Genomic DNA, 71,938 nt, shown 5'->3' with positions numbered 1-71,938 from the left:
TTTTTTTTCAAAATTTCTGACAAGCACCCCTGTCCTTTTTAGAAGTGAGTCTCCCCACGGGGGGCCTTGGCCCTAACCAACTTATCGCTACCACTCTCTCAAAGACTCAGATGTTTACCATGGGTAAATGGTAAGCATCCACAGTGATCATCGATGATTCTTTTTTTAGCAATATTTGTCAGGAAGGAATATCATTCATCGGGATCTGGCCGCACGCAATGTCTTGGTCTGCGAAAAGAAACTTGTCAAAGTGGCTGATTTTGGTTTGGCTCGAAGCATCATGACAGAGAATGTGTATCGCGGAACGGGTCAACATAAGAGACTTCCAGTGAGGTGGATGTCACCTGAAGCTATCAGTGATGGTGTTTTCACCGTGAAAAGTGACGTGTAAGTGAATTGAATTTCACCTTTAAAGGAGCTCAGTCACGGAATTTTGAGTTATTTTGGCCACGTACAAATATACCTTTAAACGTTGAAGGAAACCTGAAAATAGTTTTTTGGTAAGAGAAAAATACCAAACAGATAATAATAAACACAAAAGGAACAAGGATGGTCAAGGATGGAGAAGATTAACACGGATTGCAAAAGACAAACTTCAAAAATTTAGGCTAAACTTTTCAAGATGTGCAAACAGTGACGTCGCTCCCTTAACTCGCATGTAAATGTTAAGACTCGATCCAATGCTCTGCTTTTTACTATCTTAGTGTGTCTCAAATTTTAGTTTTTTTAATATTATCGTTGCATATTTGAGAATCTTTCTATATTTTTAAGTTTTAATAGTTCACCTGTTTCATTCTGTAAATATTTATATGAGGGCCACTGTTTTTTTTGCCTAGGTGCCCACGTGACCAACGTCACGTTGACACGAGGATATGTTGTGAGTTCGGTACATTCCTGAGTAACCATTGTTTGCGTTCCTAATGTAAGGTTCCTGTGATCGAAGGGTGGTAGATAAAAATGGTTCAGACAACTTGCGGGTTAATCAATACGAAAGACAGGTATAAAGGGCCTTTGATTCAGTATATCTACTGTTCTGTGTCACACTCGATAAATAAAGTTGATTATTATTAATACATAAATTTAGCCAAGCCTAAAAGCGGAGCTCCTGGACCGGGTTGTTCAAAGCCCAATTAAGCTAACCCAGTATAAGTGAGAATTTTGAGTTTTGTGACTTTTCGGTGAGGCTTTCTGTATATTGTTTGACCTTCTGTTTCGAATTAAAATAATCTCAAAATACACAAAACAAAAGCAGCAAAAGACATTACATGAACAATTCATACCTCGGTTAACTTTTAATCCTGGGTCAGCGTTAACCGGCTTCCGAACAACCCGGCCCTGATTACAACAAGTCAACCTGACATGAGGTCTCTATCCAATTGAAAACCAGCACTTGGTCAGCGCTTAACTTAAAAAAAACACGTGACATCGATGAGCTCTACACTTGAGCCAGCGATATGGCTATACTGGTTAGCGGATACCTTGTTTTGACAGGTGTCAGTTGACCATAACATGGATGTCCAATATCAAAGAAGGACGCTATAAACCCACGCTCCCTGTGACACATGTCCAGTCTTTCAACCTACAATCATGGACAAAAGTCTTGAGACAAATTTGCACTTTTGGCGCTTTTGCGCACACGCCAGACCTCGTCCCCCACCCCCCATACAATGTTGAAAACTACTACCTCCAATTTCTTCTGATTTTCAACATTGTATTGGGTGGGGAGGGGGAACAGTAACGCGTTTTTAAAAGGAAAGCAGCGCTAAACATCTTTTAGGTTCATATGTGACAGTAATTATTCAAACGTCATGGTATGGTTATAAATACAAAGATGATAAACTTTTAGCTCCATCATAGACGCATTGAGAAGCATATTCAGTTTTTCACGACAAAGAACTGTCTACCCGATGCCTATGATAAATTGAGCAGGGTTCTTTACGATATATCCCAGATCACAATTTAGCATCTTTCTACTAGTTTGTAACTTTAACTATCTCATTCAATATTTCCTATTTAGGTGGTCATATGGAGTCTTACTCTGGGAGATTGCGACTCTTGGTATGTTTTTCCTTTCAAATTAGTTGAAAAAAGCGCTCTGTTTCATAAGTAAACAAAGCTATACCTGAAAATCTGTGAATCAGCTGCCTGTAGTCATCGAAATTAACTGCCCTGTAATATTTTGGGCAATTTTGAAATAATGGCGGCGGCATGCACAATTAAAAAATATTATATCTCTCAGTTAATACGCACGCTGTGATTGGTCAATTTAGCCCGCTAAAATTTAAAGCTGTTTTTGTTGCCAAAATGTCTCGTGATTTATCGCCTTGTGTTTGTAACTTTTACAGCAAGTAAAAGTATAAAACTTTCTTTTACTTTAAGTTGTGTATTAAAACGTGCTAATGACTTAACAACGATTTCAATGTGACTCGTTTTGCTTTCGACGTGAGTTAGAAATTTGAAGCCGTGAATTTTCTATTTTCCAATTGCCCATATTTTAGTTTGTTTGCCACCACCCCTCCTCCAAAAAGAAAAACATTCATTTGCATAAACTACTGTTGTGAGATGCTTTTGGGACGTCTGCATATTCACAAGAGAATAAAGATCGTTCCCGAACCCGTCAGACACGCGGTAGGGATACAATAAATATCTTACTAACCTCGTCTTCTCAGTCAGTACGTATACTGTAAGTCATGGATCCTCGTTTTTTTCCCAATCTATTTATGGACCAAGCACTAAGCGGTCCATAACTCACAGTACGGACCTCAAACTTGGTTAGTAAGAAGTATTTACCGCGTCCAAATTGGCAATTTGCCAATGAGCAGAGATCTTGTCTTCTATCCTGGTGTTCTGATATATCGAGTCACAGACCCTATAACGCCGCGACCAAGAAGTTGGTCGAATTTGGATACGATATGTAATAATCGTAGGTACCTTTCTGGTTCGCTTTAACAGCACATCAGGCTTGTTGATCTAGCTCACCGTGGTATAAAATAATATTTTGTCTCGGACTGCATCTTTGTCAAAAAGTCTCAAAGTATGAACCGTGACTCAATCAAACTCGATTAGCTGTTGATACCACTCGAGAACATGATCATAATCTCCCGTACCATTACAATAGCCCTTTTCGTGGACAACGTTTCTCGCTTGCAGTACAGTATTCTCTAGCATGTACGTGAGGAGATTTCGGGTTATTTGGTAGCTATTTTCAACCCGAAATTTTCGCCGCGAGAAAAACTAACCGTGAAAAGGGCTGATTCTATTGGAAAAGCAGAAAAAAAAGCTTTAGATAAAGTGTAGCTTTTAAGATAAGTTGGAGTCATTTTAGAAATAGTCACGCTTTATTTTCTTCTCAAATGTAATTTGTTAAAAGCATATCTTATTGGATACTGAATTTTATTCAGAGGTCTGAATAATCTGGACTGGAAATCAAGCGATATGAAACATAGAATAAAATTTCAGTTTTTCTCAGAGTCAAAGGTGAGCTTGATTCATTTTTCAGGAGGGTTCCCTTATCCTGGAATCAGAAACAGAGAACTTATGAGACTACTAAAAAGAGGATACAGGATGGAAAAACCAGATACATGCTCAGAGGAGTTGTGAGTCATTTCTGTTGTTGAAGTTGGAGAGAAGAGTAACTTATATAATTACCTGATGAGTTTTGAGTCATTATTTTGCAGAAAGAAAGTCGAAGTGTAAACTAGGTGGAATCTTAAATCGAAAAATAATATTTCGGACCAGCAAAAGAATAAAGGTTATGAATTCGCATGGACTACGCTAAGGGTAGTTTCTACCAAGTCTGAATAATCCAATAGCTGCGGGACCTAAGATTTTGAGGGGTGTTCGTATGAGAGCGATTCCGAGACTTGAACAGAATGTTTCTAAAACGGTCTCTCTCGGTCTTCTCTCAACACAGCTATCATTTGATAACAAGTTGCTGGGCAAACAATCCGGACACGCGACCAACCTTTACCGAGCTGTGCCAAGATCTAGAGGACTGGATGCAAAGAGACACTCCTTATTTGGACATGGACCAGGTGGATGAAGATCAACCTTACTACGATGCGTCTGCAATGTCAGCGTCCAGCGGATCATCCTGCGAAGAACATGCACCAGTGTGTCCTGACTTAAACAACACCGCAGAAAATCTGTCTTGTGGTATTCAGGATGTTTAACTCGAAATTACAAACTTTTAAAGAAAATTAAAACGTCAGAGCAGTAGTAATATACACGTAGGCTAAAAGTCTGATACGATCACAGGAATTCGCCGTTCGCCTAGTAAAGCCGGCCGCGTCCTCCCGCCTGGGGCTACCAGAGTTATTGCTTTCAGCCCCGGGGCCCCAGCTTCTCCGATCGGCCGGTCGTTGCTGGTTCTCATTTCCAACTAAAACCAAGTAATAATTATAATAATATTAATAATAATAATGATAATAATAATTTCTTAAAACATAATCAAGCGAATATTAAAGTTAATATATATCCGGCGTTTTAGCGTCATCGTGACACCATTCTCAAGGCAAAGTGAATAAATAAATGCGAAGATTTGATTTCTATACTTAAGAGTCTCTACAAATTAGCATAATAACAAAGGATTGCAAGCTCTTCAAGTGAGAATAGTGTCACGATGACGCCGAAACGTCAGCTCTTAACTTAACTTTAATATTCGCTTGCTTAATTTGTGTTTTAAGAAATCATTATTGGTCAAGACTAATAATAATAATAATAATAATAATAATAAAAATAATAATAATAGTTGTTATAATTTTATTTACAAATCTTCGAATAGTTACAAAGCAAACAAATATTGAAAAACTTATTAAGTTACGAGCTATAATAAGAAGACTGTATTAATCCTTTGTTATAAATGACGTGAGATGAAAAGACAATATAATGGCTCAGCTTCCAGAATAATAATAATAATAATAATAATAATAATAATAATCCTATAATAACTTACGCCATGATTATCTGGTCATGTTGTGATAAAGAATCTTAAAATATGGTCTTGAACTCGAAGCTGCAAAAAGGGCGGCTAGGTTTATTTGTTCAGCCAATAACGATTCGCCATCTGCACAGTTATTTAGTGAGTTGAAATGGATTCAGTGTACTTTACCCAGATATTTAAACAAAAATTTTACAGTTAATAATCGCGTTTATACCAGAAATACTAGATATGCTAATTTTAACTTAGTTTGTCCTAAGTATATACGTGAGACAAGGTGGAAAGTCCTTCTTGGTTAGATCTTGCAGAGTTTGGAATAGTTTGCCTTTAGACTTAGACGTAAGGATTTTCCTCCTACTTTTTAAAAGTGTTTATGGACTGTAATTTTCAAAGAACATCTTAAGTTGAATCATTTCTATATTTAACTTGATTTATTATATGGCTAGCTCCGTGAGCGGGCAAGATGAATCAAATCCTGCGCTGTGATTGGCTACCCGAGCGGGCAAGATGAAGCTATCTTGCCCGCTCGGGAATACCCGCCGTGTCCCGCAAGAAAAATTTCCCCGAAAGCCATATAATAAATCCTTTATTGACCAAGCTTGTTCGGCCAAGATGGCTGGATATTGGCCTCGTTCTTTTTTTTGCGAGTTTTTGGACCTCAACTCCGTCTCGGTCCATAAACACGCAAAAAAAAAGAATTTGGCCAATATCCAGCCATCTTGACCTCACACTTGGTCAATAACCCATACTTAAGAGGTGCCCATTGTAATTTTCAACTATGGCCATTTGGACCAGAAAAAATCAAATTCCTCAAACTTTCTCAGATGAATGGTCTAGATAAGTGATTCACAAAAATATAACTTTCAGTTCAATCCGATTCGTATTTTAGCGCTGGGGCCACCATCTTGGTTTTGCCCCTCTGAGAGGGCTTTCAGCGGCCATTTTAGGGCACATTTTTAACAATTTGCCATACAAAGAAAACGATCTAAATCCGGGTAAAAACCCTTTATTCGATACAAGCAAATGTTTCTTGTTACATTGAGAGGCTGTTTTGGCAATTTGATCATCACCTGATTTTTCTACAGAATTTTAAATTTCTTCCCTTTCGGACTACTGATGAAGCGCCACAAAAAAGGCGAAGTTTAAAGGAAAATATCGCCAAAAGTACATGACTTGAGATCCCAAAACTACCCTCCACTTAAAGAGCAATGTCTCACCTGTAAAAACATGCAATAAAATTTTGGGGCAGTTAAAACTGTAAAATGTTAGAAGAAGAAGTTTAAGCTGTGCTTTTGTCAACAAAGACCGCCGTCTTAATTAGCATAATAACGTAAAAATAACGATGCACAAAGAAAATAATGACATATTCCACTTACCTCGCGACATGTCGACAACTGGATGTTCCACGATGCCTCATGTTATATTTCCAGTCTGTTTCAGCCACATTTTCGGTGATTAGTGTACGAAATCACTCTCAGACATCGCCACGGTTAAGCAGATTTCAACTCTCCGAAGCCCGCTTCATAACATCTATCAATATTATTTGTCTTTCGCCTCATAAGCCGCCGTTTACAAGAAGTTTAACAATTTTCTGAGATCCTAATTGACCCAGAAGTCTGTTAGCAGCCTTTAAAATCCTCCTCTTAATCGAGGATTCTCATCAAGAACTCGTTTAAGCTCAGTTCTGTTTTGATCTGTTATGCATCCGCCATTATTCCACAGATTGCGTTACATTTGACAAATGCGCATTCCAACGGGTAGGGGTAGGGTGGGTAGGAAGTGAAAATGTAACCGACATTAAAGCCATTTTGCGCATTTCTGTGGCTAAACTAGTTACTGGCTTTCCCAGAATGATTTGAACATGAGCTTCTGCTTGCAGGTATTTTCTAGGTTATTTTTGCAGGGTAGGTGAGGGGGGGGGGGGGGGGGTCGATAGACAGTACCAAGTCAAAAGATTATGATCTGTGTATCTTGATCAGCTTTATCAGTTCATCAGTGAGGCCCTATTAGGGGTTTTCAGGATACTGGATATTTGGGTAAAAAATTAACAGGATGTGAGAAATTTAGGGGAAAAATTAATGCGGTAGAGCATCTTTAGGTCAGATAAAGCGGGACAGTTGTGTCTTTCGCTGCCGGAAGTGCCATCAAATTTTGCAAAAGACAACAGACTGACGAATAGTGCGCAGGAAGTAATGATAAGCGACGTTTTATTGAAACTTCTTACATTTTCTTAGCCGTGTCACTTTTCCATCAGAAAAAAAAAAAAAACTCAGAAAATTACTGAAGGGCAGTTAAGGACGGTACCTTCTTTTTTAGGCATGGTTTAAACGCCAGGCGCGCGCTTGGGTTGGAACTAGTGACGTAATTAACTACCCTACCAAGCGTGCGACTTAAAAGAATTCTATTGTGGCCGAAACAAATTTCGCACTAAAAAAACGAGCCTGTACTAAAACCGGGATTACCAGAAAAGCAGGATATCGCTAAGCACTAACTGTGAACGGCTTCCAGCTGAAAAACTATCTTTTATCGTATCCGTAGTAAAAATCATACTGAAATTCAACTGTAGATGGCATAATGCGCGCGCAAAACAACTGCGAGAGACGTCAATGTTTAACTTACTTGGAAAGTAACAGGAAAAAAGTAACGGACAGCGACAAAGTTTTCGAAAGGATGAAACAACTCATTTAACTTTTAACAAAGGGGTGATTACAGCTACATTTTATGGTATGAATTGGAAGTGGCAAGCCTATTCGACAATGCATTAGTTTTTGGCTGTGAGGAAAAGTTATGTAGACTGTATTTTAGCTAAGCCAGAGGAGTGCTGTTGCGACGATTCTGTCTTTAAATACATATCAAAAGTGGGTTTTATGTTACTACTTTCCACGTAGTTTAAAGATGTTTTTTAACATGTTTAGTTTTCTGCATGTAAAGGCGAACCTTAGGAGAATCTGTGAAGAAATATCTTTACCTTTTTTTCAGAAAAATGCTACCGTCAGCAGTAGCTAATTATCTCGGAAAAATTAATGACTACCCACAGTTTTCTTTGTGAATTCTAATAACCCTGGCTAAGATCTTCTTTCTCCACGTTTTCTTAATCTGGCGGAAACACGTTTGTATTTTGTAGGCACCATTCGTTATGAGCCTGAGGCACCCCACAGCCGCTAATGTCGTTCAGTTCTGTGATGGAGCACAGCTGCATGTCTGCACAAGACTTGTTTTCAACCCTATGCAGGGCGCTTTAAAATACCCGCATCTATCAAGCGAAGCACTAATGGTGACGCTTAGCTTTTTAAATACATTATAGATGCGTTTAAGGCACACAAGTTGAATGAGTCATAAGCAATTGGATGAATTAACTGACACTTGTCAAAAAAATCTGCAGCTTGATTCTCAGCGGTTGTTGTGTCTTCTTGGAGGACCTTCTCCTGTCTGTTTCTAAGCTTTGAAGCCATCCTCGAGAGGAAGGATTAAACGTGGCAAGGAGTCAGGAACTCATCACAGGTGAACCGCCTAATTCCTGGCCTCACCTTTTGAGCGCCTCATCTTTTGTGCTACAGTAATTGCTTCGACTTTTATGACCGTTTCCTGACCCGAGAAAAACTTTTCTTGCGCACTGCTTCGCAGTCTGTTGCCTTTCGCAGCATTTGATGGCATTTCGGGCAGCGAAAGACACAAGTATAATGCTGAACAAAAAAAACACAAGGAAGAGACTTTTTATTGGAGTTCTATCCGTATTCTATTTGTAATAAATGAAATTTCTCGTCAAAAACTAATGGCTGTAAATGAGATTAGGATAGTTGTTTACAAATATAGTGTGGAATGTTGTGCCTCATCTCTCTGCAGACACAAAGGTTGCCATGTAAGAAATTCGTGTTAAACGGTGCAGAATTTGGGACACATTTCATTCTCTGTTTATTTCTCCAGCCCCGTCTTTATCTATCTATTCAGTGTAACAAGTGTGGGCTTCGAAATTACTAACAAGGAGCTACCTTACCTAACCTTAAAACCCCTAAAATCTGATACAAAACTTTCATATTCCACCGTGATATAAGTACTAAGAGTCCAGAATAAATGCTTATAGCAGTTGACATACATTTATTTTATCCTAAATAGCTGACCATTGTTGAGGCCCCATAGTGCGAGGGGGGAGGGGGGTGGGTGTCGGTGTATCCCTTATCCTGTTAATTTTTGTCCTAAATATTTTGTAACCTGTTAAATCCAACTCAACGATTTCCTACTCAATTAATGTCCTGTTTTATCTGATCTAAAGAGGCTCTACCCCATTAATATTTCTCCTAAATTTCTTGCATCCTATTAACTTTTTACCCAAATATCCAGTATCCTGAAAACCCCTAATAGGGCCTCACTGATGAACTGATAAAGCTGATCAAGATACACAGATCATAATCTTTTGACCTGATACTGTCTATCGTTTCCTTTTTTCTTTTTTTTCTTTTTTTTTTTAAATACACGACCCCCCCCCCCCCCCTCACCTACCCTGCAAAAATAACCTAGAAAATACCTGCAAGCAGAAGCTCATGTTCAAATCATTCTGGGAAAGCCAGTAACTAGTTTAGCCACAGAAATGCGCAAAATGGCTTTAATGTCGGTTACATTTTCACTTCCTACCCACCCTACCCCTACCCGTTGGAATGCGCATTTGTCAAATGTAACGCAATCTGTGGAATAATGGCGGATGCATAACAGATCAAAACAGAACTGAGCTTAAACGAGTTCTTGATGAGAATCCTCGATTAAGAGGAGGATTTTAAAGGCTACTAACAGACTTCTGGGTCAATTAGGATCTCAGAAAATTGTTAAACTTCTTGTAAACGGCGGCTTATGAGGCGAAAGACAAATAATATTGATAGATGTTATGAAGCGGGCTTCGGAGAGTTGAAATCTGCTTAACCGTGGCGATGTCTGAGAGTGATTTCGTACACTAATCACCGAAAATGTGGCTGAAACAGACTGGAAATATAACATGAGGCATCGTGGAACATCCAGTTGTCGACATGTCGCGAGGTAAGTGGAATATGTCATTATTTTCTTTGTGCATCGTTATTTTTACGTTATTATGCTAATTAAGACGGCGGTCTTTGTTGACAAAAGCACAGCTTAAACTTCTTCTTCTAACATTTTACAGTTTTAACTGCCCCAAAATTTTATTGCATGTTTTTACAGGTGAGACATTGCTCTTTAAGTGGAGGGTAGTTTTGGGATCTCAAGTCATGTACTTTTGGCGATATTTTCCTTTAAACTTCGCCTTTTTTGTGGCGCTTCATCAGTAGTCCGAAAGGGAAGAAATTTAAAATTCTGTAGAAAAATCAGGTGATGATCAAATTGCCAAAACAGCCTCTCAATGTAACAAGAAACATTTGCTTGTATCGAATAAAGGGTTTTTACCCGGATTTAGATCGTTTTCTTTGTATGGCAAATTGTTAAAAATGTGCCCTAAAATGGCCGCTGAAAGCCCTCTCAGAGGGGCAAAACCAAGATGGTGGCCCCAGCGCTAAAATACGAATCGGATTGAACTGAAAGTTATATTTTTGTGAATCACTTATCTAGACCATTCATCTGAGAAAGTTTGAGGAATTTGATTTTTACTGGTCCAAATGGCCATAGTTGAAAATTACAGAGGGCACCTCTTAATTGTTTTAATATGTATTTTTCTAGATTTTTACATATATATAACTATAGCTTTTTGATATTTGTATTTTAATTTTTTGATTTGAGAGCCACAAGTTAATTAGCTTTTAGCTACTTAGTGTTACCAAAGTGTTGACAACAACAACAACAACAATAATAATAATAATAATTTTTGCCAGGTACATGAAAGATTCAAGTTTGTATGAAAAAGTGCTCAATAAAGTTTGTTTTTATTATTATATAATAATGATAATGATAATAATGATAATGATAATGATGATAATAATGATAATAGTAATAATAATAATAATACATTTATTAAAGTGTCTTTCGTTCTAGCTTCATTACAGAAACTAATTGGGAATACCTATGGTGGCCCAGAATTCTTATGGGAAAATCATATTAATATACATAAGATTTGTCAGTAAACTAGATGACATAAAATAAAAATAACAAAAGAGTAAAAAAAATGAGCAATAAAAAATAAAATTATAATCAAATAAAAATATAAGAAAAATAAAACAAAATAAAAATAACATGAAAGTAAAATAGTGAAATTGATAAAAAAATAACAAAAGGAAAATAAAGTAATATAAAAGTAAAATAAAATATAATAAAATAAAAAAGGTAAAAAGCGAAACCATACACGAATCTTGACGACGTGCCCAGTATTCTCATTGTACTGCTTTCTGGTGGATTGTGACGCTGTAAAAAGCTCACTACGTTAGACAAACTTTTCCTGTATTTCTGGGAAAAACTGCTATTATACAACTAATATCCTGCCTAATTGGACCCACACTACGTCCCATTGTTCTCATAGGCTCAATCTTAAAGCAAAGATGCTTTACGAGTTTTTGAAACAAGAATAGTGTTACACTTTTTAATTCATTGTATTTTTATTGCATTTGTATTGTTCACTGAAAACCCATTTTTGAGAGTGTGCAATAAAGTTTCATTCATTCATTCATAGCCCGAGCTACATACCGGACAGCTGATTCGTGCTGCCGAACATTTAACTGATAACCGACATTTTCAGCCCCCATCCAGACCCTGTGGGAACAGCGGTGGCCTCATGGTTAGGGCACTCGACTCCTGATCGAGCAATCCGGGTTCGAGCCTTGGCCGGGGGTATTGTGTTATGTTCTTGGGCAAGACACTTTACTCTCACAGTGCCTCTCTCCAACCAGGTGTATAAATGAGTACCGGCGAACGTAACGCTGGGGATAATCGGCAATGGTCTAGCATCCCATCCAGGGCGGAGTAGGAATACTCCGGTCTGCTGGACCACCTTGCTCGTATGCACACTTTTTCTATTTGTACGTTCACCTGTAATTTATACGATAGAATGGTTGAGGTCCAGGAAACCATTTTTAAACTACTGAAATGAAAGTTACACTCATATAATCAACGTACGAAACCACTACAAAATATGTATATAAATACGTAACCTCTTACTATAACCGAGTTCGAGGTCGCACTGTAAGTTACAGACCGAGAAAACGAGGTTAGAAAGATATTTATTATATCTCCGCTGTGTGTCTGACGGGTTCGGGAACGCCGGATTTCTATTCACGCGGAACCGCTTCAAATTTCTGACGCACCTCGAAAGCAAAACGAGTCAATTTGAAGTCGTTGTTAAGTGACCGGCTCTTGAGTCTTTAGCAGGTTTTATTACACAATTTCAGAAGTAAAAGAAAGTTTTAAACTTTTACTTGCTAAAAAAGGTAAGAACACTTTTCGATAAATCACGAAACATTTTGGCAACAAAAACAGCTTTAAATTTTAGCGGGCCGTACAGAAGAATACGGCCCGCTAAATTGACCAATCACAGCGCGCGTAGTAACTGAGAGATATAATAAGTAGGAATATAAATGTAAATTATTCCCAAAAATTCTCTGGTCGGCGGCTGTCAGTGAAGTGACCTCCTGAACTAGACAATATAAGCAGTTCCTTGACTTATCTCTTACTCTTACCCATAAATTATCGTTTCTTGAGAACACAAAGACTGAGACGAGCAGCTAGCCCAATAACCACAACCGTCAAACCAACACAAACAGCTATCAACACGATCTCCAACGTAGACAGCCTGTTCGTTTCCATGCCGCTAGCATCCTGACTTCTACTACCTGGAACACTTGAAGGATTTGAACCACTTAGTGTTTTGGTTGCAGACGCAGTAGTAGTTGCTGGTGACGGCTTGATTATCGTTGTTGTCGATGCGATCGAGTTGGTAGAATATTCTACCCTTGGTGATGATTCCAGCTTTGTTGAACCAGTTGGTACCAGATAATAAACGATTGTTTGAAGGTTTGCACATGATGAAGCGCGTGGAGTGCGGAGGACAGGTTCTATAAAGAAGCATAAATTGCCTTTGGCAAGAAAAAAGAATTCTGCCTATCCAAATAGTTTTAGATGCAACTAAAAAAAATAATGTCTGCTACAACCATTATGTTTTAGTTGAACTATCGTAATAACGCCCTACAAGTTATTTAAGATCTTCTGCGAACCCTAATTAAAAATATACCACTTAAAAATGCACAACAAGAACAGAGTATTTTATTATTTTGACGAGAGCAACTCTAGAAGATACCTTGACGGCTAAAAATAGTGTTGTTAATTTCGTCCTTAACACCCTAAGTTAGACCAGAATCTGCGCGAGACGACAAGCATTCCCATCCTTTTCTTATGGTAGTATAGCTCGGATAATCACAAGAACAGTTCTAGCTATACACATTTAAATCCATGTTCAAAGAACTAACCTTAGGGTTGATTCCTAATTTTTTGTTTGGTTATCTACGTTGCGGTAAAATATTGAGTCGACTCAACGAAAATGACGATAACGTTCTTTGATTTTGGCAAATGCGGAAAAGTAATGTACTTAAATTACTGATAAGCGGTCTCAGAGCCCTTGCGGACTCAGTTAAGCTGACCTGCTGACTAAACTGACTTACGAAATTCAAGCAACAAAATCAATAAAACTACGATTTGATTTTGTCCATGGGAAGACGCAGATATTCGACGCCATAAATGAGTCCTTAGCTCCCTCACGACGACCTGGCACTGGATAGGTATCAGGTTAATTCTGATCTCTACCACAATTTTCCGTGTGTGAAGTATATATGAAATAATTCATATTTGAACTGCGGTAGTAGATGAAAGTGAAGTATGATCATCGCAGTAAATTTTCCAATTTAAGCAACTGGAAAGAAGAAGCCTGAAAAAAAAAAATCAGGGCTTCAACGGGATTCGAACCCATGACCTCCGCGATACCGGTGCGATGCTCTACCAACTGAGCTATAAAGCCACACATTGGGAGCGAGGTCAATTAATTGAGTTCATATCTTCCCGTGAGTGAAATGATGTGAAGTATATATGAAATAATTCATATTTGAACTGCGGTAGTAGATGAAAGTGAAGTATGATCATCGCAGTAAATTTTCCAATTTAAGCAACTGGAAAGAAGAAGCCTGAAAAAAAAAAATCAGGGCTTCAACGGGATTCGAACCCATGACCTCCGCGATACCGGTGCGATGCTCTACCAACTGAGCTATGAAGCCACACATTGGGAGCGAGGTCAATTAATTGAGAAGAAGAAGCCCTGATTTTTTTCAGGCTTCTTCTTTCCAGTTGCTTAAATTGGAAAATTTACTGCGATGATCATACTTCACTTTCAATTTTCCGTGTCTTGATTAGGATATTGATTTCACTATTTGTGCCCCGACTCGTAAAAGTAGTATGGCTCGATGTTTAAGAAAGGATATACATGTGTGTTAGAATTTATACTTATCTTACCATAAGAGGAGATTTATTTAGACCGAATTTGACCCCTCCCCCTGATAAACACTTGGAATCCCTGTAGATTGTCCGACAGAACGCTATCATCTATGGGCTGCGTGCCAACCGTGCCAGTACGAAGAGCTTTTTCCGCATTCTGGCCGCGCGGGAACAAAAAGATTCCAATTTACTCTCGTCCGGAACGCGGAGAAAGCGCTTCGCACGGGAAAGCTTGCAACGCAGGCTACTATGAAAACGGCTTTAGACCGCTGAGGTGTCTGGGAAAAATCTTCAGTTCTTACCCGTAGTGAGGTTCCGTCGGCAGAAGATCTTGGTACTTAAAGCTCTTGAAGATTCATATTTGATCCACTTAACGCCCTGCGCTATGAAGTAAGCACGAGTATTGCTACCAACAACAAAGGCTTTTGGCCACGACATGTCGGTGTAATTAGGAAGAAACCAGCCCTCGTCGAAAACGTTTGTACATCTCCACTGTTCGTCGGTATTAATACCATTACTGGACGACGCCAGAAAGAAAACATCTAGTACGGAACTGTCCTCTACCTGTACCGCTTGAAGTTTGTGCTGGTCACTTACAACCGTCAAGCTGCCTGCTGCTTCTGCTGTGAAGATTCCATCAAGATACAGCCTGATAGTGTTACTTGGGTAAAAGCCAAGGATGGATATCAAAGCTATTGAAAGAATTATTAATTGTTCTGATAGTAAACGTCAAATATCTTGCGTGCATACGAAAAAAGAGTTTGTAGAGGAGCTCCATGGGCCCGAAGGGCCACCAAATGGAGCACCATAAGTATAGGAACAGAACCACATGCATGCATAGAAATAGAAAACCATGCAACTCTTTTTTTATGGTCAACATGGCTAAGGGCGTGGATCGCGGGGGCGTGCGCCCTACGACGACGAGGACGACAAAAAATCGACGACGACGACGTCACGCAACATGGCGGCCATACTCCAGCTAATAGGTCGAGCGAGGCATGCAGCTATGGTTTACAGCGTACATATTTGACATTGCAGATCCACGTTAGGGTCAATTGACACCTGTCAAAACCTGTCAGTTGAGCAGTATCACGTGACCATATCGCGGGCTCAGGTTTAGAGCTCAGCGAGGTCAAGTTTTTTTTTAAGTCGACAGCTAGGAATTGGTTTTTCGATGGGATCGCCGGCTCAAGTTACGCCAGGTTAATTTATTGTAATAGGAACGTTAATTCAGCTTTTAGGCTTGGCTAAGTCGATATATTATCGTAAGTAACATTTGCTTGCACATCTTGGAATACTGGGAAAAAGTACAGAGCAACCAGTTTCAACTGTTTTCTTTAAAAACGCAAAATTAGCTATCACGTTGCGAGGTTGAGGGCACCTTCATGTTTCTCCCTCGAATACCAAGAAACTTACGCCTTTTCCCACCACTAATTTCGTGTTCGCATCTCTCAAATAAATCATATCAGACGAGTGGCTTCGGTAAATTGGAAGATATTGATAGTTTATGTAATTGGGGCTTGAATTGTGTCAGTCCTAACAGTTAAATTCATGGCGCAGTATAGTTTCAAGGCGCCTTCTCGAATATTTTAAACAAATAACTAAGAGAGTGGTTTGTTTTAAATTACTTCTAGAAAACACAAACCTTAAAACAGGCCGGTTTGCCTTAGAGTTTACTCGCGAGCGCAAAGTCATCCATTATGTCGCTTGCAGCTCAATTCTTACTGAAGAATGCTTTCTCTCTTATAAAGACGTCTCAGTCACGAGACGTCAGAGGAAATCGTCACCGCATTTCCGCTTGAAGCGAGCAAATACTATCAAAACATTAGAAATATCTGGGATTTTCCGTTGCTTTGCTTTCGCCTTTTCTGCCTTAGAAATGGAATTAAAACAAAAGAAGAAAGCTTGTTCTTAGTGTATGAGACCAAGAGCAGGTAGCGAAACTAAGCAAAAAGCTGAGAGGAATTTCCTTTGAACGTGAAACTTTTTCAGAGTTATTGCAAAACGTTTAAAAAGTGAGAGCGAAGCTACAGGAGTTGGACTAGACCAAATTTTACGAAGGCAAAAATCACGCGCTTAAATTGCGAGTAAGACGATGCAGAAACAAACTTCCTTGTCAGGGCGCCGAAGAAGAAATTAAGCTGAAAAAGGCAGTTAAAGGTTAAAACGCGATCGAAAAACTTGAAAGAGTCTCATTGATACTTACTGCTATTGCTATTTCTTTCCTCCTCACTAAAGCGACGTCTACAAAAAAATCTGATGGCTCGATTATTTGCCGGGTTAATCCAATAAAGACTTGATGGGATTCCATACACTCTTATTACGTTGTTATTGTAACTCATGTAGGCGTGCGGCCATGCATCGTCATTGAAATCGGTTTGCTCCCATCCATTTCCTGGGCTGTTGGTCTCTATGCATTTCCAGCTTCTGTCCGTGACCACTCCGTTACTGAACACTCCGAGGAATCCACCCGACCATTCTTCTCTGTTGTGAACGGACACGGCGATGATTTTCGTTTCGCTAGAAAAAGAAATCCACCTCGCGGCGTCCCAGATTCCATTGTTGTGGCCAACAAGGCAGCCGTCTGCGAAAACAGTGAGGTTCTCGATACCGGCTAAAACCCCAACAAAATCTGCAAAAAATAAAATAAAATAAACAAATAAGTCATAAACCAAAAACATATCTTAAAGGTGAAACCTTGTAGACGTTTTGTGATGATTTCGAGCCCAAACCTGAGTACAAGGTCTACAAGATATTCAAGTTCTCCTTCTATTGTACATGCAGCTCTCAAGCAGTTGAATCCAAAGCTGTATCTCAGCACTGTTGTTTAAATGTGCCCAATACGTAATGCACTTAAAACTCACAACTCAAATTTGACTGGGTGGCATGAATTGGTAAACTATTCAACAGACTGAATCGAATTATACAGAGAGAATTACTTCGCCGAGAATCATGGACGAGGAAGCGGTTCTGTATTGAGATGTTAATGTAATTTTCACTTATTGCCGGGAACATGGCGTAGTTTTTGTCGTTCTGTATATTGAAACAGTCGCATAATATGTGTTTGTCTGATCACCTGTTCGTAAGGTATAACTTCGTTTACCTTTTGTATTTGTTTGGCTTGTACCCATACACAGCCACAGGATAAAGACGAAAGTTCGCATCATTCTAGTTTCTGTTCCCCGATGTCACTACCTGAAACTGACTGGGATTATATGTTTCTGTCCGTCAGTACATCAACTTGTAAATAGCTCCTCTGGAATACAAATGTATTTTCATACAATACATGTATTGCTGAAATATTTCAAGCAGGAAGAGAGAAATATCAATTAAACACCGCGTCAAATTTGACTTATTAATCGGAGTTTTGAAATATCTCGCAAATAATACCACTGATTTTCTGATATCAGCAGATTCGTGAAACTGGGGTTATTTTTCTGTTTATCAATACATCAACTTGCAATGTAAGTTGTCCTGGTATACAAATGTACTTAAAGGAGCTCAGTCACGGCGGTTTGAGTTATTTTGCCGGCCACGTACAAAATTACCTTTAAATTGAAGGAAATCTGAAAATAGTAGTTTAGTATGATAGGGGAACAAGGATGGTTAAAGATGGAGAAGATTAACACGGATTGCAAACGACAAGCTTTTAAGATGCGCAAACCGTGACGTAGCTCTTTTAGTTGGAGTTTTGTCCCTAACTTACTATGCACGCTGGTCGAATCTCTCTATAAGTCACAGATGATTCCGGTAGTTCTCCTCAAAATGGATAACTAGTGATCGTCTGGAAATCAGGCTTTCCCTTAAGGTGATGAGATAAGCGAAATGAAGGTTGTATGAGTAATACCATGCTTATTACTTACAATATTGACAGTTAGGGCACGCCTTACTACGGAAGCTATCGTGTTGTCTTGACAACTGATCTATCAAACATGCTCCTAATACAACATACATCTATTGATCAAATATTTCAAACAGGAAGAAAGAAATATCGATTTATCACCGCGTTACACTAACCTTGTTAATGAATTTTGAAATATTTCACAAATAAATAATACCACTAATTCGCTGATATCAAGAGATTCGAGAAATAAAACTAATATTCTAATAAAATGGCACCTTTTCTATTTCTTTCTTAAAATTTACATTCGCCTTTTTTTCTTAACATGATGTTGTAAGATAATTAGCCAAGCACATTTATCATCCTCCACATTAATGCGAGTTCCTGTTTTATGAATAAGTGACGACCAAGTAATTATTGACTCAAGGTCACGATACCAAGAATTTTAGGAGTCAACGCCATGGAACTCTGATCTATAACTCGTATGCAAGTTTCTTACTAAGAAATGATAATTCTTAAGCATTATTGCTGGAAAGGCGAAAAGCCAATGAAATTTTGCTTGGCCGCACCGGGAAAGGTTAATAATACAGGCAACGATGTTTGAGCAACCTCGTCCAATATAACGTTTCTTTCTATATTTTTCATTGATAAACATGGTTACCAAATTCATTAATATTACATTTCAGGTTTCTCGTGCCAAAGATTCATATTTTTTATCATGGTGTTTGCACAATTCCGTATCTTTGGCACGAAATCCGGAGTAAGTCTTCCTTCTCATTATGGCTGCTATTTATAATAATAATAATAATAATAATAATAATAATAATAATAATGATAATGATAATGGGAGTGATAGTAATAGTTATAGTAAAAGTAACAGTAATAGTAATAATAATAGTAATACTGGTAATAGTAATAATAATAATAATAATAATAAGGATGACTTAATGGGGTAACTGAGGGTTGAATCGCTCTCATAAAAAAAGAAAATTATAGGTTTTGGTCCCCGCCCCTCTCTCGCGTACATGGGTCAGTGCTTGAAAGGGGTTTATACGAATAAATGAGTTAAACGTCATAACATCTAAAGGATTTGTTTAAAAAAATGTTTAAAAAAAAATTAAGAAAAGTAACAGATTGCCGTTATGGAAAACGCAACATTTAAGTGTATTGACTAAATTTGTAGCTCCAGGACTACTAAAATCAACATATTTCTTCTGATAGATAATTAATAAACGTAGTTTTTTTTGGTAATTGGTCGTGAGATAATCAAGAACGTGTGTGTGCTGTTGAAACAAACGGTACCCGTCACAAATACTGTATTTTGTTTTTACCATCTACCACAATCGATTCGTACGTTTTGGTCATAATCAGTCGAGTTAATTAATCTACAAATCCAATTTTGAGTGAGCCAGTTTAATTTGAACTGAAATATATCAGCATTTTTAATTTGCAAAAAAGTGGGATCAATGTGAAAATTAAAAGTTGAACGTTTTTGCCATTCTGTGAACTTCATCGTTAGTAGACGCCAATTTAGTCAATCAAATTTCGGCGAGTTTGTCAATGGATAGACACTGGCGTAATCTAAATCAACACATTTTACTAAGGTTTTCTGTTTTTTCTTTTAAAAAAAGATGTAATTTCATTGATATTATACTACGAGTGGTATTTGTGTTAATCATATTAAATATGAAGAACTTCAGCTTCAATCTGCTGGACAGCAGGCACATGATAATAGGAATCATCACCGAATGGTTTGAGTTGAACGATATAAATAAGTTTCTTTGCAAAAGAAGGTTAACTACCAGACTGACGTCGGGTCAGTTTCACCAAACCTTAAACTTTACCTTGCAAATTGTTCGCAGGGTGCCCATGTAAAGTTAAACAAACTTTCTTAACTTGCTGTCTTCCGTCAGATAAAACAATATGCATCCGACCTTTTACCGTAAAAAGTGTGTTAGTTATTTGGCTGTGCTCCAGAAATACATATGTTGAAAGGCTACCAAGAAAACGGCTTTTACTGGGCTTTTAGTGTTGGCTTAAGCAAACGCTTCTTTAATTCTTTAATCACTTAATGCCGAGCAATTGAGCGAGCTCGCTTTTTACGATAACTGCACAAATTCTCGCGCGTTCATTGGCTAATTTTTATTGTCAATACACGGACAGACACATGAATTTATAATTTATGCGACGCGTCAACGAGCGAGAGGGGATAATTTGACAATTTGTTATCGTAAAAAACAAATTGATGTCAGTTTTTAATGCGTCTGTCCTGTTATTGACAATGAATTTCGTCATAACAACACAGCTACGTTGACAATGTTATGACGGAATTCATGATCAATAACAGGACAGACGCATGAAAAACTGACGTCAATTTGTTAAATTGAGCGAAGTGATTTTCAGCGAAGAAAATTGTTTCACCACGTTATGACAGAAGCAATCGTTCCTATATGGGGACTGTTTATTAAAGCGCCTTAAAATTTGTGAAGTGGAACTCTGGAGTGATTTTGGAGTTTGTCAGACTGAAGCTTGCAAGGTGACGAGAATATAATTACATTCTTTTTTAATAAGAGCATTGTTTTCCCGATCCAGGCTATATATTCTTACTTTTCTGCCGATTTTAGGCTGAAAATATTCTTGTGAATATTCTTAGATTATAGCGTATGGCACTTCGTTTTCAAATGTATTAGGTGCTGAACGGTGTTAAAGTAGTTTTGGAGCCAGCTTGCAGGTAATAAGTCCTGATATGACTCATATAACTTCTTGTAGAAATATTATTAGCATCGAAAATACGGCTAGCGCTCTTTTTTGTTATTTTTTGTTGTTTGTTGGCTAGTTTTGCCGTTTAGAGAAAAGAAGAATTTTATACGGGTTAGGTAGATATATAGTTGTCATTCACACGTTTTCAACACAAAATTATATTCTTTTCAAAATCTCAGTCTCAGGTTTTTTCTGAAGATATTCTTAAAATTTCGCAAATTTCAGCCTCAATATTCTTAAAAGAGTGTAACGGAGTAAAATTGTTTATGTTCTTTTGCGTGCCGATGTCAAAACACCCATTTTCATTCCATCTAAGGTGTGCATTATGCGGGCAGATAGAATGGTTTTCCCTGCACCTTAATTACGAAGATTATTACAAATATAGAAATGTTTAGGATGAAAATATTATTGTGAATATTCCTAGATTACAACATATGACATTTCCGTTATCAAATGTATTTGGTGTCTGGATTCTGGTAAAGTAATTTTGGAGCCAGCCTGTAGGCATTAAAGCCTGACATCACACACATAACTTCTTGCAGAAATATTATTAGCATTGAACACACGGCTAGCGCTGTTTTTGTTGCTTTTTGGCTAGTTTTGCCGTTTAGAGAACGGAAGAATTTATAAGGCTTAGTTTAAGACAAATTTTCAACACACAAAATAATATTCTTTTCAAGATCTCATTCTCGGGCTTATCATTAAAATGTTCTTAAAATTTCGCACATTTTAGCTTGGGAATTCTTAAGAAATATATTCTTATAAAAAAAACGGGTATCGAGTTTGCGATTGTCTGTTTGGTAAAAGGGATGAATTATCACTCAATTCGGCAATCGCAACAGACAATCAGTAGAATTTTGTAAGATCGCTTTTTCATGCTGGGAAGCGTTTCTATGTAAGTAATATTCTTTTTAACATTACTATCATATCAAAAATCTTCATAAATGATCAGGTGATAACTTTTTCATTAAGTTTTATCTATCTCCAGTCAAATCACATGTTATTTCACGCCGAGAGCAAATGAAAAATTATCCGAAAATTAAAACCAGAATTACTAAGACAATAAGTTGTAAAAAGTTAACAATGGACTTTTAAGAAGAGAAAATCTATAACCAATAGGACTTAAGCTATACGGTAAGTTTTTATTGTCCAATCAGATCAGCTGTTAATTGCAAATTGTAACCAGGAATACATTTTCACAATGACCTTCGATTTTGTGTAACTAAACGGTCCTCTTGAAAACTTGAGGTGTAGCGGTCGTATTAGAAGGAGACTTGATGGTGAGTTCAATTGTAGAAAATTTCTGGAGGGTAGAGTCTGGGGTCATATTGTCTGATTAATGTGAACACTTTAAGATAACATTGCAAAGAGGGTAAATTTTAACAAGTTTTTTGGGTTTCTCGTACACTTTGCCTGAAAAATTGCTTTTTTTTATTGTTTCACTTAAACACAACGTTGCTTGCTAAGACTCTCTAGCAACAAGATTGCTGGTAATCCTCTGAAAAAGCCGCTTAAACTTCAATTCTGTTGCGTTGTGCATCCCTGAGTCACATTGAGGTTATAATTTGGTTGAATTTCAGTGGCTTGCGCTAAAAACGCACAAATAAATTCCCCTTGCTCATTCAAAAGAATATCTTATTGCGAACATTGCGCAAAATGTAATTTATAGGACCATCCGCATGCATGTTTGTCGTTATTCAGATAGCTTTTCGTATATCATGCCGGGGCTTTTTTAAACAACCAAAGAAGAAGACTGACCTGGCCTGAGAATCAGATAAAATTCCTACCTGATTTGTTAAATATATTTTTAATTTTGTGGTTAAACTTTACTTTCACACATCTAACCATCCGCGACTATTGACACCTGGTTTTCAATTATTTTGTTTATCGTTAGGACCTCACAAATCAGGAACATTCTAGGAATAATTTATGGGTAGATCGATAAGAGCGTTGCTTGACAAGTAAAACACGCTAAGGTACACACTGAGTTTTATCCGGTAATTTAATTGTCTCTTCTGCCTTGGATGGCAAAACGCGGACGACCATACTGCTGCTTGAGAAAGCCCGGCTAGAAAAGTTTATGCATATATTTAGCGACGTTTTTCTCAAAATCAACGCCATTTTGACCCTAATTCAAAATTTCGCAATCACGCAAAATAGAATAAAATCTTTGAGAGAGGTTTCGTGTTATTTTTAAAATAAGAGAACTTCAGATTTAATTTCCATGTCCAACTGACTGCGAAAAGTTTTCAAGGGCAAAAGCAAAACCTTCAAAATTCTTACCCGAATTTTCCTACAGTTTTGTCGTATAACGCCGCTTCTGTTTACGAGCGAAATAAGAGGAGATGAGAAAGGGAGCTTCATGAGGTAGCGAGGTCTGAATGAGGATGTGCCCAAGAAACGCGCGCTTTGCCTGCTGAATTCACCTTTGAAATAAAAAATTCAAGGCGGAGGGGGTACTAGCTATGGACTCTGTAGGAAGGCTCCACACGAAAAGGGCTTGTTCAGGTCTATAAAAGTTTTCACGAGTTGAGGTATAGAATAGAGTAGGGAAAACTGGTAGTAGGTATTTGCTTTCCAAATATCTCATATAGGGGTACATTAGTGACTGATCTTGTTAGTAATATCGAACATTTGTTGACGGAGATACTTGTAAGTAATAATAATCAATAGATCATTCAGAATATTTGTTTATTTATAGTTGTAACGTTGCATTTTAAAACAACCACACAGCCAAATAACCCGAGTAAATAAACCCTACAGTTCTCCATTGTCATGGAACAGAAAAAAACGAATGCTAGGGCGCGTGACAAAACTAGGATTAAACGAATGCGCTACAGGCAGTAAAAACCCGCGTGTAAGAACCTACTGGTTTAAGAAGCTGATGGCAGAAATCTGCCATTTTTTTACCAAAAATCAAAAATTATAAAAACCTGTACGTTTAGCCAAACAAGATCAAGCAGGTTCTTATAGACCCTTATATCTGGGTTACAGTTAAATTATGAAATATTGTTATAGATGCAACACTCACTAGCTAGATAATAATAATAATAATAATAATAATAATGATAATGATAATGATAATGATAATGATAATGATAATAATGATAATGATAATAATAATAATAATGAACTTATTATCTGTAATCAGTTGTGTTAGGCTTATAATACAGTTGTGAATAAATACTGTATATTCAAGGACCAAACCAGTTCTGGTAATCAACAACTATATCTCCTTCATAGAAATCAAGAACTTAATTAATAACCCGCTTAACCTTGATTGCCAATAACTACCCCAAAATACAAGTTGACCTATTTTGCCAGACTATTGAGGTTCTTACACGCTGGTTAATTTTTACTGCATTTTTTAGTTTCGGCCGTATGACGAACGTAGTGGCCGCCTTTTCCCTGATTTCAAAGGTTTCCTCTGTTCCATTTCTCAGTTAACTGTGAAGACGAGTTTCTAAGCGAATAGTGTTGTCTCAGTAGCAGGCTAAATTCATATATCAAAAACGAAAGCTCGTTTTGATCACATCTCTTCAGAGAGGTGAAAACACAGCGTGTAGCGGAGTAATTTTGACTTCCTACGAGGTGTTTGGAAATATGCATGGTGAAACACTGTCTTGAATGTTTGATATATCTTCTCAATCGAAACTAATTAATAATAAGAAGAAAACGGATAATTTCAATTCAGTACCTCTGATGTTTCTCAATTTTTTTGTAACAAATAGTCAAGTACACAGTTATGGCACGAAAACAGCCAGTAGTTATCGATCACACCATTGTCGCATAAACCTTTGCCAATTTACTCTACCAAGGCCCTAAAATTTGGAATTCTCTACCAGTATCTATAACTAGTTTAACAAGCTTTTCCAACTTTAAGAAAAAGTTGATCACATTTTTATTTACAAAATAGTGAATTGGTCATGCCACGCCCGCAGAACTTAAAATTATTAATATATTTACTTCTGAGGTGGCCTCCGTTATAAGCCTGGTGGTTTCTTTTAAAGGTCTCCTCGCCGCTTTTTGAGTATTGTCAATATCTTTTGTTATTATTTACGTGGCAAATAAATGATGATGATGAGAAAATAAAATCTTAAAAATCTATGCTAATTAAGATGAGATATGCAAACACCGTTCACGGTCATGTCGTTTCCTTTGCTTAGGCTTGATGAATTATTAATGAGTTTGAGAAAGAAGAAAGACAACCTTTGGGAATTAACAGGATTCGTCGCCGAAAGTCGTTCGATCCAATACTTAGCTCAGTATATCCTCGAGACAGACCTGATAGAAAATTGCCAAATGCACTTCTTTGTCAAGGTAACAATTTATTGCAGTTGATTTAAACCAACTGTTATAAGCCTCTGCTGTTGATTCCGTTAAAATTTAACTTATCTGAAGTTGGATGTACTAGTATTAAGGACGACTTAACTGGAATTCATAACCAGTGCATCTATTGCTTGTTACATGTTTACGCAGTTGTGTTCAGAATGCAAAAACATTGACAGTATCGAAGGAAAAAAAGCTAAATAAAAATGTATTCGTATTCTTCGCTTCACTAGCCAACATTATTTAGTATAAACCTACTAGCGTTCTATCACGAATGCCGTTCTCTGATTGGCTACGCTACTCACTATCTATTTTGTTGTAGATAGTGGGTAGCGTAGAAGTGTGCGCTTGTTAACAAAATGACGGCCGCTTCTTGGCGTTTTCGAGGTGTCTGTGACGAGAATTTGAATCAAGTTTTGAACGACTAGTAGATTTATACTAAAACAATTAGATTATTTGCCCTCGATTTCCATGAGTAGTAGTGACTCGGGCTGCGCCCTTGTCAACTATCACGCGATAGAAATCTCGAGCTCATACTCTAATTGTTAAATATATTGCCAGTCCGGTCAGTGCATTAAGGAATTGCCATCTTGCACACTTATTCCACCTCTTAACCTGTTTATTTCCTTTCTATTCATGGGATCTCCTTCTTTGACTGTGCACACCGAGGTTGCAGCTGCGTATTCTAAGACCGATCAGAGCCTGGGTACATGTTTTTGATCTCTCAAATAATGTTGTTTAAATGTCACAGTGTTATTATATTTTAGGCAGGCAAATAAAAGAAAAGACCGGAGCCGATATGTAGACAGGCACCCGACATAATGACTTAAAAAGCTGTAGAAACGTGAGCTTGTCCAATGCACAGAAAATATTGGACCAGAAATACATTATTCTGATTGGCTGCTCTTAGTTATAGACCTTCTAGGCTGTCTTGGTAATGCAATAAATTATAGCGAAAAACCAATATGTAGTTTGATAAGAATTAATGCGTCACATTATTAGTTACCTGTGACTGTTTTCGCGGTTGAAGATTTACACTCACAAGTTCCATCGCCAAATAATTTCACTTGGTTACTTGAGGACAGTTAACAGGTCCAGAACACAACGACGTTACTCGAGAAAACGAAGAAAGAAGGCAGACAGAAGGTTTTTCAATTCATATTTATATATCATGTCATGTCAATTAACAACTCCAGTGAAAATGGTGAAAGGTTTTCATTGTAAATTAATCCCGGGAATAACCTTGATTATTTTTTATTTCTGTTTTCTTTTTTCAGGAGCCCATGGACTCCTGCTTTTTTTAAATACTTTTTTTGCAAAGATATTTTTCATTGTATAGAAAACCCGATCCGTGCTTCAATTCGTCTTTGTTCAACCGCTCGGACGCTTCGTCAGCTCCGCGTGGGTCGTCAATTCTATTCGGCCATTTTCTGAGGTGCTGGACAGCTGTACTAAGTAACTTCCAGCTCTTTAGCATCTTCGGCTGGTTAACCTTTAGAGAACTGTACTAGCCTACGGCCATTGGGTTCACTTGCATCGGGTAGAATGGTGCGACACTCACGCTTAATGAGTGAGATCGTTTGGCGGGCTATTCGAGCGAAAATACTCGATAAAGCGTCGGTTTTAAAAAGGAATTGAACTAGATATAGCCTGAGAATCAGATTCATTTTTTTGTCTGGTTGTCACTAAAGTTATCCAGTTTTCCTTCCTACAACATCTAGAACATTTCCAAACAATTTTCAATCTCTCAGTTGTTGCAACGTAGTGAATTAATATAAATACAACTTCCTCGATTAAGTAGTACCCAAGATTCTAGAATATCGCACATCGGTCGTTCATATAGCTCATTCAAAGGGTATCCCAAAATGGTGCACAATGTTGTAAGCACTGTATAAGAAGAGTGTACAAAGCAGCCGTGTGTCTAATTTGAAGATAGATTTGTATGGGCGACACAAGATACTACGAAAGTCGCGCAGACTGCTTTTATTCAAAAAAAAAAAAGACTTGTTACGGATTGAGTTTGTGATTAAAAAGGTGTCGAGTTAGTAGTCACGAATTTAGGACAAAGAAAAATCTTTGCGTTTCTCATGGCATCTGAGTTTTATCTACCTGTGAAACTATTTTCTCCTCTACGAAGACTACGAACCGCGTCACGCTAACAGTATATTGTCGTTTCATGCTATTTTTTGAATGCTACTGTAAAATCTAAAGCATTCTTGTTGAGAATTTCTATATCGGTTTTACTATGCTACCGCCAGTAAATGCCCGAACGTAGTGGCAAATAAAGCATTTAAAATACTGTCAATTATCAGTTATGGCAGCTGGTATATGTGTCTCTCAGCATGATAAACATTTCCGTTATTTTCAAAATCGCTAGTTAACATTAATGCATGGATCAAGTATAATGAAAGCAAACAATAATTCAAATTTTCAGGATCACATGAGTTTCAAAGCTGGATGTTTAGTAATTTAAACAAAAGGAATGAAGAAAGATCGAACAACATCCAAACGCCCTAGTTTAACTACCCGACATGCTAATGACACTGTCGCCTTGAAATCTAAATTGCTTAAAGCGTGTTACCAAATGTCGTGTACCTGTCAATTGAAAATTAACATTAACCCACTCACTGACTTCTATAATTTTGTTCCGAGTCGTGTTAGCTCTTAAAATGTAGTGGTAAATCGCCGCGGTTCTATATAAATTTATTTTCACTACGTGCCCGCTTGAAACGTATCAATAGTGTAGGAAGAATGAAGAGCTAAATGACATTTTTTTTGGAAAAAGCGAGAACAAATCTTGACATAAAAATTCAAGTGCTAACAGGTCAGTTTGCTTCCTGAATTTCAAATTCGGGCTAATGTAAGCAAAAATAAAGTTCGTCATTTGTTAAAACTGAATTAACAACCCAGAACCCCAACTTCTAGAATGCAACGTTTTCTTGTAGCTATTCAGGGAAACGTTTTATCACCACAAAAAAGGTTGTTTGCGTTTCAATATTGTTAGTGGGCCAACATCCCACCTGCTATCATGCGCCTGCAGTATCAACGATCGGCGGTCGAGATTAAGACTCTTAATGCGCGTGTCTCGGTGAGTTAACACCAAACATCAAATGTCAACCCAACAGATGGTCCATACGGTAATTACCCATCATGCTTCCTTTCCATACAGTCTTCCTTGGAAGATTTGTGTATTTATTCACTCATAAGCTGAACGCGGCAATTAATCTTACAACATCTTTTTCAGTGACCTCAGGCGCTGCAGCGATCATTTGAATAACTCAATGCAGTTTGCACCACACAGTCTCTCTGTATAGTTTTCCTTGGAAGGTTTGTGTATTTATTCACTCATAAGCGGGGCGCTGCAATCTTACAACATCATTTAACATTGAGAAACCTACGGTAACACCTTTGTCTCTAGAGACACACGGTTGCCAACTTAAAAAGGTAGGCGCTGCAAGGCCTGTTTAACATCCGTTCGTAAATAATTTGAATCCTTAAGCTTGTATTTGTCGAACTATCTCAGAACAGAACCTAGGAGCCCTAACCTATAATTACTTGATAGTTATACGCTCTTTGCGCTGTTTGTTAGTACTTTAACAGTATCAAACTGACCTGATCAGTCGTCGCAAGCTCATTTCTGGCAAGAGATTCTTCATATCCGTCTGTTACATGATAACAGTGTGTTATTTTATTCTGTAAACAGTGGTCAATGCTGATCACTCACGAACTCATCGAAAGAAACAGAGGCCTTTCGTAAAATCTCCACCTAGTCTTGTCGTGTTTTTCAACAGTTCTTTGAGCCGTGCTAACGAAAACCCGCAGGAACGGTCACATGTACTATAGCTATTTTACACATACTATTCTACAAAGCATGAACTTGCTCGTAGTCTGGGGGCGGTTTCTCCCCGATATTTTGGATGAAGGTTTACGGCGCCACACTTGAAACCCTTACCCTCGTTTAGACCAAAATATGAGGTTTTTAAGACCCCTTCTCACAACTGACCAAAAAATCGAAACCCTATTTCATAGTAAAAGGGTTCAAAAAAGTAGGCCTTACATATGCATACATAACTCACAAATGTAAATGAGTACCCCCCGACCCTCACTAAGCAGTGGCATTAGAGAAACTGATTTATTTTTTTGTTAACTTTCTTGAATGAAAGTAAATATCTCCCCATCCAACAGTGACCAACTGTCAGAAAATTTATGAGGTTATCTTATTTGTCAAATAAAGAGGAGCCAAAAGTTAGGCAGCTGCAGAGATATAAGTTCAAGTTTTGATCGGCGTTTTTCACGTCAGATTAGGACATCTCGTAGATTTAATATCTAATCGGAAAGCCATCATTTTTTAGAGAAATGAAAACAGTATCATGCGTTGTAACTCAGAAACAGATCTTGCAATTTTGTACATGCCAACAAAACATTGTAATGAAAGCATCATTTTGTTATTCTCAGTGAGTAATGTATACAAAGGACATCGATATGACATGACAGTCAGTTGATTTGCCACGGGCTTACGTCAATAAAATATATATTTAGAACCTCCTTTAATCTTTCTGGTTACAATTCCCCGGCCTTTACTTCACTTCACCTAGTTTTGGGAACCTTGCGCCTATCTTGACAGAGTAACAATCTGCATAAGTGTGCTGAAAAACGAAATGTTCAGGCAATCCATTTTACCTACAGTAATAAGAAATGTTGCCAAAGTATTGTAAAATTTTGGGATTTGCAAAATCTAATATAAATAAGTGCTTCGATCGAATAAATTTCGCGTGGGGACGTTGGCGGTGTGATTGACTCACGGAAATATACTAGTATCAATCTTGAAGCTGTAAAAGGACGGAAAGAAAAGGTATTGGACATTTTCAAAGAATGCTTGTGTTAACTATATTTTACTCTAGGTGGAACTATTGTAGTCCGATTATTCACAGCCCTCAATTTTCGCGTGTAACTTTGTTAAGTCACACCTGCTGTTAATTTCTTTTCCCAAAGCCATAGCTCAGCTCGACCAATCACAACCGTCATACTAAAACCAATATTCAATTCTGTATACTCATAATATTGCGGCAAAGAAAAAGGGGAAAAACAAATTATAATAGCGTGTGTTACAGCATTGTTTTAAAGTTCGTACAAAGCTGCACTTAGTTTTAATTCAGGCTTGTGCAAATATAGCTAAGGGTCGCTCAGTTAGTACGATACCTTACCAGACTCAAAGAAAAGATTAAGAATTAGTGTTAACTAATAAATCGAATTCACAATAGCCTCCTCGGACACATTAGCTGAGTGTAGTTTTGATTGACAATCGGCAACAACAAATCATGTTAATGTCTCAGAAGCTATAACTAATCTTAAAATTATAAAAACGATGGTACAGGAAGTGTTCCTATCCATCAGTCTCTTCCGATCCCTTTAGTTTTCTTCTTTATGTTGGGGGAAAACGTTTTGCAAAATGACACATTATTCAATTCACGTATAATTCATCGGAAATTGATTTTGCTAGCTTAGCAACACTTAATTAAGTACAACAAACAGCGAAAAAAAACACCCGTTACTGCTGATTACAATATACGAGTTTAAGCCAAGTTTATAGGCTGTTTTTTTTATTATAACTTTACATTTTTATTTGCTATACCGCAATTTCTCTAATTAACTAATATTGTTAGTTATCTAACTAAAAAAGTGGGGTAGGGAATTTGTTTTCGTTAACACGTCAACATAAATAAAGCTGTGTACCGCAGGCTATAGGGGAAAATTTTAATTACCATCTTTAGCTGCACATAATGATACAAATAAACAACAAGGTAAAACTAAATATTGGATAAAGTAGCTTGAGGTTCGTTGTCATAATGAACCTTTTTATAGTAACACCATATGACCAACTGACGCAATCATAAAGAAAACAGTCACACGAGCTGACGTAATTAGGACCGGACGAACATAAGAACCTGGTCGAAAATGGCGAATCATACCCGCACTATTTCTGTATGTTGTCAGCAAGAAATTGCAGTGGGTTATGCGACACTGCAAAAAAATGGAGTCTTTTCTTCCATCAACTACAAGTTTACGGGTATCGCTGAATCGAAAGCCATAAGTTGTTAATCATCTACTGGTATCAGTTAGTTTCAATCAGTTGGACTAAGCTTTCTCTTCACCCCACACCCCATCACATAATAACAAGCGTTATCAAAAATTCTTGAATTATTGATGGGCATTTTGAGTCTATAATTACACTTTATTACGTATTTATAATATATAGAACCCTGAGCGCGCTCTGATTGATCAAAACCCATGTTTTATCACAGTATACAACATAGAAAAAGCGTGTTTTATTGTGTTGCGCGTATAAAATCTATATCATAAAGCAAATGAAGAAGCCTAGGCCGTGTATTACACTTTGATAAAACACTCCAGACATTTGAGAACACTCCACAAATGTAGAAAACACTCGCCTGCGGCTCGTGTTTTCTATATTTTCCCTCGTGTTCTCAAATATCCGTCGTGCAATACACGGCTTAGGCTTCTTTATTTGCTAATTCTTTATCTGAAAGTAGAAACGCATAATCTAAAGACTACATTTCTTATTCCAATTTCAGCTCATGGCATCTGCCTCCGGGAATTAAAAACAGAATGTACCCAGTCTTCCTCGGTATTTTGTGGTTGTGTACAAAGAACATTGTATCAAGCCAAACAAATGCAACAGGTAAATGAACCCATAGATAACGAAAAGACATTTGTTTTCTGTTCAATATTTTTCCATTCAGTTTTCTGTGTCAGGCACGACATATATGTAGTTACGGCTTAAAGAAGCTCCGTCACGTTATTTTGAGTTATTTTGGCCACGTACAAAATTACCTTTAAATTGAAGGAAGCCTGAAAATGAAAGTTTACCAGCATAGAAAAACACCAAAGAGATAATCATTATAAAGCATAAAGTAATAAGGATGGTCAAGGATGGAGAGGGTTAACATGGTTTACAAACGATGAACTTGAAAACTTTGGGCTAAACTTTTCAAGATGCGCAAACTGTGACGTAGCTCCTTTAACGGCTTAGCTTTGAGTTATCAGTCATGCCAGTCAAGTGCATTAAGCATTTGACGTTCTTGAGCATCAGTGGTAAGGTGTAGCTTTACATTTTTATATATTTAAGGAGTGCATGTAATGATCTTTGACAAACATGAAGTGGGCAACATTGTCTCATATTCTGTTCACAAATGCCGCCTTCAATCAGAATTGAATAGACCGATTCGGCAAACGTATTTACATCCCTGTTGCCATCCAATTCAGATCATGCGATGATTCATTTGGAAGGCTGCATTTGTTCTGTTTGTACATACTCCCATGCAAGCAGTTGCATGTGACAAATTGCACAATGTCTGACTTCCCAAATGAATCGTCACGTGGTCGGAACTGGGTGATAACAAGAATGTAAACGCGTTAGCCAAATCCGTCTATTTGGGTAGTTATACAAAAAAAGAACGCAAAAAAAAAAACGAACAAACAAAAAAACACTCGAACAAATTTACTTTGAATTCACACTTTCATATAGTTATAATTTTCAAAATATTCTTTACGTAGTTAGTTAATCTTTGTAAAGTCTATTCACTCGTTTGTTGCAGATTTGATTGGCATTTTAACTGGTGACGATAACCTCACAGTTTTCGCGGACGGACGTCTTGTTGGCTACGACGGCTCCTGGAGCGCGGCAAGGTGGTTTACATTCCCTATTGAAACGAAAGTTATTGCTGTGTCTGTTTACAACAAACCAGGTTTTATCGGTGGATTTCTAGGCGTGTTTAGCAACGGAGTGGCCACGGATGGTACCTGGAAATGCAAAGAAATCCTTATTACACCAGACGATGGATGGGAACAAACTAATTTTAATGATAACACATGGCCACACGCTTACGTCAGACATGATAACAGTGGTCCGCTCGGCTTTCATTCCGTGCCTGGAATTCCTCGAAATGTTCATTGGATCAGTGCAGCAAATCATAACGCCGTCAGATTCATCTGTAGACGTCACTTTACTGAGGAGGAGAAACTTAGTAACAGCAGTAAGTAGCACTGTTCAGTTTTCCGATTATTCCCAGTTTCAGCCCTATTATCTTAATATCAAACCACTCAGGCATAAAAAGTTCAGTCGGATTCGTCACCGTGCCCAGTATAGATTCCCTATTGTAGGCTTTTGCTTTGTTGCCAGAAATTTGTTATGCTGATATTTGTTGGAGTTGTTTCGTACATTTCTGTCCCGTTGAACTCTTATCAACATTACTTTTTATGTAGTTTCACGAGTGCGGCGAGAATAAACCTTGTAAAGTAAAAGGTAAAGTCTGCATACGGGCCAAGTGGGTGGTACTCGGTTTCAGTAGCATGAAGCGGCCAGGAAAATTTACACTCTTTCCTGGATGGGATGCTAGTCCATCACAGGGTAAACCCCCAGCATTAAATTGGCCGGTACCCATTTTTACACCTGAGTGGAGAGAAGCACTTTGAAGGTAAATTGTCTTGCCCAAGAACATAACACAATGTCCCTGGCCAGGGCTCGATCCCGAGCCGTTCGATCCGGAGGTGAGCGCACTAACCATGAAGCTACCGCGCCTCCACAGAGTAAACCTGGGGATGCCTTAAATTCACGCTTTTGGGAATTGGATAAAGTTATTGTGACGAATTCTTCCCATAGTTTTGATAGCAATCCACGCATTAAACCCAAGCCAGACTATCAAACTGTATCTTAATGAAGTTTTTACTGCAGAAGCGGACGGCAGCCTGACGGTTGTTAAAGATCCGCACGAGCTTATTTCATTTCATTTCATTTATTTCTTTTAATCTGTAATTGAGCTGGAGAGTGCTGTGCTACAGAGGTCACTCCCTCAGTTTAACCATTAATATTAACCTTTCATTTTCTTTAAATTTATTTTATTGTTATACCCACACACATTCCCACCCTCACATTCACAACATCCTTATTTCCCCACTGATTTCTTATCAGTGGAGTGGGAACCCTATTTTAGGGATTCCATTTTCAACACCTATAATGCCACAAAGGTTGCTAGTTTTACTACTGATAAATAAATATATAAAACGAATTTAATAAAGTTATTGTAAGGAATTCTTCCCATAGCTTTGACAGCAATCTACGCATCGACAAAGAGCCAGACTATCAGTCTGTATCTTGATGGAGTTTTTACAGCAAGAGCAGACGATAGCCTGACGGTTGTCAAAGATCAGCACGAACTTCAAGCGATACATGTGGAAGATCCGTCTGTTGACGCTGAGGTTTACTTTCTGTCGTCGTCCAGCAATGGTGTCAGAACTGACGACAGATCGTGGAGATGTTCAAACCAATACCACGAGGGTTGGTTTCTTCCTAATTTTACCGACACTTTGTGGCCAAAACCTTATGCTCTTGTGGGATACCCAACGTTTTTCATAGCACCGGATGCTCAGTGGATCCGATATCTTCTGCCGAAAAGTAATAAGGTCTTCTGTCGGCGGAGTAACTCTGTAGGTAAGGGAATTCTCGTATACACACCATCCACCAGAGTAATAGCCTAATCCAGTTTGTCGGTCAGTGGGGACGATCGAAAAAGAGGGCTGGCGATCGACCTAAAAGAAACCCTGCATAGAGAGAACCTGGCAGGCTACAGTCTTTTTTTTTTTTTTTATAAGAATATTGTTTTTCCGGCCGAGGCGAAACATTCTTATTTTTCTGTAAAGTTTAGGCTGAAAATATTCTTGAGAATATTCTTAGATTATAGCCTACATATGACTTTCTGTTCTCGAATTTTTTTGGTGTCTTCAGGATGGTGTTAAGGTAATTTTGGAGCCAGTCTGTAGGCATTAAAACCTGATATGAAGGCCATAAGCTCTTGCTGAAATGTTATTAGCATCGAACATACGTCACATGCCTAGCTTTTCGACCAATCAGAATGTCCAATTCTTATATTCACCTCTGGAAATTATACTAAAGCCTGATATCACACCCATAACTTCTTGCAGAAATGTGCTAGTGCTGTTTTTGTTGCTTTTTGGCTAGTTTTGCCGTTTAGAGAAGGAAGAATCTTATACGGCTTAGTTAAAAACATGCAATTGTGTTGTATTTACAAATTTTCAACTTACAAAATTACACTATTTTCAAAATCTCAGCCTCGGGTTTATTCTTGAAATATGGCGGTCAAATATTCGTAAACTTTTTCTAGAATTTCGGCCTCGATATTCTTATAAAATATATTCTTATGTCTTTTGCGTTAGTGAAATGATTTAAATAGCATAGCTAAAGAATATCAATCAAATTATACTCCGAGATATATGACGTTATTACTGGAGCTTACTGGAGAGTTAAGTCACCCAGACAGACGTAGAGCTACCGTTGTGCTGACATAACGTTGTCGACGTTTCTAGATGTCAAATGTTGACATTTTGCAGAAGTATAAAAAGTCCTTTATTAACTGCAATTTCTGTTGATTTCACTTAGAGCCTGACCTCCATCTAGTACCCAGCTACGGCACACCAAGCTCTGTTTCTTCTTTGATACCACAAAAGACAACTTTTTCCACCAGCTCGATCAGTTCTACAACAACGGTCGTCGGACCTTCATCTGCAATGAGGCCAACAGCAACAACAACAACAAGAAGGACGATTGTTTCTACAGTGGTAGCGCAAAACGTCACCGGTTCATCAAGAACTTTTAGTGTTAAAGATTCGGGCAGCTCGAAAACGAGTAGGTTTTCTACGTTAGTGATCGTGGTCATAGCTGTTAGTGCCAGTGTGACTGCTGTGGCCATTGGACTATTTGTTTCTTGTTACATTTGGAGGAGGCGAAACAGTGGAAGGTTTTTATCATTCTTTTGAGTATTTGAGTACTTATTGTAAATTTTAGGCAAAGGCTATAATTAACAACGTTTTTCGCTGAAGGCGAAGTGGGCATTCATCAGCATCGGTGAATATATATTTGCTGCTGGGAGCAAAGTCAGTCTCGATATCAGCACCGGCACTCGGGTTAGGCGAGCAATTGTTTCAGTATAACTTTCAGAGGTAAATGTTAAGAAACTTTCAAAGTACCGATCTAAAGCCTGCGAATTAATACAATTTACGTAAATGTGATGTCATAACAATTGATGTTGCAGGGAAAATAACGAACACAAACAAAAGAAAGATGAGACGAGAGATAAATGGGAACTGAAGAGTAATGAAGTCACTATATATGAAGAGCTCGGTCATGGCGCCTTTGGTAAAGTTTGCAAAGGAATCATGAAAGCTCCCTTGTGTATAAACAGGGGTCAATCTGTTAATAAGACATCCAAGAAAATTGCAAACTCTACAATAACTGTAGCCGTGAAAACGCTTCAAGGTATGTTATGCTGGTTTTTACCAGCGCATGAGCATAACGTCAGGCCCCGTCCACACTACGGCGGAGAAATTTGAAAACGCAACAATCACTGGTCATGTTGGATTCGCGTGGGAGGAAGGTTACGCTTACGCATTAGTTACAACCAGCCTGCACAAAAGACTATGTGACATGATTAAAAGTCTATTGTAAAGTTCCGTGTGTATCGTATTTGAAACATTTGTTTCACATACACGGCGCCACGAGGTATGCTTTGCTAACGTTTAACAACAGAAAGCTTGAAAAAGCAAAGTTGCTTTCCTTTTGGTCAACCTTTTTACCTAAGTGAGCATGGTCGGAGTTACATCATAGTAGCACTAATTTTCAGTAATAGGTCGGCTGGCTATTTATGATACACTTAACACGTGATAAGTACAAGTTAGCTGTATTATTTCAAACTTTTCACGCTTAAACCTTTCAGATAATGCCACTCCTGATCAGATGAACGATTTCATAGAAGAAATTACCCTGATGAAAGCGGTTGGCTCACACAAGAACATCGTGAGTTTAATTGGCTGTTGTACCAAGTCCACACCAAGTTTCCTCATCGTGGAGTTTGCAGCAAAAGGAGACTTGCTTTCTTATCTGAGAGAACGACGGAAAAAGGTAAAGGGTTTAGTATACCCTGAATTGAAGCCACATGACGTATGAATGCTCGGGATCTTTTTTGAATATGGGAAAAAAGAATTGGACGCTTTTACAGTACCAGTTGCAAAGACCAGATCTTAGCGCTCCGACTTCAAATTCCAACATTGCGCCGCAAAGTCTCAAATTATTCGGATCCTACTTATCCGTTTCAAATGATATAATCACAGATATAGATCACATTAGGCGACCATTGATTCCTTCATTAAAGTGACCCACCGCAGACTTATCCTGTATAATGATATTTTTTATTTGTTCTCTCATCTGCTTTCTTTTCATTTAACATTTCAAGCATTTCGAGAATTTATCGGTTAGGGTCTGCAAATAGTGGTCGTTGGTAGTATCAACTAGTCACATTAGTTAGAAATGGACTCAGCTTTTGTTCGAGTCAAGAAAAAAGCGAGGTGAAGGTATTAGCGGGGCAGTTTCCCTGAACAAGTTTATTTCGTCCGTTGAAGCACAACAACCTGCAACAAGAGATGAGAGACTTTTTACCCAAGCGAATTAACCATTACTTAACAGATGACTTGTAAGGTCTTGTAATCTTTGCTGTCTGATTTCCAGGTAAAAGACACCAATATGGGTTACGTAAACATACGAAAAAAAGCGTCAAATACACCAGGATTATTAAACAAGAATAGCGAAGGCATTGTAAGTCATGCTTCACTTAGTAAACTCCTGAATATAACATCTAAACTGTAGCATCTGTTATGAAAACCTCTCCATAGAGGTAATAAATTCTTCAGATCTAGCTATAGAGAGGGCATTTTTTTCTTTGTTATTAGTATGCCCCGATTGCCGAATAAGTTCTTTTGAAGTTATTCTTGTCTATAATACCTGCAGTATTGTGGGCCTGGTGTAAATGACATTGGCCAAGTCAACGTCGCCTTCTCGAAAACGGACAGCAGCATTGACGTACGAATTAAAAGCGTTCAGTCTTTGAATGATGAAGAACAGGATGGAGGTGACGATGAAGACGATTCTATAACCCCGCAGGACATGATGTCCTTTTCCTGGCAAATAGCACAAGGAATGGTAAGTGAGAAAAGATTTGTTCTTTTTAATTGTTCTGTTAGTGTAGTCAGTTGTTCAAAAAGCCTTAATGCAGGAAAGTTTCAATTAATTACTCTAAGAACCAGGTTATCTTTCATGACCAAAAACTCCCTTCGAGTCTCGGGAGACTTGACTGTCCGCGTTCGCTTCTTTTTCTCAGGAATCATGCATGCTTAAATATGATTGCCCTGTTTTACACGGCGTTATGTTCCCGACCGCTGTATTTCTGTTCTCTCAAATCGACAACTGCACAGTTATTGTTGACAGCTGTCCGAGTTGTTAAACCATTTAAGTTTTCCTTTGTCCACAGCTTGCAGTTATTAATGATGTATCTTGTTTTAGCAATACCTATCAACAAAGGGCATTGTTCATCGAGATCTCGCCGCTCGTAATGTCTTAGTCTGTGACAACAAACTTGTCAAAGTCGCTGATTTTGGCTTGGCGCGGAGCACGCTGGGAGAGAATGTGTATCACATGACAGGTCAACACAATAAGCTCCCTGTAAAGTGGATGTCACCTGAGGCTATAAATGACGGTATTTTTACCACAAAGAGTGACGTGTAAGTAAATCAGCAAATTTCTACATTGAACTTGTAGCTTATGCCTTTATATGTCAAATTGAAGGCGCCTTTGGGGAATTATCCTAAATAATTTGATGAAATGACGAAATAATAATGTTGAACGCGGAATTTCGGATTTTATTAAATGACTGAGAAAATTGCTTTATTATGATTGGCTGAAAGCAGACTAATTTATCGCTAATTTTTAGTTTGCAATGTAGCGCAAATAAACGCACGCACAATAATAATTTTTCTGTCAAATAACAAATTTCTATAGTATAATGTATCGTTTGAAAGCTCGAGCAATTAAGGATTTTTCAATACTCGTGGTATTTTAAAACTCTTCCAAATAGCATTCGTGCAAATCTTTAATTGCACTCGCTTTCATGCGATTAGCAATACAAATCGAAACTCTGAACATGATCACAATGAGAACATTGTCCTTGTGCAAGGAAAGTCAAGAAAACTAGGTCTTTAAATAAGATTGAATACCAAAAAGTACGAACAATTTTATACTATCAGTATTTATCTATATTTTGTACCTAGGTGGTCATATGGCGTTCTTCTCTGGGAGATTGCGACTCTTGGTAAGTTTTCTAGCCGGTACTTCATGTTACATTGATTTGCCCCTCAGTTGCCTGAAAACAAATAAAAAGTGCCAAAAAGTTAATTCATATGATTTCAAAAATACAACAAATACCAATAATATTTATGGTTCAAGGATATGTAGTTCGGTATGCACACACATCACTTGACATTGAACGTTTTCTTCAAAGCTAAGCTTTACAGACTGACTGGAAATGAATAAATTAAAAGGCAGCCTTAACGGACAAAAGCTTAATACTTCTTCGCGAAATGTTGGACCACTAGCTTGAATTTTTGAAGGAGGGAAAGGTTTGGGAGAGAATGAAATTTCTACCAAGGGGATGGGCGATAAGCGAGAGGAATGAGGGGAGATTGGGTTCCACCAACCTCCCGCCCACCCTAAACCAAAACGTGGTGGCTCGGTGAACGATTGCGAGCTCATAACGGTATCTTACGCTCCCTATTAAGGCGCTAGGCTGAATCAGCAGGTTGACCTTTCAACAAATTAGCGTCCAGTTAAACCATGCTTATGTCTGATGAGTCTCAGCCCCGTTACACTGTTTGGACAATTTTAAAAATGTAATTTACCACTGAGATCATGAAGGGTGATAACAATCGAGGTGAACTTTATTTTTAGGAGGGTTCCCTTACCCCGGCATCAAAAACAGAGAACTTATGAGACTTCTGAAAAGAGGATACAGGATGGAAAAACCAGATACATGCTCAGAGGAGTTGTAAGTCACATTTTTATGGTGATGAATGTGGAGGGAGAAGGGGGGAGGAAGTATATTGTTCAGTTAGAATTTTTTTTGTCCAATAAAAAACCGATTGGAATGATAATTTGCATTTCAATATATCAATATTCCTTAAATCATAGAATATCTCTTCTCCTCTCTTTCAAAGGCACTTCTTAAACTTATTAATAATTCATCAAATGACGGTGCGACGGTGTAATTAGCACAGATTTTTACGTGTTTACCCCTCCGTTTTCTTCCCAGTTTTACATATCAAACACTGAAGATCGTGTTTGACCACATTCCCAAACACCTCAATGTTAGGAAATGTGGTAAAACACGGTCTTTCGCGTGTGATATATTACGATATATTACGATTTCAGACATTCAAAGTGTTTTATACCGGCGCTTATTTTCCATCTGCATTTTTACACAGCTATCAAATGATGAGGCGCTGCTGGGTGGACAATCCTGATCTGCGACCAACCTTTACCGAGCTGTGCCAAGAACTAGAGGACTGGATACAAAGAGAAATACCATATCTGGACATGGATCAGTTAAATGAAGATCAACCGTACTATGACGCGACGGCAGTATCACTGTCCAGTGGATCTTCGTGCGACGGACATGCTCCTGGAGAGAGTCTCGATTCAAACACTGCCGCAGACAATTTGGCCTGCGATGACAACGAAGTTACAACCAAATCTACAAACGCTTAAACAATACTCGTATAAAATCGACGCAGGCAAAATCAGGTCTCCTTTAAAATTGTCCTAGCCTAGATTCATCTGGTTTACTGAGGCACCTGACTAGAATAGAAGATTACTCGAAACTTTACTGAGTTTAAGCCGCGAGAAACTCCCATATGAAAAGATCGGGGATGCTTGTCGGAAAAATTGAATTAACCCCTAAAGTAGATCAACATTGGCGTGGCTCGAACTTCATTTGATTCCTAAAATAAGCTCGATTACCAGCCACTGTTCAAGAAAGGAGCCCACACTGGTAGACTGGACTTGAGAGAACGGCGGAAAACGGAAATTTCATGTCTTATTTTATCGAGTGCACCCCAAAGATAGTTTGACAGCTAAAAATAGTGGCGAAAAACTAGGGACCTGTAGTGTTACGTAGCTTTTATAGGAAAAAATAATCCCTGAATGATTTTGTAAATATTAGATTTTTACAGCAAATAGCATAAACGTGATAGAATAAACTTTAATCTCAAATCTTACCCGTTCTCTTTTCTAACACTGCAAACTGGTTAGTAAACGCGAATGGATTCCTGCATACCGCAGAACCATGGCTAGAAAATTATTGCTTCTTTCTAAAACAGCAGCGAAATAATTGCAGAAATGTTTACTTTCAGTGAAATTGAAGGGTGCAAACTTCATAACAACAGTTTGAGCCCCCTAAGGGGGGAGGGGGTATTCTACAAAGTTTAATACGGGGAGCCTCCGACCCGGGGTCCAACTCCCGCTTAAGTGTACCATTTTGACAGAAAAGGTGCTGCTTTGGTACACTTTTTATTGAAAAAGGTACTGCTATCCGACATACTTTCATAAATGGCTTGTATCACAAATAAATCGCCGTAGAAAGAAAGTCTTCTCATGTAGTTCTCAATAAATGAAATGATACAGCTATAGTCAGCGTTTGTTCGAATATTTTAGTTTAAGTCTCTTTTAGATACCTTAAGGACCGACCTCCCAACCCTTTCATTTCTCTACCCTCAATTTGTAAATTCCCTACCCTATTATATACCTAAGGCCGGAAAAAGATGCCTGCGGGCGGAGCCTCCCCGACCGTAGAGGCCATTATAGAGCGTTTTCACGTGACGTCATCAAATCCTTAAATCCAAAACTAAACAGCCACCAAAGTTTTTATCCTCATTGGGCGTAAGAGGTACTACTTTTATATCTGTTTACAACTTTCCAGCTCAATAGCGTCGTTCGTTTGGAAACCAGCGCATTTTGAATTTCACAATTTTTGAATTTTTGATTTTTTCTTCGTAGATCGGTTCGACATGATTGAAAAAATGGCTTTAAATTATATGGCGCCAATTCTCAGACTATCCGGTTTGTTAATGCTAATCAACAATTGAAAAATGCTGGCGAAATTTTTTGTAGTTTCTTTCAACGCAATTTTTCGCACTTCTCTTGGTTTTGCAAAATTATGTTCCCCCGAAAATGAACAAGATTAGGTATATTAATTTTCACAAAAATCTCTTCCATGTACCGTACCCACATACCGTGATCTGTGCACTGGGATCAAATGTTTGGAAGAAACATCTTCGTACACCACTTATGCAGACAAATCACATTATCATTCGATGGATTTTTTTCTTCCTTTTCACTGGCCGAAGGTCCACTACGTGAATGGCCTGCTCATGCGTGGCACTAGCCTGCGAACGCAGACGTATTTCCGGCTGTCACTTGGCTCCGCCGAAAAATAACGTCTGCGAAGCCGAGCCAGGAAACGATTTCTTTGACGTAATGACTTTTGTTTCTCCTTGGCCAATCAGATTCTATGATAGAATGAAACTCGAGTGCTCCTCGCAGCGAATACCTCGTGCAGTAGTTCTGGGGTTATTTGAGCTAAACTGTGATTGGCTTAGAATTGCTACGTCACAGAAATCGTCTTCTGGCTCGGGTTCGCAGACGTTATTTTTTGGCAGAACCAAGTGACAGCCGCAAATACGTCTGCGTTCGCAGGCTAGCGTAGCACCGTCTATATGTGTATTACTGCAAATAATATTCAGCTCCGTTGCGTAATTGTAACCACGCGCTTGTTTTGAGGAATGGCAGATCGGTTCCCTGAGCTGCCGGAGAGTGATTTATATATGAAAACAAACTTGGTGATCGAATGATAAAACCGTTATCGAAACTCGGTTATCGCAAAATATCGTGTTTTATCAGAGTCTCGCAGTTATTTGCCTCAGACTTCGGCTTCGGCAAATAACTGACCTGCTCACCACTGACAAATCACGATATTTTGCCCAGCCTTGTCCATCAATTGTTAATTATCTTTCCTCACCGTAGCGTGTAGGTAGCTCTCTATATTTTCCATGAACTAATTTGAAAAATATCAGGAGAAGCAAATAAGGAAGGAAGTTCAGGAAAGAAGTCTCAACACCACAGCCTTGATCAATAGCCGGGAAGAAGTTGATTAAAATTTTGTAAACTGATTAGTCAGCTCAACCGCCGACAGCTGAACCACATAAGCGTTTTATTGACTTTGTCAATTAGCGGAAAGAAGAGGTACGGAATAAAAATCAATTTGATTTGTCGATATTGATTTGGCAAGTCACTCAAGGTTAGATTAAATGTTATTTTAAATCTTCCAACCTTTCAAGCAGTTTTACCGAAATTTAAATTGCAATAATAAGTCCAATATCGAGTTCTAAGTCACTAAAAGCAAACAGATTTGATTGGACTCAAATTATGCTTATCGCACACACACAAAAATTAGTTCACATAAGATTGTGTGACTCCTTTGATTAAAAAAGAAAGCAATTTCCTGTTAATCATTACAGGAAACATCTTACTGCAATCGTATTTGGATTCTTAACTTTGAACATTGCCTCGGCGAATAAACGAAATCAACTGAGGAAATAGCTCATGTTATTCTTCGTTTCTGAAGATACGTAAATAATCGGGATCTTTAATTTTAAAATTCAAAACAAGCCAATCCCAAAGATAATATGAAAATCATTCAATGCGTTGATTTCCTCACATAAGATCAAACATCAATGGCGGAATAATGCTGGACCATTGTCAAGGCTTAGCGCTTTCCTGCGATTAATTTCCGATTGCAATAACCAAGTGCTAGATGAAATCTTTTATCAAAGACTAACTGTTACAATTTGCAAAATTAAGGCTAAAAAATGTAAACAGGCGGGAAAAAAATAGAACTCTATTCTCAAGGGAGTGGATATAAAACTGGAACATTTATTCAGCGTAACACATTTGGGCTCGAAGACTTAGTCTGGGTTGGATAATAGGCTGACAAGTAAAGGTATTGGATAATGCACTTAACGCCTAAACCTCTAAGTTGAATCTCAATAACTACGTAAGTGTCAACACTAGTTGATTGTGATGTACTGTTAACACTGAATTGTTCATTTTGTTCGGATTTCTCGACAGTTAGAAATGGTAGGATCCACGAAATGGGCTTCTTTTCTTGTACTCTTTGCTTTGTGTTCGTTATGGGCGAGTAAAGAGGTATTTGGACACTTCAGTATTGGAAGAGAAGTCAAACGGCCATTCAGGGAAGGCCAAATAAACTCTCAAAGAAACTTTGAAACTGAGTCCCATCTCAGAAAAAATCAACGGAGGACAGGTAAGAAATGTGCAACTAAGGCGATTTACGCAATTTTACGTACTAATCTGTTAAGAAAACTATCGTCAATCTGCTATACTTCATCCTAATCGCTGGTTTTTGGAGCACTTCAATGGTCTATCAGGTGATTTTGTCCAGCCACGGTTCGTATTTTGGCACAGAGCAAACTAGCCTGATCTGGCGAAGTGACCCTAAAAATTAGGAACAGGTATTCACCGCACCCAAATGCACAAACTCCGACCATATCAGACCAGTAACGTAATATCGCAGGATATCAAGGATTGTAGTTAAAGCTTCAATCTGATTAGCTATTTGCGAATTTGGGTGCGGTTATGAATTGAAGTGTCATGTTTCTTGAAACATTGTTAAAACTAATAGCTTGAGTTGCTTCCAAATTTTGGGTTTCGCTCTGGAAGTACAAGAAGGTTATCGTATTTAAGTTAGTTCTCATCACACTCATTGATAATATGTGTCGATAAATTTTGTTTAATTTGAGGAATTCTCACTTGCCTGGAATGGGCCGCATATTTTTCACCTTTAACCTGGATCGTGTCTGCTGGGCGTCTAAAGATTTGGGGAGTAATTTACGAAGCTCTCCCAAGTAAAGATGCATCCTAAGCACTGTTTCCTAACAATAGGCTTTTGTAGACATGATTGATCATCGCAACCATACACAGAACTTAAGCAGTTGTGAAATTTAAGCCTGATAAAAAAAAAAAAAAATTCAGGCCTGAATGGGATTCGAACCCATGACCTCTAAAACCGGTGCAGTGCTCTACCATGCAACTGAGCTATCAAGCCACCTGGGAGATGGTCACTTTGTGAGTTCGTAATGTACCCCTAACATTTTCACCACATCTATCATATCATTCTCCGTAGTTAAAATATATGATCTTTCATCTATTCACTTGTATAATAGGCTTTTGTATTTGAAACATACTTTAGAGACATTTTAATCTGAAACTCGGCCATCGTAATTTTTTCCCCTAAGCTTTTTATTTTCAATTTATAAATTTAAACTTTTTCGCTAGACTTCCTCACCCAGAAGGAAGTCACAATACTTTCCTTTGTCTCCGTTGTAGGTGAAAGAAGTGTCGGAACATACAAACACGAAGGATATCAAAACGACGACTATCTCCACACAGCTTGAAAGCGAGATTTCCATGCCAACATCATTTACTATTACTATTTAAAAATTGACAGCTTAATTGATGTCATTCAGGCTCGCCAATTAGAACTCACGATTAATCAGTACAATATCGCAATTATAAGCTTATTACTGAAATTTTACAACATATCTAAGAAAAACCTTTGCTTTCTAACAGGTGTGCAAGAAGATTGAACAACAAATAACAAATAAAGTTAACCAATTTGATACATAACATGTTGTTTTGGCTATCTTGGGAATTTTTTTTACGTACTGCATTCTCGTTCAATTTAATGTTTCTCACACAAGACTCGAACTAGATGACTCTATCATCATAAAAGTCATCTCGATTGCTGGCGGTTATTACTTTGTATGTGAAAATGGATGCATTTAGGAGGTTATAATCAGGGAATAGTTATAATAATGAAGAGCAAATTTTGCCCTGTCTCTGATAATAAAACTGGAGAAATATACCAAGCTGATTTTCTGCCCGATTTCCTCCGAAGATATGCGATAATTTATAAAGTTTTTCAGAGGAGACAAAAAGCCACTTTGCGAACTACCTAAAACCCTGGCCAAGCGGACTCGCAAGTAGACCCAAGTTGAAAACTTGGGTCTACTTGGGAGTCCGTTTGGCCAGGCCTTGCATGCACTTGTGTTGACTTGCGATGACTTGCCCTCACTTTGGTCGAGATAAAACTTGCTCGCAAGTCGACGCAAGTGTTTCACCGTTTGGCCACGCAACCCAAGTCAATGCAAGTTGAGTGACGTCCATTGGATGTTATAGCAACTTATTAGCCAATAAAATACAGGATATGACTGAAGCCCGTAACCTTGAAATAATTTTTTTTTCGCAACTTGCGTGTACTCGCGAGGAAACTTTCGAGTCCGTTCGCGATCGGTCACCCGACGCAAGTCTCTACGCAAGTTCAACTTGCGGCTACTTGCGACTACTTGCGAGTCCGCTTGGCCAGGGCTTAACATAATTCGTCTCTTCTTCGTAAATTCGTCTTGCATGAGATCATTGTTTTCTTCCACTTCACTGTCGATATTGTGTTCAGTGTACGCCTTCGTCTCAATCCACCTAGGTCTTTTTCCACCTCTTTGCCGCTGCCATGTGCGATGGTCATTTCCTTCTATGAGACATGCCTGGACTGGATACGTGTTTTGATGAAAAGAACTACCGTGATTCTCTGCAGGCGTGCCTCGCAAGGGAACTAGCCATTCATGTCGTTCCAGTCCTCCTTGCCGTCTCATTCCCAGAATTCTTCGCAGCTTGTTCTGAAATGTTCCCAGTATTTTGACGAAACTTATTATTAGGAAAACTCTCTTCGTCCTTTCTCGGCAGTGAAACGCAAAAATAAGATGTCGCTGAGCGAAAATGTACAAAACATTTGAATAAAACGCTGTAAATAGAGCAGACACCGACAGTGGTTAACCAACCAAGGAGCCGATGATGGAAAACAATAATTACAAAAATTATGCACAATTATCCGGCCTACAAAGTTTAACTTTTCACTGATCATCTTAACCTTTTGGCTTTTAATGGTAGCCAAGATTTTAAGCAGTTTAGACGTTAACAACAAGCGGTAGTTTTGTTCCCGCCCCCCTCCACCGGAGATACTCCCATATCTGGCCTATATACATATAAGTATGTGCCGCGGGATAGAGTATGGTTTTTAAGATTCTCGATCCTTAAATGGGGTATCAGTTTTGTCCCGGTTGGCACTATGTTCCCGGTGGGATCCTTAGATAGGGTACCTAAATTTTGTCGGGTAAAATTGCAGTGCGTATATGCCCAGCTAAACGGAAACGCTACCAATGATCTGTTAAAACTGAACTTTTCGTTAACTTCCAATGTTACAGAAACGAAACAAAAACTACTACTACTAACTGAGTGAATTATGTTTGGCTACAATATATATAAAATAAATAGTTAGTGTAGTAATCAGCAATTATACCTGAAAGGAGAATGTTTTTACAAGGCGTTTAAAACCAGTTAAAGTAGGTTCCGTTCTAAAGTTCTTAGGAAGAGAGTTCCCGCTTCATCTGGTTCCTAAACTTGTCGATGAAAATTTCGCTTCTTCTAATTAATGAAAATGTAGGCAAGTAAAGTCAAAATACTCAATGAGAATGTAGCTAAATGAGCCAAAACACTCAAGTTTTAGTAAACATCTTAGCTTGGCAAAAGTCAAAGGCTCGAATTAGCTAGGGTTTGGGTTGTTCAGACTGAATGATGTTCAAATGCCGAAACTTTAACAAAAGGATAAGTCACAGCTAAACTCGACGGAAGTTTTGCAGCTAAAGTGAAATTGCACACGTCATGTTATTTAATTTTACGCATGGCCGTGCGTAAATAGAGATTTTTTTACCATGATATGTCTCACTAGGAATTCGATAGGATCAGTCCGCGCGCTATGTTATAACTATACAGGTTAACGCACTCAGCTCGTGAATTATCGGTATTTACCTGCACGAGTTCACTAACACTGAACGAGAAATTTCAATACCGTACGAGGCCGCCGATTGCGGTATTGAAAATTTCGGGTTCATTGTTAGTGAACGAGTACAGGTAAATCCCGATCATTCACGAGCGATGAATACACTGCACAAAGAAACACCGCATTGAAACCACTATATTTGAGTCAGCCGAAGCCATGGTGTAATGACAATGGTGTATTAAATTTACACCACGATAATGACGTCAAGGTGGTTGTCTCGTCACAACCCAGTATCACGTGGTACAAATCAGCCACTCAGAAAATCGGAATTCGCACAGTGTATGAAAGTTGAATAATAATAATAATGCTTCTTGACGTTTCGTGTGCCTCAAAAAAGACTTACTTACACAGCAAAAGTGTTTGTCTGACTCTAATTAGCTTTTGTCTGTTCATTTATTCATACATAGAGAAAAGAGCTTTAAGCCACTTTCGTAGACCGCCATGCATTCAGAATTCAATATGGAATGACAGTCACAAGGACAAAAATTGATTGATTTAAGTTTTTATTTCGTAATTCGTTGCCGGTTTTGTAATGACTAAATTTGAATCTGTTTCCATGGAAATGTTGGCAATTTTTAAACATTTATGACACGTACCTGTCATAAAATGCAAAAATCACACGTCACTTTACTTTAATTTAACCCTCATTAAAAAGCAGCCTCACGTCTCTTTGCAAGCAATGCAGCTGGCGCTGTCAAAAAACAGAATACGTTTGCCAGGACTCCATTTAAAACCGTTTTCACAAAGTAAACCGATCTGCTTTTTGTTTGTGGGAAGTTGCCAAACTTTAAGAAATCTCATTACAGTTCTCAGAGCATCAAACTTCCTCAAGATATCAGCTTTGTTTTGCTGTGGTAAGTAACACTGATTAATCATTAGAGTATACAATGGAGCTATCTTCCTCAGTTAAAGAGATCAATCTGTAAGTCATTTCTTATCGGTTTCGTACCAGACGAGTACAAATTTTCCAAAGCAATTCTCCTATGGAAGCCGGTAAAAAAAATACTCAGTTAGAACTGACAGAAGAGCTATAAAATACTGGATCGATATTCGGTACTCAAATTAATATTCAAGCAATACGTCGTAGCATCTTCGATGTTTGTTGCTGTCACAAGTACAGATAAAAAATATTTCTATTTGCGCAAATGCAAAGCTGAAATTACAATTTATCCGTAGTGTACAGTGAAATTATTTTTTAGTGGTAAACATATTAAAATAGGTCCTAAATTCCTCCGCCAGTGCTGCAAGAAAGTTCTGACACGGGAGATTTAGAAAGGGAATGTAACAAAGATTGGATTGATATTCCATATAGTCAAATAACGATATTCGAGCCTCCTTAATCAAGATTCAGATGTCGTCACTGGTTTGTACTGATCCGCAGATAAAAAGGAGTTCCTCGGCGCAAATACAACGCCACAATTACAGTTTATCGACCGCTGATATTCAGTGCCACGCAATTAATAATACAGAAGTTCCAATCGCTGATAATTGCTGTTTGAACGCACCTCTGAAATTACGAAAAGGGCTGAGGAGCTTTTGTCGACGAAGGCCTGAAGTACAAGGAATTTTTTCTTTATTCGGTCTCACGTTGAAAATTGGAGACCGAAGCTATGGTATTAATTAAAATTTCTCGGAAAGACTAAGTCCGCCTTCGGGTAGGCAAAATAAATAAACAATTGCCACCATCACCATGGTACATGATGTTGCCTTTGCAGATTGGCAAAGGATAATCTTGGCAAGGTGTCTTAGAAAATGTAAGTATTTGAAATTTCTTGAGTCAGCCTTTAAAAATAAAATTTCAATTTTGTTCCATACACGCATGCTCACAGCGATGTCACTGTAATTGCTTTTTCAGAGGTGATAAAAAAAAAAAAAAAAAACGATTACTAAGTAATCTATATAAAAAAGAGAACGTAACCACCAAAAAATTTGTACAGATCTTGGGAAAAATTCTTTTAGTGATGTGAATTGATCCTTAATTTGCTAAACACATTTTATTTCGTAAAATTTAGCTCTTATTTCTTGTCTTCTATCTTGCAACGCTAGAGGCTAGCAACGGCGCATTGTTAATTAACATCTGGTTGTTTTTTCGAATTAAAATTAAGCATCTCTTGGACAGGAAAAAAGGTGCTTAACATGAAAGTCCAGAAGAGTCGCATTTCTCATGGTGAATTACATTGTTACGCTCTGAACAAACATCGATTACACAAAGAAATTTCCAAAAAGCACTGTTCGTGTAGAATATTAATTAACAAATATTCATGTTATAAATATTAACAAAGTTAATTAACCACCTAGTGTCTTCTGCCAAGTTGTAGACGTGTGTTTAGTCACAGAGCAAACCTAGGACATGCAAGGCAATAATGGCACGGAATAACGAGTTTGGTAATCGTATCAGAAACTGACACACACAAAAAAGACCATTTGATCTCGGAGGCTTTTCGCTCTGTAGTGTTAAAATGTTTATCTGAACAGTGCAGATTATGTATATTTGAGGAGGTGGGTTGGGGGGGTTATTTTCGCAGTAGATCACTTGGGGGCAGGAAAAAAGTAGTACGGGAAAAGTTTGTAAATAACAGAAAAAACGCACACTTTTTTACTGGGGTTAACCAGAACAAAAGAGGAGGTTGAAGAGGAAGAGGCAGAAGAAGAAAAAGAAAAAGAGGAAGAGGAAGAAGAAGTTCAAAAAGAAGAAGAAGAACAATCCCCCACAGTAATATGATAATTTCCTTGCCCTATGATAATTTTCTGAAATCTGTTATTTGTTTATTCGTAACAGGTGTTATTATCACACTGCAGCGAATGCCGTCCAAATAACAGTACAAATATACAGCGATATTGTACAGTTATTTGTACAGTAGAAAACCTGTTTGCCGTACAGGTCGACGCGCGTACGCAAAACTGTCACACTCTCCCTCTTTCATTGATAAATTTATTGATTACAGCAGTTGGATAATAAATCTCTTATTAGATGTTTTAGTATGTAGTATCGCTTAATATTTTTCCTCGTTGTTTGCATTTTGACTCGCCCTACGGGCTCGTCAAAATACGGCACAACTCGTAAAAATATACAGCGATACTACACACCAAAACATCTAATAAGATATATGTACTTTTAATGTTTGTCATACTGTCACGGTCTATTGTAATGCGTAACAACGTTTGGCAAATCAGTCATCCTGCTTGAAATTGCCGGTTTTTATCAATAGATTTCAAAAATTAGTGTTGGAAGAGGCTCAAGTATATAAATTCCAGAACATCCTTTCTTAATTGTCAAGGCCCAATGTCCAATCACAACCAGCGTATTGGGCTCTCAATTGTTTAATTAAAAAATATATCTTAACTGCTTGTAGAGCTACAAGGATTTATACAAGCCCCGATACATATCAATGCTATAGGCCACTTCCAAGTTACCTTAGCTTGTGCCTCTGTTTCAAAACGAGTCCTCGGGCAAAACGTTTCATATGAAAATGAGTTGATTTGCATGAAAATGAACCTCTAGACGGGTCACATTTACATATCATTGTTTCGAACAAAGACTCGTTTTGACATAGGGCTAAAAGGAAACTCGAAAATGGCCAATTCAATCGACCTCATTTTTTGACATCAATTTTATTTCCAGGCATTCGACGTGATTGAGAGATGGGGACATCAGTGAACCAGTGAGTTCGGTAAAAATCTTGATTTGTCAGTAAGAATATGTATTCATAAAATGGGTAAAATGGAAATGAACAACTGCGTAAAAGAGAACACAAAACCATGGCGAGAAAATGGAGGAGAAATCGACCAGAACAATGATGAAACAGACGAACAAACATTGATCAAGAACTTTGGATCATACACAACACTACATGGTTTTCATTTCCTGTTCGACTCTAACTCGACCATTCGTCGCATCCTCTGGCTGATACTGATGCTTGTTTGTCTGGTCATATTAGCTATTACTGTCAAGGAAAATTACTTGAAGTTACTGCGACACGAAAGCTCGGTAACAAAGGACATTGAACATTCAAAAAGGTTGCTTTTCCCAGCCGTCAGTATTTGCAATCAGAACATGCTACTGAAAAGCAAAATACAAGGCACTGATGCTCAGTTATATTTGGATGGTATTGACTACCTCATGCCGGCGAATCCGGGGGATGCTGACACACAACGGGCTCCTCGTGGGGTTAGTACGTCGTTTGATATTGAGAAAGCTGTGCGAGAGGCTGGGCATAACCTCACAGCCATGTTGAAGTTTTGTAGTTGGAGAGGCGAAAGGTGTGGTGCGGAAAATTTCACTACCTTTGTATCTTTTTACGTAAGTATACGGTGTTAAAGCTTCTGAGTCTGCCATTGCTATAAAATCCACGAACAAGGATCAGTAGTTAGTTGCTGTACTAAATAGAGTGGTTTAAATTGAGGTCCCGAACACACTAATGCGTTTTTATAAGTATCCGGGACGTCTAGACGAAAACGAAGCAAAATATTTTCGACCTCACTCACGTTTTCGTTTTGTTCTCACCTAGCCTGACCTAGAAAACGCTGATGGAAGCGACGGCATATGACGCTTTTCACGTCAACGTTTCCAAAATCTCTATTTTCACGTATCTACGCGAGAAGCGGAGCGTTTTCAAAAGGTTCTACTTTTGAAACCAATTTCGAAAACCTCCGTTTTCATCAGCATTTTCGGTGGTTGTTATAGTGTGGACGATAGGCAAAAAGCATCAAAAGTATGCGTTTCGTGCGGACGTATAAGTGTGGTCGAGGCGTGAGTGTCGTGAGATTAAAACCAAAGTAATCACTCTAGCGAATCACAAAGGATACAGAAATACAGTGAACCAATCAAAACTCGAAGTAATTACGTGTAGCTGAAGCGAAACGCGGAAAACAAGTGCGAGCGAGTCATGATTGGTTTTAGTTTTACTTCTGATTGGATGAAAAAATGGCGCGAGTTTTTTAAGCCAATCATCTAGCGTGGTAAGTGCAAACCCACATATTTTACGACATTTAATTGAAAACCGCTCTATGCATAAACGAAATGACACCACGTCTCGTGTCGTATCATAGTCCTTTTTTCATTATTTATATTGGCAAATAATTTCCGCTAAAATTCCACAAAAGCGACCTTAAGAAGGTAAATCCTGTTCTGTCCTTATTGAGGAACTGAGCAGGTCTAACACAAAAAGAACTCGGCCAATAATTTATTTCCTCTGTTCGTCGTCATCTGACGTTTCGACAACCTGAGCGGAAGTCTCATCTTCAAAGTCAAGTGACTATTCTTTTGACTCTGAAGAGAGCTTCCGCTCAGGTTGTTGAAACGTCAGTCACCAACAACAGTTCTTTTCAGAACTACCCTCACCCTGACGATCACACAAGACGAACTACTGATGCTCTGGGCTTAGACCACTTACTAGATTTGTTTTCTCAATGCGCACTTCAAACTACGCACATCGTAGCTCAAAAACATCTTTAACTTTTACTAATTGGACTGTTTAACTGTTTGTATTCCATATCTCCACGACAGCGTGGTCTATGCTACACTTTCAACTCTGGGGCTCCGGGACATCCTCTTCTTGACGTCACGTCATCCGGGATAACACAAGCCTTAAGTCTAATGATAGATGTACAACCCAACGAGTATTATGGGCCTTTTAGCTACGAGGGAACTGGACTCAAAGTGTTGCTCCATGACCAGAACGAGTGGCCGGAAATAGAAAACCTTGGAATGGATGTGACACCGGGATATAACACAAATATAAGAATACAGAGAAGCAAGGTGATTATGTTAACAACATAGATGATCGGTTGGGGGTGGATTGAGTTGTTAGCTACCTCCATTTGAGTTGTTAGCTACCTCCATTATCAGAGATAAGTTCAAGAAACGTGCGAAAACAAATATCCTAGCGAGCACCATATATAAGAAGCTAAGGAATCAAGTTGTCAAAATGATCGCTAATGCCAAATCAGCCCATATGAGAAATGAAATCATTGAAAATATGGGCAACCCCAAAAAACTTTGGAAAACTCTTAAACATGCAGTACCAACACACCCGAATCCTTCATCGCCCTCTTTTATTGAAACGCATGGCACAGAAATAACAGACCCACTTTCCATGGCTAACGCTTTTAACGATCACTTCACCAACATACAGCTGGCTGCAAACTCGGCTCAGGACACAGTCGACGAGCAAGTACATGATGACATACACGCAAGCATTTCAAACTTTATCAATGCTCGCATAGATGTTTCCACGCAGTTTGATATCCCCCTCATGACCACTCAACAAGTTGAAGAATATATAAAGCGCATTGGAAGAAACAAAGCCACTGGCCTAGATGGAATTGGCATTAAAATTCTAAAACTGGCACTACCGGTGATTTCTCAAAGCTTAACCAATATCTACAACGCAAGCATCACTAAAGCCGTTTTTCCGGATAAATTCAAAAAGGCAAGCTAACTCCTGTCTATAAGAAAGACTCACCTCATGACAGAAACAATTATAGGCCTATCTCAGTCCTGCCAGTCATCTCCAAACCTCTTGAAAGACATGTTGCATTATCCTACCTAAAATATCTGTGCAAAAGTAACCTTCTATACAGCAAACAGTCTGCCTATCGCCAAAATCATTCTTGCGAAACTGCTCTCTTGAACCTCACAGACAACTGGCTGAAAGCTATGGATAAAAGCAAGTTTGTTGGGTCGGTATTCTTGGATCTGAGCAAAGCCTTCGACTTAGTGAGTCATGACATTCTACTATCTAAAATCGCTAAATACCACGCTAGTGAACCAACCTTGAGGTGGTTCAAATCGTATTTATACGATCGAACTCAAACTTAACATACGCCATTTCTGGATTGCTATCTAACCCTCTCACGTTACTACAAGGCGTTCCACAAGGATCAATCCTGGGTCCCGTGCTATTTTCACTTTACACTAACGATCTACCTGTCTGCCTACCAACTTCTGACGTCGAAATATATGCTGATGATACAACGTTATGGACTTCTGATCACTCCATTGATCATATCCAAAACAATTTGCAAGACAGCCTAAACAACGCTAGCAGTTGGTTAAAGTTAAACAAAATGGTACCTAACACAAAGAAGACGAAGCACCTGTTCATAGCTACACAACGGAAGTTGGAACATGCTAACAACCCAACCTTAGATCTTCACTTGAATGGTAACCGCATAGAAGAAGCCAAGGATGAAAAACTCTTAGGCGTCAAGATCGACAAGCACATTAGCTGGCACAACCACATTGAATATTTAATTGGGAAGCTGAACTCTAGAATTCATCTACTTAAAAGAGCGAAAGGCTACCTTAATCTCCACTGCAGAAAATTGTTATTTAACGCGCTTATGAAGCCTGTCTTTGAATATTGCTGTTCGGTTTGGGGTAATGCCCCTAACGATCAACTGCTGAGAATACTTAGAGTGCAGAAAAGCTGTAGTAGGTTAATATTAGACGCTAGTTTCCACGATAACTCGGTTCAACTGTTCAAGAAACTACAGTGGATGCCAATAGATGATGTAATACGCATGAAGAAATTGTGCATGATGTTTAAAATTGTGAATGGGGAGTGTCCGCATTATTTTACAAGTTATAGAACCTATGTTAGAAACACCCATTCTTATAATACCCGAGCTTCTTTTCATGATCATCTGGCGATGCCGAAATGTCGCTCCAACGCAGGCCTACGAACATTTCATGCAAGTGCCACTTACCTGTGGAACTGTCTAGACGACAAATTTAAAACTATCACACATGAAAGAAACCTTAAGAAACTTTTAGTGAACAACTTTTTACAAAGTAATTCAGACCGTGAACATTTTACCGTCTCTACAACGTTCTGAAAATGTCTTGTAATATATTCGAATACATTTTATAAGCATGCTGTATTATATTTTAACTTCTTCAATATTTTAACATTTTTTAACTAAATATATATATACTTTTTTTACTCTTACTTTTTTTTTTATATAGCCCACAATGTAAACTACTGGGTTACCAGTAATTGTGTCAGCTGTTAAAGTGTTTTATTTATTTATTATTATTATTTTGGAGAAGCAAAAACTAATAAAAAACGAAAAAGTCGAACACTGTAGTTTCACTGTAATTTTACCCCCGATTTCTCGAACCAATATTCGTTTTCCTTGGAGGTTCGAAAAATGGGGATCCCACTGTATACACTTCTTTCAATTAGCCGAAGCCTAACAGGGCTATAAATAAAGCTTAGGTTAAGGAAATGTTTTGGCATTGTTACTATCGGTTAGTTTGATTAACTGTTTCATTTGAAACACCCCGTTTTGCAGATGATCAATCTTGAGCCACCCTTTCAGCCGCCGTGTGGTACAAGGCAGTTGGTAACTACGAAGACATACTCAACCAGCACTTGTTACTATGAATGCTACCAAAAGAAACTGATGGACGTTTGTAATTGTCGTTTTCTTGGTATGCCCTATAGAGGTATGAAAAAAAACTAAAATGTTAACGCCAGTATCGGATGTACGACCCGTGTGCTTGATAATAAGTTGATACTGTGACGAGAAGCAAGATTGAATATCAGTTATATGTGGTGAAGTGGATTGAATTTGCCATTATATTGGAGGTAAACCAGTTGTCTATAATTTCTTAAGCGTAGCCCAAGAATTTAACCACAGCCAGAATAGATTTCATAAGAAGAATGTGCAGGAAATAAAAATAAAAGTTAAAAAAACTCCACTGTTTTTTTTTTTCTTTTTTTCAGGGGTGTTTAACGTATCAAGGTTTTGCAGCACCGAAGAGATACGAACCTGCATCCTGCCCTCAACTGGTAAAGGCATTTTTCTAAACTCCGTGGAAGGTGTGGTATTTCGTCTTAATTTAAGCGGCTAGTCAACAGATGCTACTCGACTTTGCCGTCACTGTTATTATTATATTTTAGAAAATTGTTTTATATGTGGATTATTATATTAGCCACGGAGTCCCGATTGGACAAGAAATCGTTTTCACGGGGCCAGCATCACTGCGCTATTTGGTGAATTGAAACCCCTATTACCAAATCATATCATATTTGACATCTAGGAGCCAAGTAAACATGGCTGATAGTTGCTGAATGAAATTTTGTTTAGAACTTGTAAGTTAATATATCCTAGTTCACCATTTTCTATTATTTTTTTAGTATATAGAAAATACACTACTCGTAAAATTCATACCAAACTACATCCGGGACCCGAGCGGGGTATTTTCCATATCCTCACTTGTGAGGATGTTGATGACGTCATTTCCCGCTTTTCACAGTTGTTTGTCTGTGAAGTCAGTCAGAGGGTGCTCGTGAAATTGTGGAAAGTTGCTCGCTGGAATACCAAAAAGTTGCTAAAACAGTGCCAAAAATCCAAAGTTGCTCCTTAATTTCAAAAGTTGTTACCTAAGTTTCTTGATATTCTTATACAACCATTAATTGAAAGCTTTATTTTTCGTTTTTCACAATAATTACTAACATGGGCGAAGAAAAATAGCTTGAAACTCAGCTTTAAAGGGTTTCTCACAAATATGGGCGAAATTTAAGCAGACTCTTAAGGTTAACGGAACAACGGAACAAATTAAAACACATGGTTCATTTGACGTTTTGCCGAACGTTGTCAAGTGACAGGTTGTGTTCAAACTTAAAAAAGTTGATAAACATTCAAGAAATTCGCATAATTGAAGTTTTCTATACGAAATCGTAGACTTTTTCGTGCTCAGGGGATATGTGTTATAAACCTATATTTTGCTCAAAAGTTGCTTAGAAAGGCAAAATTTTCTCTGTTGCTCGGGGTTGCTAAAACTGCAAAAAGTTGCTCCAAACGCCAAAAGTTGCTCCAAAGTTGCCGAGCACAGTTGGGACAGGCCGATCAGTCAGTTTGCCTATATGATTTTTAAGTGAATGGTCAACCGCTGACTAGTAGTCCATGGAGTGTTTACGTGAAGCCACATCAATGCCATGGCATACGAAAAGAAAATAACACGGTGTCTTGAAGATATGAAGTCATATCTTTTCGATGCCGTATAATATCCTTTATATAATAATTCCATTTTTCCAACAGAACGTCTCAGCCCAAGTGATTGTGATTGTCCTGTACAATGTGAGCAGATCAAGTATGGCTTGGTGCTCTCCTCGGCATATTTCCCGTCACCTCATTTCTGGGACGCACTTTACAAATTCTTCAATAAAAGTGAGAACGGGACCGCAACAGATGCCCTGCAAGAGATAATCAGGTTCGACTTTCCGAAAAAAGTGTTCTTTGAAGCTTTGTTACGAGGAAAAAGGAGACGGAAAATTCTACCATGTATCCGGTCCCAATTCCAAGCATTTTGTATACATAAACACGATCGCAAAGATCATTTGGCACGCGTCAGCTAGAAAAGGGGGATGAGGTGCGTTACCACCTATAATTTACTCTGAGGGTAGGCTCCACACAAAAGGGGTACATTCGTGCAAGAGTTTATGCGAGTTGCGCTTAAGGAGAAAATTAAACTTACATTTGAAACTCATACTGCCTTTCAACATTCAGTTATGATGAAAATTTCCCCCTTTCTTTCATTTTCCTAATAGGAGACACTTATTGAAGCTGAACATTTTCTACGAAAGTCTGTCAACCGAAGTCACTAAAGAAAAGCCAGCCTACGATATCTTCGCCTTTGGATGTAGGTAGCAATACGCGTACCCGCCCACACTCCCTCGCTCAAACCCTCCCGCCTACAAATGCAACAAACTCAAATTTAATATCCTTACTCGTTGGTAAACACGTCTTTGTAGTTTCGTTCCGTGAATTTGGTAGTACATTATGATATGCAGAACAAAATCACCTCCACCTCTGAAGCTTAGATATGAATTTCTTAATTTATGTCACGTGCAAGAAGAAGTTACACTTTGATCACTTCTGGAAACAAACAGCTAAATTTGTAGTTATTTATCCTTAGTAAATATTCTCTAAAGTAGAATAGTTAGTATGCATTTGGATTTAGACATTTTAACGAAAAAACAAAACAAACAAAAACAAAAACAGCAAACAAAACAAACAAAGTCCAAAATCATCTGCTTAATATTGCTTCCAGGGAACACGGCAAGGCAAGGATGTGAGGTTGGGAATATTATTTTAGTGTACGCTAGGTGATTAATACTTTGATATTTTTGCTTTTCAGCGGACATGGGTGGTACCATGGGGCTGTTCCTTGGCTGTAGTCTTTTGACATTGTTTGAGTTTTTAGATCTACTCATTATGGCTTCATTCAGGTTTTACGCGGTAAAGAAAGCTGCGTCAAAAAAGGTCAACCACAAATCAGAGGCTTATGATGACTCCGTCTGATGAAAAATTACTTATGCTAGACTTAGAACGAGGAAACTTCAAAAACTACGGGCTACTCGCCTTGTTTCGCCTCAACTCTGGTACACTAGGAAACATACAGGCTAGAATTCAAGAGAAACGCAAGAATTAAAAACGAAATAACCTCAGTATTTTGAAACTCCGTTAGGAGAAAACTGAACAGATTGTAAGCAGAGAGACAATACATGCAAAGTTGTTTAGTTTCTTTTGGCACGGAAATTTTTTTCAAGGAAAGTGGCAATTTTAGTAAACCCTAACCCTAACCCTAGACAAAATCCGGTAAGAAATCGAGTAATTTCAGTTTTTTTGTGGACAAAAACCTTGTACCAGAATAATTTTAGGTATTTCACAGTCCTTTTTACATTTTCTTAAAGCTAAAGATATAAATAGTTGCCTGAAATAACACCGAAACAATTTCTCAGTGAACTAGAGAAAATAAGTTTCAAAGTTCAGAGACATTGGGCAAACACAGGTAAAATTTCGTTATCAGTATCATTTCAGTACTTTCAAGACTTTCATATGAGCTTCAACATTGGTTTTCAAAATTTGGTGTGTTAGAGATAATTTTTTTTTTTGATTAGATATTTAAAACAGTCGCACAGACGTTTGCGAAACGATGTAAATAATCTCGGTACAAAGTTTTTGTCCACTTGCTACTCAAACTTGTGGTGGATTCCTTCTTAATTCTTTAATATTTTCAATGTAAAATTAATTCCAAACGATTTTTGTAGAAGTAATTATTTCTACTCTGGTGCACTTTCAGATATTGCTCGAAAATATCGAGCTTCGAGTATGAGTTAGTTGAATTTCCAGCGGATCCGCTAATAACTAAATTTGAGATTTAGAGCCTGACTGGAGATGGATAGCGGCTGAAAAGCGAAGAAAAAAGCGCGAAGCACGGCACAAGCTCAGTTTGTTGTTTGTGACTTTGTTCAAAAAATATTGTTCATGTAATTTAATTCCATTGAAAAGTATATAATCCCCGATGTAATGCCTGGATTGAAAGTATATTCCAATCCTGAAGATCGCTTTAGCTAATCGACGGTTTTTGGAAGCTACAGTTTTATTGCATATAAGTTATTTAAAAGGTACTGTAACTGATACTGGTCAACCGATTAACCCTTGAATAGACCAGTTCGGGTTTTTTTTGCCATTTTGAAAAAGGCATACGTTAAACAAGACGCGAAATATCCATTTTTCATGGGATGGCGGGAAATCCGCGAACGGGTCTGTAGTTGCCTCCAGGACACTGGGGACTACTCCTTGTTATAAAATATGTAGGTATGTGCGACCCAAAACAGATATCGACTTTGAGCCAATTATTCTGAAATAGTGGATAGATTTTGAACATTTAAGGCGCGTTACCTACTCCAGGGCTATAGAAAAAGGATTTAGTTTGACTACGGCAGAGATGGTAGCCTGAAATGTCAATCAGCTCTCGTCCTCAGCCTAGTCCCTCTCGCTCGGGGAAGAGGCCGTGGGCGGGAGATGACGTCATTACAGGCCAGAGGGACTGTGAATGCGGAATCATTTTCTATGGAATGTTGTTTTGGGTTACATTTCCTGTCAAAAATGGTATATTAAACTTGACATCTAGACCGAGCCCGTTCAAAATCCAGACTGCGAAATGCGTTCACTAATCCCTATCCTAAACAAAACTATGACAGAAGCTAATTTTATAACAAAAATAGTTTTCTCTGCCCTAACAATAGGGTAGAGAATTTTTTCTTTTCTCTACCCTGTTAGCGCAAGTAGGCCCTAGTAAAATCTAGAATCGCTTGCCGGTTTTTCCTATGAAATCTAAGCTGCGAGCACCCTCCCTCCCTTACATTAGCTCTTATATTATAATTCCTTCTCCCTTGAAAAAAAAAATAAAAGATAAAAAATTAAAGAAACCCCTAATCTTAGGCTGTTTTTCTTTTCTCCTTCTTCCTTTTCCCTTACTTCTCGTTTTCGCCTGATCGCAGTTAATGAAATCAACCAGGCGTTACATATCGTGTGTCCGGGAAGGCCTGGGTACAACGCCAAACATCCGCTGACATTCAACCGAAGGCTCTTGCGAGTAAACGTGCTTTGGAACTTTCTGACTCAGAGTTTAGTCCTATGGTCAAGTTTTGTTATTATTTTAGCTATTTCGGAGATTCAGTGACCAAAAGATGGTAAGTAATCATTTCTCCGTTTTCACAAATCTCTGTAAGCCTTTTATTTTTAACTGGAATATGTCTGGGGTCAAATATACCGTATGCTTTTCACCCGGCAATTCGCAATGAAATTTTAGCTTTAATTAATATTATTTCATCTGCTTTTCGTCAATTTCGACAATCTATGCTTGAATAATAAGGGTTTTTTTCCGGTAAATACAGTATATGTAGATTGAAAACTTTTGTTAACTTTAACTCTCACCAATCGCCCTTGTACTTTGTTCTACATATCGTAATTCAGCGTACTTAGCTTAGCTTTAATATAGCCTCCATGTGTTACGTAGTAATACGCATTAAAGCCGAGCAACTCTTTTTCTACGATGACGGTAAAACTGAAAACTGTCGACGACTCTCAAGAAAATTTAAGTAGCTTCAAATTCGCTAAGATCACATGAGAGGAGAGTTTCAAGTCAAACGATCAAGCAGGAACAAGAGTAATAAAATGTTGATCTTGATTCTATTGGGTCGACATTGTTACAGTAAACCCATATTCAACCCTCTAAAAAACCCAGTCACAAAATGACCCTCCTCCCCCTTGCTTCTCCTGGCTGTACAACTCTAAAACTGTGATAATGATCCCATGGATTTTCAGTCTGATTTTCAGTCAACAAATGTACATGTAGCATGTTTTTGTTTCATATTATTTTTCCCATGCTATGAAGAATTCAAACAAAAGGCTGGAAAACTGTTGCATGATATACTAATTACTATATTATAAAGTTAATACTTGTATTTCTCCCACCCCCCGGTAAAAAAAAAATTTCTAAATTTTGATATTTGTATGCGTGTTGTATGCATTTGTATGTGTGACTGCATAATAATATCTAATATCCTACCTACTTATTGTTTGTACCTAGAAACCACTTATGCTCCATGGTCATGAGCGATCAATCACTCAGATCAAGTACAATAGAGATGGTGACTTGCTCTTTTCCTCTGCAAAAGACACAAAACCAAATGTCTGGTACTCATTAAATGGTGAAAGACTTGGAACATATAATGGGCATGGTGGTGCTGTCTGGTGTATTGATGTCGATTGTATCCTTGAAAAATACATTGATGAGACAGGTTTCTGAATGCAACAACAACTTTATTCACTCATACATTTTACAGTTGTACAAAAAGCACATATAAAAAGTAAGACAGAAAAATGTACATTTGAGTCTGCACTGAAGTAAACCAAGAGTGCTCTAGTCAGTCTCCAGTTGTTGTAAGGTTTCCATAGATATTGAGAGAATACAGAATTATTAAAAGAAGAGATGTGTACATAGTGTAACAGAATGGAGAAAATCAACAAAGGTTTACAGAATGTTGTTCAGACAGAGTAGTTTTCTCATCAACAGTTGCATTTCAGTATACAGACAAAACAAACTGGCCTGTAGCTGACAGGTCTTACCCTTGCCAGGAAGGATTTTTTGGCTTGGTAGCTTCAGTACTACCCTCCACTGATGACCGCACTGTAGAAATTCCTTAAATTAATAATTAATTTGTTTTTAACCAGTAATGGGAAAATTCCTTAACTTAATTGATCTTTTGCTATTCTAGGGGAAACACATCATTTTATTTCCGGGTCAGCAGATAACAGCTTGAGATTTTGGGATTGTGAAACTGCAACCACACTGTCTAAATATGAGACAAAAACTGCTGTCAGGGCTTGTGGCTTCTCTTATTGTGGTAGAAAGGTTATGATGACAACAGACAAACAGATGGGACACGAGTGTGTACTTATGTTGTATGATATCAGAGAAGGTTAGTAAATTTACTGTATGTTGTGAGTAAGAGAGTTCGCTCTCACATTTCCTCTTGTATAAATGGGTGAAAGCTACCTGTACCTGATAACATGATTTGATTGCTTACATTGGACTAACATCCCACCCAAGAGGACTAGTTGCATGTAATAATAATAACATAACACTCAAGAACTAGGGAGAAACACTTAACGGCATCTTGTGTTTCCCCCTACACCTCTTTCGTGCTCTGCCACTTTGCGTGTGCCTTACAACAGAACAGAACACAGTCTAGGCTTCTTTATTTGTTAATTATTACCCTTGTTAGTGGGACTGAGTTCTATTAAAATTGCTCTGCATTGGCATTCTTGAGAAGTATTCACTGTGTTTCACTCTCAAAGTTCTCTTTCCACCCAGGTATATAAATGGCTACTGGTCGACTTAATCAGCTTAGGGTAACCCTGCAATGACGTAATAGTAGAGCTAACAATGTAGCAATGCTACTGAGACCAGGGTAGGCTCCCCGCCTTACCCCGTTAGTTGAGCAAAAAGATAAGGTCCATGTGACACAATGCATGAGACACAATGCAGAGTTTTTCTTTCACCCTTTACACATATGTAACTAAAACCTTTATTTTGTGTACGTGTATCTTAATTACCTGACACCTCGTGTTTGTTTGAAGGCTCCAAGGAACCATTTCTTACTGTACCGATTGATGGACCTAAAGTGACAGCAGCCCTTTGGGGTCCATTAGACCAGTACATAATCACTGGACATGAAAATGGAGATCTTTGCCAGTGGGATACAAAGGTGAGAGTAAGATAGTTACGCTGCATTTGAATGTTTATGGGAAGGTGGTGGGGGTTACAAAAGCCCAGGTCTGGGTTGTTCAAAAGGTAGACAATGCTACATGTATGCACTAGATAAATCACTATCCGGCAAATAGTATGTTTTGTTTGGTTCACATTTACCCACTGGATAGCGATTCGTCTGGTGGATAGCACTATTCAGCCTTCCAACAACTGGGGCCAGATGACTTGTTCTTATATTTTGTCATCTTTAGGTTTAACAACTAGATTCCATGTTGCTGTACATTTGTTTGAAGTAATTTATCACAGATGACCACAAAATGTGGTAAGAACAGCAAAGTGGCACAGGAGACGATAGCCAAGTGTGTCACCAGTGTTCTCACAACATTTGGATGTCATCTGTTATCAATTACTGAAGAGATGCATGGGAACGTGGAATCTATTTGTTTTACAGTATGTGATTAAGAAACAAAACAAAAATGTCAATGACGTCATCTATTCATCTGTCCTCCAATCAATCATAAGTAAAAACCAATCAAAATATGAGAATAATTCAACATGATATTATAGAAATTTTGATTGATAATCTACATGCACACTGTATGCATGCTGATTTAACCAGTGGAAGGTCTTGCAAGAGGAACATAAATTATGTGCAATGTACTGTTTACAGTGCTTGAACCATAACTAATATTGCTTACAGAAATACACACATGTGCATGTATGCATTTGTTGTGGACAGTTGCATGTACATGTTTAGGAAATGTTTAGCCAGCACATTGATGTCTCCTAGGGATCACCTGCGCACGGGCTAGAAAATGCATGTGCATTTGTTGTGTATGTATCTGTTTCAGTCAGCAGGGTTGTAGCTAAGAAAATAGTCTCCTGGCTAAGATTTCCATTGAGCCGGTCACCATTTTTTGCAAGAGACCTGGAACAAAATTTCTAAATCTTCTAACTCTTTTGCAACACCTTAAATGCGGGGCTATCAAGCTCTCTGTTTACAAGATGGTGGAGGCGGTACACAGAAAGAAGACACATGCTCAAAACAAGATTTTCAATTACTTAACTTGTTATAGTGGCACCGATACTCAAGGTAGTTGGGAATTTATTCCAAACATTTAATTTAGATGTTTCAGATATCGAATGGTTGTATGTGCGTAACCTAAAAACCGTTTGTTGTCATTTACTGAGTGATTGCGCGCTCAATTCCAGCCGCCGATCACCTCTTTCCCAGCCGGCAAATTTTGCTGGCAGCCAGTGCTTTGTGACAACTCTGAGTCACATGCATCGATCACCTTTTAATAAACATATAAATACAAATAGGTAGACAGAAGTGAGCAGGGATGGCACTGTGGACCTATGGCGAAAGCGCTTGCCTCCCACCAGTGTGGCCTGGGTTCGATTCCAGCCCGGTGCCATAATTTATGTGGGTTGAGTTTGTTGTTGGTTCTCGCCTTGCTCTGAGGGTTTTTCTCCGGGTTCTCCGGTTTTCCTGCCTCCTGAAAAACCAACACTTCAAATTCCAATTGGACCAGGATAGAGGACCTGCATAAAAACCACCTAAGGCTGATGTGGCTTTTTCTCTAAATATTGTAATTTATTGTATTAATTTCTTAATTCTGTTCAGTTCTAATTAGTGAAAATGATTAACTGCACCTCATCACCGACTTTATGTAACTTAGCAACATCACTTTCACATGTTTGGTTTGTTTGCTGTTTTAAGTATTTATTTATTTTCATTACAGACAGGAAACAAATTGTTAACTGTTCACGAGCACACAAAACAAATCAACGATATACAGATGTACAAGGATCAGACGATGTTTATAACCGCTTCAAAAGATCATACAGCTAAGGTTAGTGTTGAGAGCATTCCACGGCAGACATTTTTTTTTTAGAAAATTCAGTGTAAATGAACTCTTCTTCCTGCCCTCGGATCCCGTCGAGGTACCAAGGCGTCGTTCACACTACGCCAGAGATATTTAAAAAACGCAGCTTTATTTCAACGGTTAGGCCTACCGTCCACACTAATCCGTCACGAAAACGGAGCTTTTCGGAAACGCTCTTCAAACCGGAGGAATTTGAAAACGCCGGCTTTTCGTTTTCGTGTGGACGGAAAACATTTGAGGGTTAATGGTAGATTTTACCTTATAAATCAGTGGTTTAGGGCACCAGTGGTTTGCAGTGGTAAGACATCTTAATGTGCTTTTCATATTTCTTTTTGTGGGGGAAATAATCCTTTCATTGCTATTTTGAAGTGGCAGCGACCAAAAAACTTGATAATGCATTTCATGGCCGTTCCGGTGTAAGCATTTGACTCAAGTAAATAGGCCATTTGCGAGTTACCTTGTGCTTCTCTTTCAAGACGAGTACGCATGTAAAACCTATCATGCGAAGGTCACATGGATTTTCATGAAAATGAACCTGTACGCAGAATACATTTTCATATGAATTGTTTCGCACAGACTCGTTGTGATACAAAGACAAGGCAACTCGGATATACAGCCTTTTGAAGATTGTTTCTCGGTCTGTCTGTCTGTCTGTTTGTCTGTCTGTCTGTCTGTCTGTCTGTCTGTCTGTCTCAAGTTGATGCATAGCCTTACCTTTGTCCACAGCTTTTTGACACAGACTCTCTGCGACACATGAATACGTACAAGACGGAGAGGCCCGTGAATTCAGCATCGCTCTCTCCCGTCAGAGAACACGTAAGTTCTGCTAAACAACTGCTCCTGTACACGCATTTTACACCTGATCTGTTATTTCAGTTGACGTAGCACCAGATTCTTAGAACTAACGCAAGGTAAGTGTACAGCAGTAAGTACGGAGAATTTTGCTCTCGATCTTTGGATTAAAGCCGAGCTTGTCGTCATGACTGACAGCGCTTTAAATTCAGATATCGTAGGATAAAGTTACTGCGTGTTTTCCTACTACCCTCCCTTCCTGTTGCTAATCCATCGCAGGTTACCCTCCGGCATTCATTTTCAGTTTACCTTGAACTGGTGACAGTGGGAGGTTTGAGAGGGGCGGGGGGAGGGGGGGGGGGTTAGGGAGTGGTTAATGTAACGGGGTAGTTTTTTGGAAGCTTTGATGTAACATGCCATCAGGGGGGAATGGCGACGCGAGCAACTGCTTTATATTGAGAAAGTAAACGGCCTAAGCTTCAAGTCCCTTATGTGGACCACTTGCCGGCAAAAAATAAATAGCAAACTGTTTGATCTTTGTGGGATGTAGGTGGTGTTGGGAGGTGGCCAGGAGGCGATGGATGTAACAACCACTTCCACAAGAGTCGGCAAATTCGATGCCAGATTCTTCCACACTGTATTTGAAGAAGAAATGGGTCGAGTCAAAGGTCATTTTGGACCCATTAACAGCACCGCTTTTCATCCAGATGGAAAAAGGTAATCATAAATCATAAGTAATCATAAAAGAACGCGACATTACAAAAGAATAGCGCAGAACGAGAAAATTACAAATTGCACGCGATGTAATCAATACTGCTATTCAAGCTTGTGTTAAATCACAGTATTCTGTTTGGTTTACTAGAGGCTATTATTTGTAAACTGTTGTTCGTTAGGAGAAATCTGCTTTTATAATTAGCGACGATGACGCGTGGAATTCGAATATTTTAGAATAATATCATAGGAAAGTGATCTAAGGTTTGCCATAGCTTCCCTGAGATTGTTTGCACTATTCAGTTACGGTGTTTGAGTATCCGATCTTAATGAGCAGAGATGTTTACACCTGTTTTATTTCTCCGTTTTTTTCTGTGTCAAACACTCAAGACAGTGTTTGACCACATTTCGAAGTTCAACAAAAATACTCCGCTGCGCTTTGTGTTTTCAATTTTCTTCACGGTGGTCACTCGTGTTTGATATATTCCGTCCTTGGATTTTGGGGTTTGTAAAGTTCAACTCGTTACTGAAAACACACTTAACACGTAAGACATGAAAATGGCGCGTGTTTCACGCCGGGTTGTGTGCTGTTTCATAAGAACTGAAATATTGTTTGTTCTTTCTTCACAGTTATAGCAGCGGTGGCGAGGACGGATATGTACGAGTTCATGTGTTTGATCCTTCATACTTCGAAGTGGAATTTGAATATTAGCCGAAATAAATTATGCCAGTTATCACTTGGTTACTGTTGCAGAAATGAATCCAAGTTTGCCATCAACTCACAAACCCGCATTATTATCTGGCTTGTGTTTTTGGCGGATATAACGCGCTCTCTGATTGGCTAATTTTACGGCATTGTTCTCCCGTAATGCACACGGGCCGATTACGGGCCTACCAAAACAAAGCAAAAAGTCATATAGTAAACAACTTATTAACCTCGAACCTTCAGTCTTTACGGGAAAAATCTCCAACCTCAAATTTTCCATATATTCGACCTCGCTATCGCTCGGTAAATGCGGAAAGATCTCGGTTTGAGAATTTCCCGTAAAGACCTCACTCTCGGGACCTCACTCTCCCTTCTGAATTAAGTAAAGTCATTCTAGTCGTAATTCGAAGAGGTCAGATCTAATGATTGCCTGTTTGAACCTAGACATCCTTCTGTCTTCAACTGGGTAAACCTTTTAGTCTGACCCTCCGTGCAAAAAGCTCCCCAAACCCGCCATTCCTTGCCGTTAATACCCCCACAAAATTACTTTTGCGATTAAGTGTTTGCGTTTTTCTTGGGATTAAGGGAAAGATCTTTTTTATTTTTCTTCTGTCTTCAATTGGGTAAACCTTTCAGCCTGGCCCTCTGTAAAAAGCTTCTCAAATCCGCAACTCCTCACCGTAAATAGCCCAACAAAATTACTTTTGCGATGACGGATTTGCGCTTTTCTTGGAGTTAAGGGGAATATTTTTTTATTTTTCTACTTCCAAACTAAGTTTTGGGAGGTATACTGTTTTGAGAATATAGAGAAGAGCCCAGTGTAAGAATTAGTTCATGTAAATATCTGTTGATTAGGATAAAGGAAGAATGCGAGAGAGTGTATAACCCTGTCAACCCTAGCGATTTTTTTAATTTATTTTTAAATTTATTTATTTATTTTTTTCATAACGTTGACTTATGAAGTTTAGTTTGAGACTGACAGCTACTTCATCAAGTTCAAACAAAGGAAATCATGGCCGTGACGATGTTCGGTCATCCGATCTTAATTAGCGTGGATTTACGATTTTTACGATTTCATTTCTCCGTTTATCTCAGCTTTAGTTTCGATTGAGAAGATATATCAAGCACTTTACTCAAGACAGTTGTTGGACCACATTTGCGAACACCTCAGTGTTCGTAAAAAATACTCCGCTACGCGTCGTATTCTCGGTGTGTGTTTGAAAATGTGGTCAAACACGGCGTTCCGTGTTTGATATATTACTAGAAATCTGTAGACTGTTCCTCGTTCCTTTCATCTGTCGATATAACTTTGTTGTCGTTTCCAGTACCTCCCTCTAGTGTTCTACTCCTTAAAGATGATGTGCCACTAGTCTGTGTGTTGCCATTTGTTTGTCTTGTGGGGGTAGCAGGTTGAGGAAGCGTGTAGACTTTATTGCTAAATCTAACTCTTGCTGTTTCGTTCTCCTGATTTCTGCTTGCAGCCCCTTGCCTTCGATTTCCTCTTGGGGCGTCGTCCCTAACGTGCGTAGTTCTTTGCCTGGGCGCATCTGTCAGTAATTGCTTTAACGTCATCCTATAAGTTGTATTCAGAAATAAGTACACCCATGGTGGATAAAGGACGCTGCACTGTGCCAGTATCTCGAGCGAGAACGCCGCGCGGTGCGTATAACTGTAGTACCCTGTAGCCATGGCAACAACGTTGCCCACCTGACACGGAAACTCAAAGATAAAGAACAACAGGGTCAAGGCGATGACCATATGGTTCAGCTTCCTGCGATACAAGAGGCGCCGTCGTCGAGTTATGTTTTGAGTGTAACGTGAGGCCTTCCAGATTCTGCAGAAATGAAAAGAAGCACCATGAAATATTCCACCCTGGACATTGTTATTCATGACATGGTAATAAGTTATGGGGAATTGCTCTGGCCTGGAACGAGCCCAAGACGAGGAGAAAATAGACGCGGACAGCTAGATTAAGCCCGACTTGCTCGTTGAGTGGGAGGGTGGGTCGCCAACCTTTTCGCTTTCGCGGCCTCGAGTATAGTGATAGGGTGGAAACACGTGTGAATTATGTTATACTGTTATTTGCATAATCCCCAGGGTATCAGTTACCATGCAAATTGAATTTGCATACGGCAAATATTTGGTTAAAAGGTGGGCTGCGAAAATGAGCAAGAAAATGAGGGACTGGAGAGAGGAATGATGGTCGCTCGTGTTCTCCTCCTGTCTTTTTTTTTTTTTTTTTTTTTTTTTTTCCGTCACGGTTTAACCCACAACCTGTGAACTGGGATCGAACCGGAAAAAAAAGTATATGTTGTTCAAACGCGCAAGCTCAAATGCCCCTATTTGGTTCGTGTACATTCATGGCAAAAATGAATACTGGAACAGAATAGGCACCGTCAAATGTCCGAGTTGAACATCCACAATGCCTTGTTTACATACAAACCCCGGAACCCCGCCTTACGACCACCCCGTTAATACGACCACCTCGTTATTACGGCCACTTTATTCTGGCCCGAAAAAAAAGCTCAGTCAGTCATTTTATTATTTAAAGAACCCCTTTAATACGACCAATTTACCATGATCCGAAGGTGGTCGTATTTACAGGATTCCACTGGATTTCCACGGGATTCCATTTCCGAGTTGTCTTGCCTCTCTTTCTATTAACTATTCATATGAAAATGTGCTCCTACGGGTTCAGTTAAATGTAAATCAAATTCATTTTAATACGACAGGCTTTGCACAAGGACTCGTTTTTGAAAGAGAGGCACAAACGAACTCGGAGATCGCCAATTTCACAATGAAGCTCTCTGTGGCTACAGATGAGACTGTCCTCTGAGGTCTGCGGGCCTTTCCACCGCGATTTCTTGGCAACCTGTTCGTGATAAATTCCCCATCAGCCCTTCAGCCCATACAGTGTCAAATTCCCCGTGATAACGCCCTCATTAGCCCTCCCACGTGGTGTGAAAATCCCCATCTAACATACCACTGATTCTATGTTGCGCACCGCATCACAGATCGACGAGTCAGATGTCCGCGGTATACCCTGGGGATGTTAGCGTCTTAACTTTATCGTTGCACAAATTGTGTCGTATCGATTTGAATGTTATTTCCTGTTTGCGCTTCTTTCTATCTTTTGCGTCTAAAGATGAACCCACTGATTATATGAAGTGAATTAAGTACGTTTATGTAAATTTGGTAATTCCCAAAACTCCCCAAAACACCATACCCTTTACATGGGCGGGAGACGGGGATGTGTCTAGTATATGACTTACATAAGGAAGTACCTCACCGGGTATCTACTGACCTCGCACAATGATATTGCATCGCTAAGCATATTACCATAGGCAGCAGTAACGTTGTTATGGCAACAAAAGCATTGTAGAGGAAAAGGAGTTTTCCCCTAGAGGTCCAGTTTAAGTTACAAGTCAATTGAGAGGCGGATAGCGCAGTCAGGCTGTCTTTAAACAGTATCGGAAAGCTCGTCAAAATGGAATACAGCCACGATACTGAGAAAATAATTATATTCGATTTTC

At 38.5% G+C, this 71,938-nt stretch overlaps 4 protein-coding genes, 1 long non-coding RNA gene and 1 pseudogene across 8 annotated transcripts in view; 5 read left to right on the top strand and 1 right to left on the bottom strand.

Moving 5' to 3' along the window:
• The window catches only part of LOC145463223 (fibroblast growth factor receptor 2-like), a 6,642-nt pseudogene extending 2,259 nt beyond the window's left edge, over nt 1-4,383 (top strand). Inside the window, exons 4-7 of the transcript XR_014041302.1 lie at nt 170-387; nt 2,018-2,058; nt 3,500-3,596; nt 3,914-4,383. The product of XR_014041302.1 is annotated as a fibroblast growth factor receptor 2-like (transcript). The remainder of the gene's footprint in view (nt 1-169; nt 388-2,017; nt 2,059-3,499; nt 3,597-3,913) is intronic.
• A 12,171-nt stretch (nt 4,384-16,554) lies between these two features.
• LOC145462345 (uncharacterized) lies at nt 16,555-17,544 on the bottom strand (the record flags this gene model as incomplete). Its single annotated transcript, XM_081445837.1, has 2 exons — nt 16,555-16,994; nt 17,466-17,544. Coding segments are annotated over 2 exons (519 nt in total), but the record flags the coding sequence as incomplete, so codon positions are not given.
• An 8,766-nt stretch (nt 17,545-26,310) lies between these two features.
• LOC145463215 (uncharacterized) lies at nt 26,311-42,073 on the top strand. Its single transcript, XM_081446949.1, has 13 exons — nt 26,311-26,438; nt 31,886-31,992; nt 32,909-33,346; nt 34,414-34,800; nt 35,767-36,124; nt 36,419-36,642; nt 37,100-37,284; nt 37,888-37,974; nt 38,167-38,358; nt 38,719-38,936; nt 39,483-39,523; nt 40,159-40,255; nt 40,692-42,073. Exons 2-13 carry the CDS (start codon nt 31,920-31,922, stop codon nt 40,972-40,974), a joined length of 2,583 nt encoding a protein of 860 aa, XP_081303075.1. The 5' UTR covers nt 26,311-26,438; nt 31,886-31,919; the 3' UTR covers nt 40,975-42,073.
• Nucleotides 42,074-43,994: 1,921 nt separating this feature from the next.
• On the top strand, nt 43,995-45,957 carry LOC145464315 (uncharacterized). Its single transcript, XR_014041414.1, has 2 exons — nt 43,995-44,587; nt 45,670-45,957. It is a non-coding gene; the product is annotated as an uncharacterized LOC145464315 (long non-coding RNA).
• A 2,769-nt stretch (nt 45,958-48,726) lies between these two features.
• Nucleotides 48,727-61,476, top strand: LOC145462624 (acid-sensing ion channel 1B-like). 3 transcript variants are annotated; one of them, XM_081446194.1, is made up of 8 exons: nt 48,727-49,089; nt 51,858-52,535; nt 53,742-53,993; nt 56,534-56,687; nt 56,968-57,063; nt 58,286-58,457; nt 58,795-58,886; nt 59,385-61,476. In XM_081446194.1, exons 2-8 carry the CDS (start codon nt 51,948-51,950, stop codon nt 59,546-59,548), a joined length of 1,518 nt encoding a protein of 505 aa, XP_081302320.1. In that variant the 5' UTR covers nt 48,727-49,089; nt 51,858-51,947; the 3' UTR covers nt 59,549-61,476. The 3 variants fall into 3 exon arrangements, with proteins under 3 accessions (XP_081302320.1, XP_081302323.1, XP_081302321.1); XM_081446197.1 differs by having other exon boundaries at nt 48,728-49,089; nt 56,968-57,033; XM_081446195.1 differs by lacking the exon at nt 48,727-49,089 and having other exon boundaries at nt 49,102-52,535.
• A 152-nt stretch (nt 61,477-61,628) lies between these two features.
• On the top strand, nt 61,629-69,579 carry LOC145462625 (eukaryotic translation initiation factor 3 subunit I-like). The gene is made up of 8 exons (XM_081446198.1): nt 61,629-61,725; nt 62,625-62,805; nt 63,313-63,516; nt 64,178-64,305; nt 66,053-66,163; nt 66,923-67,012; nt 67,539-67,705; nt 68,330-69,579. Exons 1-8 carry the CDS (start codon nt 61,723-61,725, stop codon nt 68,409-68,411), a joined length of 966 nt encoding a protein of 321 aa, XP_081302324.1. The 5' UTR covers nt 61,629-61,722; the 3' UTR covers nt 68,412-69,579.
• The last annotated feature ends 2,359 nt before the right edge of the window (nt 69,580-71,938 follow it).

This window comes from Orbicella franksi, chromosome 12 (genome assembly GCF_964199315.1).
Source record: "Orbicella franksi chromosome 12, jaOrbFran1.1, whole genome shotgun sequence".
NCBI classification, from domain to species: domain Eukaryota; kingdom Metazoa; phylum Cnidaria; class Anthozoa; order Scleractinia; family Merulinidae; genus Orbicella; species Orbicella franksi.
This window is presented reverse-complemented; position numbering and strand designations above follow the sequence as displayed.

Bases quoted from the DNA above. Each gene is read 5' to 3' on its own strand.
- LOC145462625 (XM_081446198.1), top strand. The intron at 63,517-64,177 runs GTTAGTAAATTT...GTTTGTTTGAAG, and splicing joins GTTGTATGATATCAGAGAAG to GCTCCAAGGAACCATTTCTT. The intron at 67,013-67,538 runs GTAAGTTCTGCT...TGTGGGATGTAG, and splicing joins TCTCTCCCGTCAGAGAACAC to GTGGTGTTGGGAGGTGGCCA.
- LOC145462624 (XM_081446194.1), top strand. From the start codon at position 51,948: ATGGGTAAAATGGAAATGAACAACTGCGTAAAAGAGAACACAAAACCA. The intron at 56,688-56,967 runs GTATGAAAAAAA...TCTTTTTTTCAG, and splicing joins TCTTGGTATGCCCTATAGAG to GGGTGTTTAACGTATCAAGG. The intron at 58,887-59,384 runs GTAGGTAGCAAT...TTTGCTTTTCAG, and splicing joins CGATATCTTCGCCTTTGGAT to CGGACATGGGTGGTACCATG.
- LOC145463215 (XM_081446949.1), top strand. From the start codon at position 31,920: ATGTACCCAGTCTTCCTCGGTATTTTGTGGTTGTGTACAAAGAACATT. The intron at 33,347-34,413 runs GTAAGTAGCACT...TTCTTCCCATAG, and splicing joins GGAGAAACTTAGTAACAGCA to CTTTGACAGCAATCTACGCA. The intron at 36,125-36,418 runs GTTTTTATCATT...TTGATGTTGCAG, and splicing joins AGGAGGCGAAACAGTGGAAG to GGAAAATAACGAACACAAAC.